Raw genomic sequence first — 72,089 nt, forward strand, 5'->3', positions numbered from 1 at the left:
CCAGATCCTTCAGGTTTCGGGGCGCTGGGCAATACGGACTTTCAGCTCCCTCCAAAGATTTTCTATTGGGTTCAGGTCTGGAGACTGCCTAGGCCACTCCAGGACCTTGAGATGCTTCTTATGGAGCCACTCCTTTGTTGCCCTGGCTGTGTGTTTCGGGTTGTTGTCATGCTGGAAGACCCAGCCACGACCCATCTTCAATGCTCTTACTGAGGGAAGGAGGTTGTTGGCCAAAATCTCGCGATACATGGCCCCATCCATCCTCCCCTGAAATACGGTGCAGTCGTCCTGTCCCCTTTGCAGAAAAGCATCCCCAAAGAATGATGTTTTGACCTCCATGCTTCACGATTGGGATGGTGTTCTTGGGGTTGTACTCATCCTTCTTCTTCCACCAAACACGGCAAGTGGAGTTTAGACCAAAAAGCTCCATTCCTTCTCTGGATCATCCAGATGGTCATTGGCAAACTTAAGACGGGCCTGGACATGCGCTGGCTTGAGCATGGGGGACCTTGTGTGCGCTGCAGGATTTTAATCCATGACAGCATAGTGTGTTACTAATATTTTTTTTTAGACTGTGGTCCCAGCTCTCTTCAGGTCATTGACCAGGTCCTGCCGTGTAGTTCTGGGCTGAACCCTCACCTTCCTCATGATCATTGATGCCCCACAAGGTGAGATCTTGCATGGAGCCCCAGACAGACAGGGAGATTGACCTTCATCTTGAACTTCTTCCATTTTCTAATAATTGCACCAACAGTTGTTGCCTTTTCACCAAGCTGCTTGCCTATTGTCCTGTAGCCCCTCCCAGTCTTGTGCACGTCTACAATTTTATCCCTGATGTCCTTACACAGCTCTCTGGTCTTGGCCATTGTGGAGAGGTTGGAGTCTTTTTGATTGAGTGTGTGGACAGGTGTCTTTTATACAGGTAACAAGTTCAAACAGGTGCAGTTAATACAGGTAATGAGTGGAGAACAGGAGGGCTTCTTAAAGAAAAACTTGTCTGTGAGAGCCGGAATTCTTACTGGTTGGTAGGTGATCAAATACTTATGTCATGCAAGAAAATGCAAATTAATTATTTAAAAATCATACATTGTGATTTTATGGATTTTTGTTTTAGATTCCGTCTCTCACAGTTGAAGTGTACCTATGATAAAAAATGACAGACTCCTACATGCTTTGTAAGTAGGAAAACCTGCAAAATCGGCAGTGTATCAAATATTTGTTCTCCCCACTGTATGTATCGTAACAAATAAACTGCTGTGTGAGCTGGAGATGTTGGAATTGGGCAATGGCAGTTATATTACGGATCAACTACATTTGATTTGAAGATCCAATGTTTTATAAAAGTTTCCACCAGATTTTAAGTCTGTATGGTTTGTTATGGCTTTATCATTAACAAAATACTAAAAATTAATTCTGTCATTATGTTATCTTCAGTTTTAAGCTAGCAAATAAATTAGCCTAGAACAATATGTGGCCAAAAGAGTTTGGTACCCTTGGACCCTTGGACTTGGAAATTAGAAATATTTAGGTATCGACATATGAATTTCATTGGTTTTGATTTGAACAAAAATAAATCTTAGCTTATTTTGAATAAATCCTAAAAGGGCAGGGACAGTATTATTGTCACTCACTAATATTAAATAATAATAATTCATCCAATTAATAATTTGATCTCAAACAGGTGATTCTCCTTTACATTAGAATTAACTTCTCATCTGTGGTGCCTGCAATTTGAAAAGAACCCATTCAACCAGCTTGAGAAAATTACTCATTCTCTTGTTTTGTGTCACTGCATGTAGAGCAATAAGAATGGGAAAAAAAAGAAAAAATTGATTAGTCTGAGAATTGTTCAAAGACTTCAAGTCCATCTCCAGAGTCATTAATGATTGCACCATACATAATCTCATCCAGAAGTTTAAGGCCTGTGCCATTTCAGCAAATTTCATGGGCGTGGTCATAAAAGAAGCTTGATGGAAGATCGCAGCAAAGCTTTTTGAATAATAGAACATTCCACAGCCCTCTTGGGACAATAGCCTGTGGAGAGATTGTAGTTTTTTGGGAGATGATTCTACTGTATGTTTACAGAAAATTAGACAAAGCCTTCAAAAAAAGAACAGCTTTCCAACAGTCAGTCATTGAGAAGGTTCAGTGATGTTTTGGGATTGCTTTGCAGTCTCTGGCATTAGATGCCTTGAACGTGTATGGAATCATGAAATCAAGATAATGTCAAGGCATTCTGGAGCGACATGTTGAATCCAGTGTCAGAAAGCTGGGTCTTCGTCAAAGGTCCTGGGTCTTCCACCAAGATAATGACCTACATGTCAAAACACACTTAAGAATGTTTTTTCATTGGCCAGCAATTAGTCTAAATCTATATCCTATTAAAACCTGTGGAGAGATCTGGCACAGTCTTGAGGTGTTGGTTTTGGGAGAATGGGCCCAGGCAGTTGTAGTATCAGCCGGCTCTCACCACTCTTCTCCTGGCTGTCTTTCTCTTTTTTCCCCAGCTTCGATGTTGTTGCAGCAGAGCCAGTGGGAGGCAGCTGTGCATCTGATGGGGCTGTGTATCTGATAACTGGCATTGGTGTGACACTTATTCAGCATGTACAAGCACATTTGTGACAGAATTCCTGAATGGGAGCTTATCGCAAAATTTTACATTTTATAAAGGTCCAGATTTGGAGCTTTGTAATGGTAAATAAAACAATACTGTTTAAGGAAGTTGTGGGAAAGATATGCTGCCCTCTTAGGCATTAACCCCACCCAGCTATTTAAGTATTCAAATGTAGACACTCTGGCCTTGCTAAATTGATCTTGTTGGTCTCTAATAAACACATACTTTATCAAACCAAATCAAATAAAAATGTTCACATGGACTTAATACATCAGGTATAAACGTTAAAGTTAAAGTAGCTTAGCAGCAGGATTCATAATAAATAGGAGCAGCAATGTAAGTGCAGATAGTTTGAGTGCAGGTGAACAGCCACTGAGCCAATTATAGGGTTACAGATTAGGCATAAACACACACACCTGGATGAATAACCAGTCAATCAGGTAGCTTATCAATCTAAGTGACATACTCAGTTTTGTGAAGACTATGCAAACATTAGCTAAGCATAATCACACACAAGCTAGAAACCAGGAAATGTGAGCTAGCTGGTAAGTTAATGTTGTTACCTAGCTAACTAACGTTTACAGTAACATCAGTAGCTATAGCTAGATGACAAGCAACACAAACGACGTGGACAACTTTTTGAAAAGGAATTATCTGTAGCTAGTTAGCAAACATTATACTTACCCGTATACATGTAGGAATGTTTTGTAGCAGACTGAAAAATGTATATATCCTCTGATTATATACAAATTCCTTTGTTGTATGGGTTTAGTCTGTTGACCTTTTTTAAAACATGACTTTTTGCTACCGTTCACACTCAAGGTGTTTATTACTCCAAGAATCTATGCATCTTTCATTGTTGCTATCATAACTGCCATGGTTGTCCTTTACTTGTAAATATAATCCGTGGACAGTTGTTTTATAGAAGAGGAGCTAGTGTTTTCTTTCTACCATTGGCGCTGCAATGGAATGCCTAAATTTTGCCAGAATGTTTTGAACAGTATCAAAGTCTGGGATTTCCTCATGTCGTCCAATGAATCTGAGTCATGGCATCATTGTACTCCAGAAAGTAGAATCTAGTAGCAACAACAGCCCAGCCACAAACTGGTAAACCTACAGAGCTTGTAAAAATGGACTATCATCGGTTGCATCACTCACCAAAGAGTTCCAAACTGCCTAGGGAAGCAACATCACCACAATACCTGTGCATTGGGAGCTTCACAAAATAGGAATAAATGCCCGAGCAGCTGTATGCAAGCCTTACATCAACATGTGCAATGCCAAACGTCAGCTGGAGTGATGTAAAGCATACCGCTTCTAGACTCTGGAGCAGTGGAAACGTTCTCTGGAGTGATTAATCATGCTTCATTATCTGGCAGACTGAATGACGTTTCTGGGTGTGGCAGAAGCCAGGAGAACGCCTACTGTAAAGTTTGGTAGAGGAGGGATAATGGTCTGGGGCTGTGTTTCAGGGTTTGTGCTAGGCCAATTTGCTCCAGTGAAGGGTCATCTTAATGTTACATGTTAATGATACAAAGACATTTTAGACGAGTGCTTCCAACTTTGTGGCAACAGTTTGGGGAAGGCCATTTCCTGTTCCAGCATGGCTGTGCCCCTGTGCAGAAATTGGGGTCCATAAAGACCTGATTCGATGAGGATGGTGTAGGGGAACTCCAGGAGCCTGCACAGAGCCCTGACCTCAACTCCGTTGAAGACCTTTGGGATGAACTGGAACAGTGATTGCGAGCCAGGCCTTTGTCCAACATCAATAACTGACCTCAAAAAAACTATTTTGGCTGAATGGGCACAAATCCAATGACGCTCCAAAATCTTGTGGAAAGCCTTCCTAGAAAACTGCCGTCTGTTACAGCTGTAAAAAGGGAGGTGGCAACTCCTTATTAATGCCCATAGTTTTAGAATGGGATGTCCAACAAGCTCATATAGTGTGATGGTGTCCACATTCTTTTGGCCCAATTGTGCATTAAATCCAGGCCAAAATTATGGGTGTAATTTTTTTGGTGTAAATTGGTTTAAGGCCATGCATATCTCTGCAAGCTTGTCTCTAAAGCTAAACAGAGTTGGTTTTGTTTGGCCCCTTGATGTTGGACCAGATGATGCATGAAGTAGTGTTGGAAGGCCTGAAGGGGACACTTGTCCCTCTGGTCTAAAGATAAAATCCCAATGCCCCAGGGCAGTGAATGAAATATTTCCTGCATAGGGTCCCATCTGTCAGATGGGACATTAAACAGATATCCTGACTCTCTGTCATCAGTTAAGATCTGTTGTAGTTATGGTAACAGTATGAGTGCCATACATACAAAGGTCCTTCAACTCAACATCAAATAGGTCCATCTAAATCCATCATGATCCACCATATGATTACTGTGAAACAATTCCATATGTTACCATGCAAATTGCTAATTAAATACGTTTTAAGGAAAGTCCATATTCTGTTACTGTATAATGGTGGGCTGATATCCTTGGGATCAGTTAACAATTATGATGATTCATATCCCCTATGTTAGACCATTTACTGTGACTTACAAAATGATGCAGGGTCAGTCTAATTTGAATCCACAGAATGTTCCACCAAACCTAGCATCACAAACTATGGGCGTTTTCATTTAGGAAGGAGTAATAGAGGGTTTTACCACAAAAAAAAGTGCACCGCTGCATTTTACACCACCCCTATGGCCATTGGCACGCTGCAGTGGAATCACTACTTCCTGTTAGCTGAAATAGGCATTAAACAGCTGCCAACTCATTTAGCTATGACATGGCAAGTTCCACTACTCCTATTCAGACTAGGTTGTGGCACTTGGATCTGAAGTAGCAGTGAACAATCCTGAAAAAAGCTTATGCTCAAAGGCTGTTTAAGTTAAATCTCTGTAACAGATACTGTGGTGAGGAGGCTTTTGGTGAACTGCATTGAGCTGAAGAGTAGTTTTGGGGGGAAACAGGCTGTGGACATTGATCTGGGCCATGCCAGAATGCTGCACTATCCCTTGACAAAGACACATGAAGGAAAAACGAGAGACAAAAACCTAATTCTAAGCTTTTATGCACATTTTGTGCTTTCATGCACAAGAAAGGTGGCAGAGAATCCTATTATGCCTCTGTCATCATAAAAAAAAATCTGGATTGAGCCTATAGCTGTTTTTCTAGATCAATCTCATATTCATGTCCTCTTACCTTTCTCAACCAATCATTAAGGAACAAATAATACAACACCTAATAGAAGACACCAAAGCAGTGAACCAGCAATTAACATCCCGGTGAGGTTTCCCTGGTAACCCTCGCGTTACTAATATTCTGCATGGGGGAATTTTCATCTTGCTCCATGCGCTGGCTTTGTGTCGGCCCATTTCACATGCAAAACTAAACATTCACTCTACTGAGTGTGATGTGGAAAGAGATATACTGGAAGTATTTTGAAAGCAACTGCTTCTTGGAATTAAAATCCCATCCTGCTTACAGGATGTAGGGTCTTGTATGAAATTACTGGGCATGCCCAGTTGTCCAATATGTTTGGTATCAAGGCTAGAAGAAGAGATCTCTGTGAGAGGGATGAATGTTGGGGATGTTTGGCAGGAGCTTCACTAACAAAGACATCTCAGTTTGCTGATGTTTCACAGTATGCCATGTCTCAGTCACCAGATCTCAGTTGAACACTTAATCAAGATTCAGAAGTGGCACCTGGAACAGTTTTTCCCACCAGTGTTGGGTCAACTGGTAATTTCCCACAGAAAGCTGAATTTGAATATAATTTGATGTGAAGGTAGTAATTTCATTCAAATCAATTCAGACTAGTTCAGACTGATTTATCTGAGACATGAAATATGAACATTTCACCAGTTTGATATGTCACCTTTTAAGACGAATAATGCAATCTCCTTCTAAAGTAATATAACATATTCTGGGGGCTGAGGTAATGCTACATGGAGAGTTAAGTTATTTGCAAATAAATGTATTTCTTCCTCAATTTGGCACCATATCTTTGCATGCACACAATGTGTATCTAATTCTACAGAGACCATTTTGAAAATGTCTCAAGAGGGAAACAGCTACAAATAGGAATCTAATGAGTGGGATGCTCTGAGTCTCCTGAAAATAATAAAACCAAATTTGATTAGTCTCTACATCTGTGGGAGCCAAGAGAGTTACAAGGCCTATTTTCAGCTTTTTAAACACAAAAATCTAAAGAACCTGAATTAGTTTATGGATTCACCTCAATGTAACAAAATCCTGTGATTAAATGTCCATCTACTTCAGAGTGGTCAAAACAGTCAACTGTTGGAGGCCTGACCTTGATCTGTCAGACAGTGATGACGGGAGTCTCTCAAGTACTTCATAAATCACCATTATTCAGCAGTCAGGGTCCTACAAATCACGTAATATCAATTGAAGGTTGATTTAGTGCTATAGTCTAAATACTAAGTTTAAACACTAAGTTCACAAAGCTGTTGTGTACTGTTGTACTGTATCTGACACTAAATCTTTGCTAAAAAAAAAAAACATTAAAGGGAGCATTATTTATATTTCTCCCCACTTTCTCGCACCACCTGCTCTGTCATTTAATGTTTCATTTATAGGTTACTAGTGTAATTACGATTTTCATTTCAAGGTAGCAGTGAAAAAAACCTATTTAGAAATGTTTGCAGGCAACACAAGCTATTTCAAAAGTGATTAAGCCAAACCAGTAATTAGACATTAGCATAAATTTCCAACAAAATAAATTCAACTGTAAGGAATAGACAGAAGATGCCGTGAGAGTCATAATCATCTGAACTGCGTGATGAGAACGATAATGAAGAAACGGCAGCCTCGCTCAAACGATTTCTCAATAACTTTTTGAAGCTGGGGTTTGCTTTATTGCCTCCAGGTACCAACTCTGTTCCCTCCCTGAAGACTGAAGGAGTCAAGTGGAAATCATGCTATCGGCACCAAACACGAGCAGCTAATTAGCATTCATCACAAAAACGGCACTCTAGTGAAGCTGAAGCTAGGGCTGCCTCTATTTCTCTCTCACTTTCTCTGTCTTTCCCACTCCCTCTCCCTCTTACACTTGAAGCATACAGATGAGGCCAGCTCAAAGAAAAAAATTACTTGGTACGTTCTCAATCTGTGAGTCTAATCTTGGTGTATGGGACAAAGATCAGTACAACATAATGAGATACAGTTATAGTAGGACAACGCCGGGAGATGACTTGGCAAAACAGAAAACCCCAACCCTTCATGATGTAAACAGATGTACAACTACAACAGTGGAACTTCAAAGCCCTTTGGTGATCTCTTAAAATATGTCATTGTCGACTGTGGTGCACGATTAGGCCTCTGCCATTGGCCCACCCAGTTTTAATTAACTTGCTGGATGATTTAGCTCATTGTGCAATTTATATATTTTGGGGTTTGAAGGTATAATCTCCTAGAGGGCAGTGTAGAAATCGGGGCAGATAAGCATGTGAAGATGGAACATCATCCTTTATTTGGTCTGTCGATCAGGACTGAGTTGGTACCATGCCAATTTCCTTTTTTGGGAAATAACATTTCACCAATACAGACTTTTCATGCAGCTTTTCACACTTTTGAAAACACTGACACAACTCTGATATGTTGGAAAACACTTTTGGCCATGATGGAACAATGCAAACAAGTGCAACTTTTTTCCTGGGACCATTGGCAAAAATAAGTCATGTCAGAACTTTTTCCACTTTTAATGTGACCTATAATGTGAACAATTCAATTGAAAAACAAACCTTAAAATAAATCTTCGAGGGGGAACATGAAAAATAAAAACCTTACAACAACCTGGTTGCATAAGTGTGCACACCCTCTTATAACTGGGGATGTGGCTGTGTTTAAAATTAACCAATCACATTCAAACTCATGTTAAATAGAAGTCATCACACACCTGCCATCATTTATAGTGACTCTGATTAATCACAAATAAAGTTCAGCTGTTCTAGTAGGATTTTCCTGACATTTTCTTAGTTGCATCTCAGAGCAAAAGCCCTGGTCCGCAGAGAGCTTCCTAAGCATCAGAGGGATCTCACTGTTGAAAGAAATCAGTCAGGAGAAGGGTACAAGAAGAAGATTAACATTTTGGAATGGCCCAGCCAGACCCCCAAACTGAATCCAATTGAACATCTGTGGGGTGATCTGAAGAGGACTGTGCACAGGAGATGTCCTCGCAATCTGACAGATTTGGAGCGCTTTTGCAAAGAAGAGTGGGCAAATATTGCCATTTCAAGATGTGCCATGCTAATAGACTCCTACCCAAAAAGACTGAGTGCTGTAATAAAACAAAAGGTGCTTGTAGACTTTTTATATCCACTGTATGTTCCTTTGTTACTAAAAGTGGACCTTTCACATAATGTACAGGAGTTTCTGTCTCACTGAGAGTACATTTTCTGTTTACATTGGAAGAACAATTTTAGGGTTTCAAAGAGGTCTCTCGATACTCAAAAGAAAATTATAAAAGTTTCAATTAAGAATTTGTCATAAGTGGTTCAGAGAAATGGCCTCTTTATTACCTGACAAGCAGATGATTAGGATGTCTTAAGCTTCTTCAGTTAGGCTTATTCTGTCGTTGTTCAAGCAGTTACGTGAAACCAAAATTCAGCTATGTCCTAATGTGAACGCCAAACAATAATTATAACTGGGGGACCAGAAAATTTGTTTTGTGTCATTGTTCAGTCAGTCACTAAAGTGTCGCCACATCTGAAACCATTTCCTTCTGGACAGTGGCAAAAGACAGCTCATTCCATTATTTGGCATTGCATGTTGCTGTGCAGTCTCGTGAAGTAAAATCAACACTAAGCAAAATAGCTTTGTGCATTCCTCAGCAGAGCAGACATTTCCATTCCGTCTGATCCCCCTCATTCAAGAACCAAATTTGCGGGTCACATTGCCGATATTAGCATTTAATGGAGGCATGAATCCATCTCCACCCAAAATAATATGCTGATTTTTGTAGCAGTAAGAGAGCTGACATTTGCAGCAGGCACAAGCTATACAAATGCAAATTCACTCTCCCTGTCCTCCTTGAGATCCTAATTGTTCACAGCTGCACGCCACTCTTTGGATAGAACAAGATATGCTTATATTAGGGCCAGCTCTGACTCAAGATCACTCACCAAGTGAAAGCATATAATTTAACTCTTTCTTGCTCAGAAAAACAGATCAATGCCCCCACAAAGATAAAATCTTCAGCTAATCTTGAGGATTAGGATGAAGGTCAGAATGCCAGTGTTTTATAAAAATAAGCAGGCCATAAAGTAAAACTCAATAAAGCTTTTGCTAAAGAGGCTATCTTCACATGGCCATTGATGTTGAGAGTAAACATGAACTATTAACACATTTTGTTCAGTAAAGATCCAAACAGTCTTTCAGAGCTGTGTGGCATCTCCACTAGCAACATGTATTTTAACAGTAAAAATTCCAAACAAATAACATTGTTTTGTTTTGTCTCTTTCCTGCTCTCTTTCTACCTCAACCTCTTTGTCCACCTTGGCTCTTTGTCTACCTCGACCTCTCTTTCCCTTTCAACTTGATCGTCCTCATCTGCTCTCTCTGTAGGTCTTTCACACTTAGATACAGAGAGGGTGCTGGATGGGTTCAGAGGTTCCCTGTGAAGGACAGAGATCAGGGCAAAGCATAAAAGAGTGCTGTACAAGGTGGAGGAACTGCTCCAGCCCAGGCCTGCTTCTAATTAACATTCCTCTACATTAAGAAAAATGGAGCGAGGAGGAAAAACACATATCATCTGACCTCATTTTATACATCCCAGCCAGCACAGCCCAGCCACAGAGAAGCAGGAAAAGGACTTTTCAGCATAATCTAAAACCACTTCCAATTTATTCTTGGAATTGATTTATTAATAAGATGTTCATGGACTTAATTAATCCTTGAGATATGTCAGGAGTGGAGATGTGTACACACAAACAAATCTCCACAAGCAAGGTTTCGGAAAAAAAACAACTGGTAATCGGATATTAGCAGCATTTCTGGAGTTTGTAATATTACAAAGTTGGCTACAAATTGCCTCTTGGTTGCTCCCAAGATGCTGATTATGGATTTTACTTAAAAAATCCATGCATGTAAGTGTGGTGTCGAGTATGTCAATGAAGAAATACATTTTCTGTGGATCCTTTTTGTTTATGAAGGATCTGCAGGAGGTGTTAAATACCCTGTCTGTGTTGTGAAATGGTCTGCAGACGCACCCCAAAACAAACGACTTGTCGCATCCGTCTCCCAGGATGTGCATCTTCATTAATGTCCAATCAAAATCCAATTAGGCCTACAGTCGCTATCGGTGCGAATTAAGGCTTTAGCATTAAAATGATACGGCGTGTGGATATATTTCCAATCACTGCAGCATTTAATTATCACCCTGTCAGGATCATTTTTCAGGAAATGATGGCATGCTTGTAGTTTCAACTCACCGTAGCGTTTTCCCAGTGGCCTATTTACATGAAACTCTGTGAAAACATGCATCCCAGTGAGCATGCTAAACATCTAAATAAATAAATAATGAGACAGCCAGCGACAGACGGGCACCCCCCAGTAAGCCGACTTCCCATGGTCAACATGATCAGGAGCCTGTGCCCAGAGCAGAGCTGTGATCCCAGGCTGTGATGCTGCTGCTGTTCCTGCAGCAATCAGTTGTGGTAGAGTTGGGTTTCCTGGTAGGGAATGAGGAAAAAGGATTAGTTAGTCAGTACGTCCCTCTTGGTTAGTGCTTTATCTTAAGTTGTCCCAATTACTTTGTAACACAGGTATAACTGTACTAAAAACATACTAGTTTACAAAACAAAAGTGGGAACAATTAATACATTATAGGGAATTTTTCCTTGTAAATTCTGCATAGATTTGAAATATAATAACTCAGCATACAGCGGCATCATAACTATTCAACCAACCTGCCAGTGAAACGTCTCAAAGCAGTGTCAAATTGCAATGCTTCTCTCTGCCATTGTTGTGCTAACTGACTTTCCCCCTTGTGCTATTCAACCATAAACTCCAACTTTTTGAGACCAGATAAATACAGTGGATAGCCACTATTATGAATCATTGATATCTACTGTATATTTGAGTGTAGTTGCTAAGGTTAGCTAATGACAACACATCCTTTTAAGTACATTTGACACATGATGATGATGAGATTCAACACAGTGATATCTGGTAATCATGCATTTTGAACTATTTTTATAATGGTAAAGAGCTTAATGGTAATGTTCTCTCCAAATATTTTCTACATTGCTATCAGAGTCTTGTAATTATTATTACTTATTTTGTACATGCTGTCTTCTTATTTATTTAGAATAATGAATGTCATGTTTTTTTTTCTGATCTATTATCTTCCATGTGTAGCAGATGGTTTGAATTGACCTACTAATAATTTTACTTATGGGCAACCATGCTTGCCCAGGTTAAACCATTGTTATATATATATATATATATATATATTATATATATATATATATTATTATTATATTATTATTTTTTTCTTTTTCTTTTAAATCAAATATAGATTAATTTGATGTTTCTCCATATGACTTGAATTATCTGACATATTTGAATATTAATGAGATTAATATTATACATGTTTTGGATATGCAAAAGCCAGATCCCTTTTCATGTTTCCTTCTTTTAACATTTAAAAAATAATTACATGGTACTATGTAGCTAGATAATTTGTAGGGATGTTTCATTAACAAAAATATGTATGTTCAAAAACATTATCATATACATTGTTGATGATGCCTGTGCCATGGATTTAGTTCACAACTACCAAACAGACACAAGAAGGGAAAATGGGGGATACTGAATAAATTGTTAGTAAACATTGTCATACATTTTCTTAACACTGCAACATTGTTTGGCAAATGTTGTTTCCCCATTAGTATTACGCAGGAATGTCTCAACCACAAGTTGTGGCTTAGGTACTGGAAGTAATGTGTGTACATGTAATATACTCTCAGTTATATTTCTATTTCTATTAAATTATATTGTGCAATGAGAAGAAATTAATTTGGTACATGCTAATAAATGCTACAAAAAAAATTATATTCTGATGATTTCCCTAATGAATACTTCGCTAGACCAATGTCCTTTACACATCAAATTTAAGCACTCCATTACCTTGTGCTGGATTTCTTTCATTTCGATGGAGGATGTAAATTGTAATGAAATACTTCGTATATGAATGAGGCATGACTTGTTGGATAGATGTCCTCTGGTTCCAGTGGGTTTAATAGGTTGCAATCAGTTAACTTTAGGAATTAAAAAGAATGTCTGTAGTATGCAGATCCATACCCATTAAGGCATCAACAGGCATTTCAGCTAGAAGCCATGGTCACATTTTTAGTGGGGCAGGCAAACCGGTAGCAGTCATCAAAGTTAAAAGTATTATCCTCAAATTCATCATTAGTCATTACCAGCTGCAAACAAAATTTGATGATTTGTACTTGCTTATTGTTGTGCATTCTGAGAGCTGAGAACTCCAGTAGTGAAATCAACAGGTATTTTATTTACAATAATAATTGGCTGTTGGGGGCAGTAAGCTAGCACCTGTCATACAGCCAGCACATGCACAGTTTGGAACCACACAACCTTCAGACGTGTGGATCTCCTACATGTGGATCCAACCTTAGAAATATTAAACGTGTATCCATTTGTCCATGCTAAAACCTACCCTGGCTGATGCGACCAACATGACTCACAGGGCAGGGAGAAGTGTCTCACTCATCTGGACAGAAGCCTATTGTAACCGCAATATTTACTCAAAAAACCTGCATGTTTTTGATTTCTCATTATTAAACCAAATATCATAATTTCTTAAATTCAAAATGGGGATGTCCAATCAGCATTGAGCATTCCCTTCATTAACAATGCTACTTTTTGACAACATCAGAACACCCTTTCCAGACTCTGAAGACAGCCGGACTTCAAATCAGGTGTTAGACAGGCAAACTTAAACCTGTTGACTACTATCCTACTTAGTGGTGGCTTCTAGTTTGGCTGCACTCTCAAAGTAGTAGCGATGAGTCGTTCGCAAACGAGTTGGCTCTTGTAGGTGAATGTTGGGAGCCAGCTCGCATATCAGAGGAGCCAAATCTATTTATAGAAATATTGTAAATAATAAATATTAAATTGATATAATTAACTAATTAGAAGAACGAAATAAATAAAATAAAATAGGCCTAAATACATGTGACAGAGCTGATGGACACCCTATGCCGCGGCTCTTCAAAGACTAACCTCAGTAGCAGGGAGGGACAGCCCCAGCAGTCAGCAGGCTCAGACAACAGGGCCACAGGAAGAGGAGGGAGTAGATGGAACAGAAGCACCAGCAGTAGTGCCACAAACGTCTGCTGTTTGGATGCTGTTTGACGAGAGATCAACTGGGGATGCAGCATGAAGGAATCCCTCAGCAGGTCCCATAATGGAGGTCTGATCCTATTTGGAGGAGACCCGCCTCCAAAGATCTGCAAATCCTTTGAGCTGGTGGAAGAACCAGGATCCGTCTAACGAGGACTTACTAAGGTCATGACAGGGAGACTATCCATAGTGGCCACATCCGTCTTCTGGAAAACAAGACATAATTACTGAAACCACATCAGCCCCTCGAAAGTGAGGCAGGTTGCATTTCTGAATGCAAATCTCTCATAAAATAGCTGTGTGCTGCTGGTTATAACATGGCAATAAAAAGAGTGAAAGGGGACCGGTTTAATGTTTTAAGTGGGATGCTGCAGTTTTGCAGCAGTTAATTAAAATTTTCTTTGATATGGTGCAATGTTCTATTAATATGTTGTTTAGATTGTAAATGCAAATGTTTAATAGCATTATTTTTCATAACAAAAGCATTTTAAAGTAGATTATTACTTCATTTAATAATTAAATTAGAATTGTTTTGACATCAATCATAGTCAAACTATCGCAAACTATTTGACTTGACACATTTGGGAGCCAAATTAGTTGTTTTTGGTGAGCTGAGGCGAATGAGCCAGCTCACTGAAAAGTGGCGGAATGCACATCACTACCAAATAATAAAATACAATTATTAACTCATTGTTTGAAAAGTTTTATGAAGATACATTTACTACTTTGAGATACGTTTACTATTTTACTTTTTGACAATGTGCCAGCGCTCAGCTAGCTAACTAGCTAGCTAAACTAGCTCCTGAAAATGGGGAAATGCTGTTTTTTTACATTACATTTTACAAATACTTATTCATTTGAGTCTGAACTTGGGGGATTATATTTTAAAGTTTATATTTATATTTATAATTAAATGTTTCTAGTCTTAATTTCTCCTACCAGTTTTCTGAAATTGCCATTGTATACTAACTACAAAGAAATTACCTTTGTATTATGTGGTTGCTCCCAAGTGCACATTATGTTAAGACTGTTACAGTTAAGTGCATAGTAAATGCAAATGTGTTTTAATCTAGTTGCATGTTTCTGGGTACATTTTAAAGATAAGAACATCCTATGTAGTAAAATTGATTAGACAGGACACATTATAATTTTATGTTGTATTAATGTATACTTTAAGGTATTGCATGCTAGTAGTGACACATGTAGTTAAATATACCAATGGTGATGTTGTGGTGACTATCATGTGTCATACTGAAATATTTGTACAAACATCTGCCGTTTCAGATGTAAAATTTAAATCAGCAAGTCAATGTACAACTATACATTACTTGTTGCAATTCTGTTCAATAATATCTCATTCTGCCACCACCACATTTCCATTTAGTTAAATAATCAATTAATACCCATCTAACTACTTTGTTGTTACTACCGTAACTGCTATTACTGTGTTATTTGCACAGTTATTAAAGATACTATCTATAAGGCTTCATGTTTTTTCACACTGCACATGGTCTGAAAAACACTAGGTTAACTGTATGATAGGGGGCAGCATTTAATATCAATAAATGCTTTGTTTCTTGGATACTAGGAGAAGTGTGTTTTGTGACAACATTCGGGCTGAGGCAGTGGCTATGTCTGTCATCACAGCTGAGCTTATGATCACAGGAGACCTCTCATCACATCACCAGCTGGCTGGATCCCAAATGATGGCCAAGGGAATGAGCCAAACAAATGAGTAATATCCCCGCCTTGCTTATTAACTGCATACACTGTATATTCCTATTTGTTTCCATATGCTAGCAGGACATTGATCTCAACATCTGCTAAAATGAAGGGTTTATTTTACTGTTATAATCCCAACATAACCATAGCAATGTAATCATTACTTCTTATTTTGTTTCCAAAACCATCCATTTCACATGACAAAATCTCCATCAAAGTGATCTAACACTCATTACTTTGAACCATCATTATTTTCCTGTTGATGCTGTAGGATCTTGATTGGCTCATGGTTGGATGGTAGGGGGGCTGTGTCCAGTATTCAGTCTTTCTTACCCACTCTGCCATTTGACAGACAATGATTGAGTGGCTTCTAACCGTTCTTTCCACACTCTCCTGAAGCACCAGAAATAGCTCACAACGGCTCCATTATTGCTATATAACTAGCCAGCCTTAATCTTAATGTGAGACAGATGTAACATGGTCCTCTAGAAGGGTAAAGCTAGCTTGGACATCAAGGTGCTGGTTAGCCGTATTTTATTTGTGATTTAATCTGGTTAGCCGTAGTTGACAACAATCATCAAAAGTCTCCTTGAAACGAAGCTTTGGGAAGGTGAACTGTCTCCCCTGGTTCTCTCACTCATTCATCAATTGACGTGTGTGTGGGAGTGGGGCTGCAACCTCTTATCTGTGTACCGCAAAAAAGTGTTTGTATAGCTTCCATCTTCATCCAATTGCATACCAATGAGGTGTAGAAGACCGTTTTCTATATCACCCCAACTACATGGCCAGTCTGAGAGGATTTTATGCTCATTTTGTTGTTTGTTTCCAGGGTATTATTATGTGCAGAGTGTCAGGAAGGGGGCAACATAAACAACATTACACCATATTCCCTTATGAGGCTGTTATGTGCTAATAGGTTGAAATTGTTTCCAGATTGACCCCAAAACATGAGGGGGGCCATGGTGACCCCCTCTTTATTTACAGATCATCACCTAGCTCTGAAATGCACACTGAACAAACACTGGCTCTTCTACTCTGATGATCCAGGGACTTACCGTAAAGTCTGACAGAGGGTGTCTGTGTTTTCTCAGCCTTAGAGAAATTAGAGCAATAAACACATTTGTAGCATTTGTTTTATGATAACACTGTTTACTGCCCATATTTGCCTCTGCAAAGCCAGTGACTGTTGATGATGAAAAAACACCTCTCAATCAAGGATTGAATCCGATCTTTGATTACAAGAATGACTTTTCTAAAGTGCATTTCTGACTGAACAGCCATATAAACATCCACATGCAGAGTTCCCCGGGAATGTTGTCTGCAAATGTGGGAAGATGGTCTAGCAAAGCTGCATTGCATTTGACCCGAAATGTGAATCCCATCCTAAACCTTTCATATCTTTACTGCGTGTTTTAACTGCAACTTTACCAATGCACCTTTTAACTAATCAAAATAGAAGTTTTCACCCCCTGCTGGACAATGAAATGCATTTAGATATCTAGGAGTACTCTAAATAAATACTATCTGCCTTGCGGTTTAAAATAAGCCTACATAAGTGTACTAAAACAGGACTTCCAGTAAGACACACTTAAAAGCTATGTAAACAGATTACTAAGACTTATGGGTACAAACCATTATGAAAAATCCACCACTCATGATTTCTTCCTAGAAATCAGGGTTTTGAATAGGTATTGAGGATCTGGCTTTATGGTTTCCATATCCTGATAATAACAATAGCAATAGAGTCAAATAACTTGGTTTATGACTTACCTGACACTAATGTAATTATATTCTCAAGTTTCAATTGGAACGCTACTAAATTGTTTGAATAACATAGTAGTTCATGTGCTTCCTCAAGTTTCACCACTATATTTACATGAGAGGCCATAGAGATGCCTGAAAAGTCAGCAGAATCTATTTACTCCATGATATTTTGTCTGAACCACGTATGTGTTAACTTGAGAATGTGGGTTGTGCCAAGTACTCAGATAAAAAGAGTGGCTTATGGATATGAGATTTTTGCTGGATACAATTATGATACGATTATTTTATGTCATTATTCATGATCGGATAATTCCGCATTCACACTCGGAATGCGGAAATCTGAGCTCTGAATTATCTGACACGGGCAACTACTGAGATGTTGAACCCGCTTCCACAACTGGATTCTAATAAGCTGCAAACACTCTCGTTCACCTAGAGAAGTTCTCCCTCAGTGACACTCACTGTAAATAATCTTCTCACTGAACATTCATGGTGGTGCCGGGATAAATCATAGACCAGGTTCTGCAAATAATGACTTCCCACTCAGACTGCTAATGATACAATGGAGGGAGTCATAGGCCGTCAATAAAAGGGGCATACATGACATGTAATCATTTTACAAAGATTAAAATAGGTTATGTGAAAAGTATGTAAATGGAATTTCACTAATTCCACATGTCGCTCTGCTCTGAGAGCTTACTGTTAATTTGTCACTCTTCGAAAAAGCATGTTGAATAGAGAAATACAGGTTAAACTTGCTAAATAGTTCTATATTTTTCTGTACATAGTATGTTTCGTATGGCATTTTTATGATCTGTCAGTCAAGAAATACAGCTCCAGAAAAAATTAAGAGACCACTAACTGCAACTTTTTCTTTCCTTTCCAAAAAAGTTGAAAAGGAAGGTTTTAAGTGAGGATCAGAGAGGTTAAAATTTTAAAGAGACCTCTGCAAGTTGAACGCTTCTGTCCCTCACGGCAAACTTTCTTTTTCAACTTTTTTGGAAAGGAAAGAAAAAGGTAAAGCGGCTACCAATTCTACACTCTTCTCAGGGTGCAACTTCTCTCCAATTGTTAACATTGGTTAGCATACATGTTTTCTTAAAAAACATATTTGATTTTAATGAAATATGTAAAAGTAAATGTTGATTGTACAAATGTTCAAGCGTAGGCTAGGTGTCAGAAGAAACATATTTGCCCCTCTCCTAAGTAAAATAACCTGCGGTGAGACGGGGAACTAGCTGGCAATTAATGCATTTCTTCTATGAAAATGTTTTTACACAAGACAAGGTTATTACAGCAGGTGATTTGCCGTTTATCCTATCTCGATCATTTAGAAGTTTTGAGCACTATCGAATGTGTATGAAGAAACATCTAAATTGCTCTAGTTAGGGCTCTGATTGGTGGTGCAATACAGCACAGTTGAGGTATAGGCTTTACCAAAAGGGTACTTCTGTTGTTTTTCAGATAACGAGCATGAACAATTCTGAGTATCACGTGTGACAAATGGATCTGATTATGGATACGACGTAAGGCGACATCGGAGCATCCCTAGTTAAAATGCCGCCCTTTGATTACAGGTCACCTTCCCTCGAAAAAAGCTCCAGACCGTGAGACTGTACACCTCGCTCTTGAACTCATCACAGGCCTTCCTGATGGGCGGCACCCCCGTGGTGGGGGTGGGAGAATCTGCTGTGCTTACTATTAACATGGGGTGCCTTATGGGTATGTGCTTAATCCTGGTCCTGTACTCGTTGTTCACCCGCATCCTGCAAGAAGGACGACTGAGCGTGAGGCAGCATAAACAGAAGCGGAGAAAAGAATTGGCAGCATGGTACCAGGACGACAATCCCTTCCTTAACATCAACAACATGAAAGAGCTGAATGAGATCTGCCAAAAAAGCAAAGGAACGAGCACGACTCCATTCACACTGACCGACAACACAAATAAACTAACACTGTCCACACACACACCACTGCAGCAGTAAAGCAAGCATGTTAGGGACCAACCCTCATACAAGCCTGATCATTTTTGTCAGGGGCCGTCAGATCTCCAACAAGGAAACAGCTGCACTGCTGAGAGGTTGCCTCACCGTTTGATATGGAACCGCCTGCGATAACGTGGAACGACACCGGGCGGTGTCACAGGAAGTAACTAAATATAGTCAATGAACCATGTCCACCCACTTAAGTCATACACTGTTCTTTCTAATGGTGGGCATGGCATGCAGTAGCAGTGCCTCAAGACTTTAACCGATAAAACCCTGCATAGCTTCTATCTCCAAGACTTAAAACTGTTGATAAAAAGATTGCCAAATGATGATCTGCATTTGTCCCCTTTGGAATTCTAGAACTAAATGTACATAAACCTAAATTAACTTATCCCATACACCAATACTGGTACTTGTACTCGCAATCGTGGCACAAACACACCCACACCCCAAAATAATCAACGTTACACCAACAGCCCCAACAGAAACAGCTGGGCCACCCGGGCCCCTACACACCTGTCTCCTAATGGGACCTCGTCTCGGGGAGGCCTTTGAGGGATCCCAGGGAGAAGCTTGGGGTTGAGGCCAGTACAAGGAGCAGAAGGAAAGAAGATGAAGCAGGCAAGGATACAAAACGGAGATGGAAGACGACCAGGAGACAGAGGGTGTAGGGGACGCCAACGTCAGCACATTAAATCATTTGATTTGCCCTGCTGCTTTAGAAAGTGAGTCCTAATCCTGCCACAAGAGTGTATTAACCCCTCGAGCTAAGATCTAGGCACGGGATGTGGGAAAAAGCATGCCTTCAGTTTTCATGCATGCTTACTTTTCATGGAAATGTTGGCCACTGAACCATGTTGTTACACTGAGATTTGCACGGCATAGTGAAGGATATGAGAGAGTGTACTTTGAAGGAATGTAATTGATTTATGATTCTTTCATATTTTTTGGAGGCAATTACTTATATGTTGAACTAATTTTACCCAGCAGTGATGTGAAAATAGTGACTCCAGTATTACTTAAAAAAAAACAAAAAAAAAACACTTCCTACAGATCATTCATTTAAGAGTGTGTAACCGTACAACTCATTAATATTAACAGGCATGTCAATGACAAAGGATCTGTGTGAAGTATAGTTCCCCTTGACAACCCTCTGAAGCGGAAGTTAGACAAATGTTTGAGTCCTAATCCACAGGTTAGACATGCCTTTAAGTCGTGCTGCCTCTGTGGGTATTCAGAAAGACAGCCAAAGACTTACATTTCCAGAAGTTCCCAAACTAATTAAAAAAAATATGGAGGCTACTGCAAAAATGCCTAGAAAATGCCTGTTTCCAGAATAAAAGCCCTGAGGGGGCATTTTAAATCAATGCACAGATCAGCTTGACCGGATGAGCACTACTAAGCTATCAAATATCCTTAGAGACTACACAGCTTACATTTCAATAAGTAGAGTATAATTCAACTATGGGCTACATTTCTGTCATATTTGTGACACTAGGAAGTGAGTATAGCCTACAACCGGCCACGTCACTGCAGTGCAGTAATTACAAAAACAAAACAAATAGCTATTCAATCAAAACAGAACATTGATTGCATAACTATTCAACCCCTTTTCAATCTGGTGTCTTTGGAAGTCATGTAATTAGTGGACCTGTGTCTACCTGTGTGCCGTCAAGGCTGTTTACATGACTTCAGGCTAAATATACCTGTGTCTGGGGGATCCCACAGTTGGTTAGTACAATTCCTAACAAAAATGACATCATGAACGCAAAAGAACATTCAAAGCAAATCCAGAATAAGACGTTCTTCACAAGAATCAACCAGGGGCAGGATATGAGAATGTTTCCAAGGCATTGAATATCCCTGGGATCACAGTAAAATCCATTATCAAGAAATGGAGATAATATGGCGAAAATGGGAATCGGTCTAGAACAGTCTGTCCTCTAAAACAGAGTATCCGGGCAAGAAGGGCATTGGTCAGGCAGGCCACCAAGAGGCCTATGGCAACTCTAATGGAGTTGCATTCTTCCATGGGTGAGCTGGGAGACATTGGGTATACTGCAACAATAGCACAATTTACAAAGTGGCCTAAATGGGAGAGTGGCAAAAAGGTAGCCATTGATGGCATGTACTGTAATGCAATCCAATGATAGCAGAGTGAAAGTTTGCCTACCTCTATAAGTGAGCTACACACAGGATATTTAGAGTTTCGGTTGAACACTACGTTGACAACACAAAATGGATATACATTTAGGCCTCCGAAAACCAGCCATACCCAACAACTGTCATTTAGCCACAAGAAAGCATGCAATGTAGCAGAAACCCCATTAAGACAGGTAGCCGGAGCTGCATTCATTAAAACAACGCATACGGCTAGTTAGCGAGGTGAAAAGATGTTTGTTACATTTAATTCAGCACGGTGGTTGGGCATAGTGTAAGCCCTGCAGCTGGGTCAGAGAGAACATACTTCCATTCCTTCCATAATACATATGAAAAGGCTCTTCCTACCTGTCAAATATCACTGTTGTAATTGCCAACATGTTTTGCTGAGGAAAACCTCAACACTCTAATGGATTGTGATGGTCTGTTAGCGTACAATTTTATGAGCGAATATCTAACATGTACATTTGGGAAACCAAATGGAACAAAGCAAATTGAATGGTCTAAAATCATGTCAATTGACAATGTATTATGTCCTTGAGGGCAAAAGCTGAATTTGTGCATATGAGCCTTTGCATTATTTTATAATGTAGAGAAAAATAAAAAAATAAATCCAGATTGACTGTTGGCACTGTGGATTATTTGACTGAGCTTGGCTTTGCTCTTTCAGTTAGTTCTACTTAGGTATTCTTCTCCATGACTCCCTAGCATGTCTCCATCTCACCCAGATCAGATGAGGTAGGGCCTATAGATGTTTGGAGTCCCTGATAGCTTTGACCTCAGCTATTAAATTATCTTTGGAGCCTGAATACTTCAGAGATAGCAATAAAGAGGGTGGAGGTTGAGAGAATCGCAGGGGACCAGGGAGTCATGCTGCCAAATACTTTGAAGATTGCTGAAAACTTCAGGGCCTTTTTCGATAAAGAGATTGTTTTCTCAGATACAAACTTCCATGAAATTTTAAGCACAAAATCAATGTTGTACTTGTACTATGGTGATTCAGTGGCAAGCATGGAATGTGAATGTAACCTGCAATCCACACACTTCTGTCTCTTACCAGGGAAACTCACACACATCTAATTGACATTACTAGAAAAAGTGCATACCCCGCCCACCTAAAGATCTCTCCTTTTCAGCAATCAATTTCCTGTGTTTGAGGGATACGAAATCCACTTGTCACCTAAATCTCTCTGGATTGATTTCTTTCATTTCACTTTGCGATTCCCGCTTGTTTGTGCCGATGTATTTTTCCTGTTAATGCTATGACCACTGAAACATTTGTATTCATCATACTACGATAAAAGCTGAAACACAAATACAAAACAACAGTTCTTGGTATGGGATTTATCTTTATTTGTATTTTTTTCCCCCCAAAGCTTTCACTGACAGTGGGAATCAGAGGAGAAACCGAGGTGAAGGGGGGAGACAGGTATTTGACCACTCGACCATGGCTTAACACAAGTTATAACATTATACAGGTGAAATGTTTGCACTAAAAGGAAAGCAAATTCTGATATAATGAACATATTATAATGAAATTAGGTCTGATCTCACAACCGCTCTAACCTACAGTGGGGAGAACAAGTATTTGAGACACTGCCGATTTTGCAGGTTTTACCACTTACAAAGCATGTAGGGGTCTGTAATCTTGTATCATAGGTCCCTTTTAACTGTGAGTGATGGAATCTGAAACAAAAATCCAGAAAATCACATTGTATGATTTTTAAGTGGTTTTCTTTGAGACTGTGGTCCAAGCTCTCTTCAGGTCATTGACCAGGTCCTGCCGTGTATTTCTGGGCTGATCCCTTACCTTCCTCATGATCATTGATGCCCCACGAGGTAAGATTTTGCATGTAGCCCCAGACCGAGGGAGATTGACCGTCATCTTGAATTTCTTCCATTTTCTAATTGGGCCAACAGTTGTTGCCTTCTCACCAAGCTGCTTGCTTATTGTCCTGTAGCCCATCCCAGCCTTGTGTAGGTCTACAATTTTATCCCTGATGTCCTAACACAGATCTCTGGTCTTGGCCAATGTGGAGAGGTTAGAGTCAGTTTGATTTAGTGTGTGGACAGGTGTCTTTAATACAGGAAACAAGTTCAAACAGGTGCAGTTAATACAGGTAATGAGTGGAGAACAAGAGGGCTTCTTAAAGAAAAACTAACTTGTCTGTGAGAGCCGCAATTCTTACTGGTTGGTAGGTGATCAAATACTTATGTCATGCAATAAAATACAAATGAATTATTTAAAAATCATACAATGTGATTTTCTGGATTTTTAGATTCCGTCTCTCACAGTTGAAGTGCACCTATGATAAAAATTACAGACCTCTACATGCTTTGTAAGTAGGAAAACCTGCAAAATCGGCAGTGTGTCAAATACTTGTTCTCCCCACTGAATGTAGATAGGTGTAATCTGTAATCTGCAAGAGTATGTGTTGCACAGTATCAGACATGTACCTGTCCTTTATGATATTGTCTTAATTAGTGTATGCATTAGCCTCAAGTTTTGCATCAGAACTGCATTTTGAGCCTTTTCAAGTTGACAATAGATACGTAAATTACAATCTAGTAGTACCGCATGGTATCTCTGTTGTGTACGCTAATCAAGGGCACTGTTAAACATAACATTTCCTGAGCTCTACGTCTGGACATCCAGTGTGGGCCCAGGGAGCATTACAGGATCACAGACGTGCCAAAACCAAATTTTACAGAGAACAACGTTGTCCACCGCCCACTGTCTGCTGCCTCTGGAATGGGCCCTGGAGAGCGGCTAAGGCTACTGCCGGAAAACCTGCCTGAGGCCTTGAGTCTGAGGAAGTCAACACAGATGTGCTTTCACTCCAATAAAATAAGTGCTTGGACTGCAAACGACTATTTCATAGAGTTCAATTTAATCTCCATTGATGTACGCCCTCTCCCACTTCCGGACTAAACAATATTTATCTGGGGGAACAAAAAGGAAGCCAGTGAGCTATGGGTTACTTCTTGCCTAGTACAAGACTGATGGAATTTAAGCACACATCAGTGTATGAGTTTACAGATAGTGGGGATTGTTTTCTTTTTCCTGAGGTTGTGCTTTATTCAGCACTCAAATTTGAATTTAGATGTACACATTTTACACTTTGAATTTAATTACAATTGAATGTACAGTGGGGAGAACAAGTATTTGATACAATGCCAATTTTGCAGGTTTTCCCACTTACAAAGCATGTAGAAGTCTGTCATTTTTATCTTAGGTACTCTTCAACTGTGAGTTACGGAATCTAAAACAAAAATCCAGAAAATCACATTTTAAAGTAATTAATTTGCATTTTATTGCATGACATAAGTATTTGATACATCAGAAAAGCAAAACTTAATATTTGGCACAGAAACCTTTGTTTGCAATTACAGATATCACATGTTTCCTGTAGTTCTTGACCAGGTTTGCACACACTGCAGCAGGGATTTTGGCCCGCTCCTCCATACAGACCTTCTCCAGATCCTTCAGGTTTCGGGGCTGTCGCTGGGCAATACTGACTTTCAGCTCCCTCCAAAGATGTTCTATTGGGTTCAGGTCTGGAGACTGGCTAGGCCACTCCAGGACCTTGAGATGCTTGTTACGGAGCCACTCCTTGGTTGCCCTGGCTGTGTGTTTCGGGTCGTTGTCATGCTGGAAGACACAGCCACGACCCATCTTCAATGCTCTTACTGAGGGAAGGAGGTTGTTGGCCAAGATCTCGCGATACATGGCCCAATCCATCCTCCCCTCAATACAGTGCAGTCGTCCTGTCCCGAAGAACGATGTTTCCATCTCCATGCTTCACGGTTGGGATGGTGTTCTTGAGGTTGTACTCATCCTTCTTCTTCCTCCAAACACGGTGAGTGGAGTTTAGATCAAAAAGCTCTATTTTTGTCTCATCAGACCACATGACCTTCTTCCATTCCTCCGCTGGATCATCCAGGTGGTCATTGGTAGGGGGACCTTGTGTGTGCTGCAGGATTCTAATCCATGAAGGCGTAGTGTGTTACTAATAGTTTTCTTTGAGACTGTGGTCCCAGCTCTCTTCAGGTCATTGACCAGGTCCTACCGTGTAGTTCTGGGCTGATCCCTCACCTTCCTCATGATCATTGATGCCACACGAGGTGTGATCTTGCATGGAGCCCCAGACAGAGGGAGATTGACCATCATCTTGAATTTCTTCCATTTTCGAATAATTGCGCCAACAGTTGCTGCCTTCTCACCAAGCTGCTTGCCTATTGTCCTGTAGCCCATCCCAGCCTTGTGCAGGTCTACAATTCTATCCCTGATGTCCTTACACAGCTCTCTGGTCTTGGCCATTGTGGAGAGGTTGGAGTCTGTTTGATTGAGTGTGTGGACCGGTGTCTTTTATACAGGTAACGAGTTCAAACAGGTGCAGTTAATACAGATAATACAGCCAGCGCATGTCCAGGCCCATCTGAAGTTTGCCAATGACCATCTGGATGATGCAGAGGAGGAATGGGAAAAGGTCATGTGGTCTGATGAGACAAAAATATAGCTTTTTGATCTAAACTCCACTCACTGTGTTTGGAGGAAGAAGAGGGATGAGCACAACCCCAAGAACACCATCCCAACCGTGAAGCATGGAGGTGGAAACATCATTCTTTGGGGATGCTTTTCTGCAAAAGGGACAGGACGACTGCACTGTATTGAGGGGAGGGGACTTCTACATGATTTGTAAGTGGAAAAACCTGCAAAATCGGCAGTGTATCAAATACTTGTTCTCCCCACTGTATACAGTAGGCGTATATAATGTTAATAGAGTATATTGTATGTTGGCAATACACAAAAAACCGAAGAGAGGTTTATACACTTTACCAGTCCACATTGTATAATGATGTTGAAGACCTCAAAACTATGAAATTACCCATATGGAATAATGTAAGAACCAGAAAGTGTTAAACAAATCAAAATACTGAAAATGTCATATTATATGTTCTTCAAAGTTCCCACCCTTTGCCTTGATGACAGCTTTGCCCACTTTTTGCATTCTGTCAGCCAGTGTCATGAGGTACTCACCTGAAATGCTTTTCATTTAAGAGGCGTGCCTTTTTAAAAGTTAATTTGTAGAATTAATATGCTGGAGCCAATCAGCTGTGTTGTGACAGAGTAGGGTTGGTATACAGAATCCCATCATTATGTTTGTACTGTGGTAGTCCATATTATGGCACAAACAGTTCAAACAAACAAAGAGAAATGACAGCTCATCATTACTTGATGACATAATGTCAGTCAATCCACAATATTTCAAGAACTTTGTTTTTCAAGTACAGTCTGAAAAACTATCAACCCCTGTGATGAAACTAGCACCTCATGAGGACAGCCACAGGAAAAGAAGACCCAAAGTTATTTGTGCTGACTAGGAAAAGTGAATTAGAGTTGCCAGCTTCAGAAATAACAGACACATTTCAACATCAACTGTTTAGAGGAGACTGCATGATTTAGACCTTAATGGTTGAATTGCTGCAAAGAAACCAAGGTCAACAATAAGAAGAGATTTAATTGGGACATGACATATGAGAGAAGGACATTAGACCAGTGGAAATCTGTCTTCGGATGTGGTCTAAATTTGAGAGTTCTAGTTTCAACCGCCATGTCATTGTGAGACAGAGTGGGTGAATGGTTGATCTCCGCTTGTGTGTTTCCTATCGTGAAGCCTGGAATAGGACGTGATGGTGTGAGGGTGTTTTCCTGGTGACACTAGGATTTATTCAGAATTCAAGGCACACTCAACTAGCATGGCTGCCATGGAATATCATTTTAGGCTACTTTGAAGAATCAAAAGTGTAAATGTATTAATGTATAAATGTTTTCAAATAGGTTATTTCATTTTTTTGCTATATTTACTATTATTCTATAATGTGGAAATAGCAACAAAAAAAAAACACTCTTAAATGAGTTGTGTCCAAACTTTTGGCTTGTACTCTATATAGACATTATAAATGGAAGTGTAGTTGTTAGATAGCTAGGCTTGCAGGCCTTGTTCTGGCCAATGTCAGTTGTCTGACTAATTTAGCTCATATTTAATCTAGATACTAGCTAAGATAATTGTGTATAGTATTAACATTCTTAAACAACAGATTTTTCTAGCAACTTGCGAGTTTTGTGCACTAACAGAGATAGAGACTGGTTTGCCTCGGAATTTCACTGATTTCCTAGCCTGTTCTGAAATGGATATTATAATGTAAGTAGCGAGCTTGCTAAAACACTGTATTTTGGACCTAACTGTAAAACCCAACTAATTATAAGCAAGGATGGAGCTGGTTTTAGAAGTTATAGGGACACAGCATGTGAGTGTCAGCATTCTGGGGTATGCTCCCTGAATGTTTTTGCTACCTAATGTTCTTTTTCTGCTTTTCTAAACAACTACATATATGATCAATTCTTCTAGACAGCAAAACAGCTAGAACTTCACATTTTGATGCAGATCTGACCAAAATATATTTAAGATATCTTTATTTTGAAGGAATTTCTTTGCAGCTACATACTTTAAAATCATGTTCGTGTTTATGTTATTAGAAATTACTGTGTTAGATTGCAAAATTCACCTCAGCTCCATGACTTATCTCCCCTAGCTGTCTGACCCTGCTGGGACTGCTGTCATCGTCTGATTTTGCTAAGATGAGCCATGACAAAGAGTAACCTTAGTTTTCTGTTTGTTTGCCAAAACAGAAAAGGCCACATCCCGCAATTTCACAATATAAAGTAAAATATATACTTCAGAGGCACAATGAGAAGTTGAAATGTCAAGCTACATTATGGGATTAGTTTTTTAGTAAATACCTTTGAGATGTAGCAGGGAGAGAAATGTAATCTCTAACTCGAAGATGCCATTTAAGTTGTATTACTGTCAATCCATTATACATGTTTTAAATGTGGTGTAAATTACAGATGTGGAGAAAAAGTTAATGGAACTCTATCCAAACAATTGAAATGTAATGAAAACACATGGGAAGTATTGTGAATCACCTGAATGACCCCTAGGAAAATGAACTTACATTTAGGCTATTATTTTCATGTGTACATGTTTGTTTAGATGTCAACCCTAATCATCACCAATCCACTGCAAAACAGCTAAAACCACCTACAACCACAAATTCTTCATGTTAGCTAAACTGTCTGCTTATGTAAGTGTAGCCTTCTCAACCTGAAAAGTAACATTGGTGAATGTTGCAAAAACAGCCAAATATGTCAACATCGGACTTGAGTAACAACGCTGTTGGCCTGTTACAAAAAGTAGAGTTTTCCACTCTGTCCAAATTAAAGCACCCCCCCCCCCCATATCGTGCATACTGTTATGGGAGCACAGCGAAGACATAGGACAGGGAGGGAGCATGTAGGCCTGAGGGCGTTTTATTGAAGGAAAACAAGTGAAATAATAAAAATCAAACAAACACAATGGAACCTCAAAAAAATGTGGTGGTGGACGTGGTGGTGAATATGGTGGTGAACTTGGTGGTGAACGTGGTGGTGAGTGGCTGCTGACGTCCGGTGGATGAGGGGTGAGGTCGGCGTTCGTGTCAGCAGTCTGTAGGAGACAAAACATAACACACACCATGTTCATTCCTTTCTTTCTCTCCCCGTCTTTATTTTGGGCTGGTTCTCCTAACTCCCTCCCGCATGTTCTGGAAGGCAGTCGCGCCTGCCTCTCCAACGCTCTCTGGGCATACACTCTCCAAGGTCCCGAACCTCCACAGTACTCGGCAGATGGTGGCGTATCGAGTTTAAGAAATAAGGCATGAGGGGGGTTGATATGTAGCTAATATACCATGGCTAAGAGTTGCTCATAGGCACAACGCATTACGGAACCCCCATAGAAATATTTTGCTTTTATAAACTGGTTAGCAACGCAAAAAGATAAGTAAAATGTTAGGTGATGTCATGCCTATGGTATATGGTTTCATCATTCAATGATTCAGCCTACCTGTTTTGATCATCGCATCAACAAGTGCTATCTTCATGAGGCACGTATACATGATATTATTCAGTAGATAAAATCAATCACCATAACACAGCTTCCAAGATCCCAAAATAAAGCGTATCTCAAGCTAACTACATAAACATTCACAACTTTAACATTAAACCTCTGTCAACTGAAAATAAAATGAAGAAAATACCCATATACTGATATGTTTATATTGCCACAGGTCCATAAGACATGTCTTCCCTGGCTGCCTAACCCAGTTGTATTGGGACCCTGATCCTGAAAAGACATGATGAGCATGGTGTTGTGTACCGACCTACCCCTCGTAGGTCAAACACTTGCCGCGGGATCTAGCCGGAATTATACAATTATTTATCATAATAATTTATGTGAAATACTCACTGAAATTAAGAAGAAAATATTCTTACAATGTATGGACTGATATAATAAACATCCTATACCATTCACATTTTCTATGTAATTGTAGTTAGTGCAGGATTGATTCTTTTAGCATTAACCCTCTGAGTACTACGCTTAAAATTTTTGGGTGTCTCTACTTTTATATTTTGGCTAATAAACAATATGTAATGTGAATCGAACATTGTGTATTTGGCATCAGATTATTCCAAATTACCTCAGCTAATATAAGCTTGCATGTTAATGTTCTTATAAGGTAGTGTTTTAGGGAAAAATGCACAATTAAGTAAATAATTTCATAAGCAAAATCAGATTTTTTATATATATCATTGAATTCTGACCATAACACACCCATATGGAGTGATACTCCCAATACAAATGTTCTGTGCAAACACAATGCACATTTGTGTAAGAAAAGGCTTCACAATGAATGTGAACAGAAAAATGAAATAATTTGCCTTTTGTCCAACAAGTTTTTGACACAATTTTTCATTGAAATCAACCACCCCGGTACCTCAACCCAAAAACATTCCAAAAACACTTTTCAAACCCTTTTTCTTACACAAATATGCATTGTATCACAATAAAAGTGAACAGAACAATTAAATAATAATTCACCTTATGTGCATACAGGACAATATGATTATGACACCCATAATTATTTTCTATATGATTGAATTCAGACCACACACAGCCATGTGGAACAGATCTCCCATTCCAAATACGCAAAGCAGACTATCTATAATGATCACATTTGTATTACATTATTTCATGATAAATAGGTTATTAGATGTTACTTACCAGACTGTACTTGCGTTAACATTAGCCTGTTGTTAGCATTCGTCCTTTGTTGTCTGGTAACTCAGCTATCCAACGTTTGATAACCATAACGGACTATGGCTACATTTAGTAAAAGTGTTTTTACGTTTTGCCATTTTATACTAATAATAATACTTATAAAACTGTTGAAAACACAAATCCTTTCTTTGTCTTTTCAACAAGTTAGCGTTAAGCAAGGACACAATGCTAAAACGTTCGCTAATGCTAAGTTAGCATGCTAGCTAAGCTGACATACTGCTACAACCTCTTCTACAGTCAGAATGAGCAAATGAAGAAAACAAAACTTACGTCCCACCCAGCAACCTTATGATTGGATCAAATACGCAACAGATACCTTCCCCAGATTGGGTAAAATAAACTATTCTGCATGGCAACAGCCTTCCATTGGATGCTGTCACTCAACAGCCCATCCATTGGTCAGGTGCACAAGGTTTTGGTTTCATTTGGACAGGATGACAACAACAAGGAAATATGCCAAGTAAACACAAAGCGCATCTGCGTTTTCATCGGACTCTCGTTGAAACAGCAAAGTAAACAGAATCTCTCTATTACAAACCGTTTTGAAAATATGTAATACTACGTAATTGTTATGCAAATACACCCCGGGCGTGGGCGCTACCGCCTAATCCGTCCTCAGAGGGTTAATCTCGCTCACGTCGAACTTTCCTTGTCTGGTTCATGCTTTACTTGTGAACTTGCAAAATTCAGGTTCAGGTAGCCTATTTCATGTTATTTTTACTGGAGCTATGCAATCAGATTCTTTTTCCTTATACAAGGCGTGGTGATTAGGTTTATATAAGACAGTTGTGAAGAAATTGGAAAGATGAATCATTTGCAATTTCAGTGAATACAGTATTAAACATGGTTGACTTTCTGCGTGAGGTGGTGAAAATGTCAGAAGCTTCAGAGCTCTTGAGGGGTGTTAGGATTATTACTAACCTGCTAACAGACATCCCAAATGTGCTTTTATGGATCTTTGTGCATCGGCCAGGTAATGTGTGTTCAAGCAATAGGCTATTTAAGAAATAAATTAAAGCACATAAATTAGTGGAGAACAGAGAACGCATTTTGGAGAGAGATGCATGAGTTTTTTTTATATAAATGTTCAATCAGGGATGGCCAAGCTAAAAACAAAAAGTATTCGGTATAGTTTTACTGACATTTATTTTGGATCAGATGTGGTCGACCTGTGATCTCAGTAATATTGGGTATTGATTTTATTCTTTTAAAATATCTGGTCTTGTGGTTGTTGGATGGGAATTGTGCAGATACAATAGGCTCGGATATGCATTTTGGAATTCAGTGGGAGACTTCTAGTGCAGTGATTCTCAAAACCCAGGTGATGATCAAACCCAGAGGAATCCCTGTCGTTTTGTGGCATATTCATGATGAAGTTCGATTAATTGCTTTACACTTCCTTCATAGGCATGCAGTTATACAAGTAATCACATTATTGGTTGGCACGTACAGGGTGCATTCTATCCCACAATTTAACTTTAGCTTTTGTACGGTTTGAGCTAATAGCTCTCATGACCACTTAAAGGACCAGGATGACTCACAGGAACACTTCTGTTGTCCTCAGGGATGCTGAAATCTATATAAGGCACAAATCATTGCTTTGTAAGACAATCATTTGTCATTATCTTATACCTACTGCAAACTAGTTTGGTGAGTAAGGTTTCCATACTTCATTATACTGCAATTATTTATTTTTACATGTCCTTGAAGTTCCCAATATCATTCTGATATTGTTTGTTGTTGTCACAACACAGTAAACTAAATATGTCAGATATCAATTTGGTTTAGTTGCTTTTACATAATTAGAAGTGTTTATAAACATGGGAGTTACCTAAAGGCCAAATGCATCTTTGTATCACATAATTGTTTCCAGTCCCAGTGTGTCCTAAAATATAGAAAAAAATGAAGACTATGTGAAAAGGTGGAATCAGGTAATACATTTAGAAGTGGCATCCAGGTGACTATTTTGAAAAGGTGGAAGCTGTCATACTGATGCCCATGCTCAAACATTTGTCTACTAAAAGAATATACAGCTCTCTATGAGCCGAAGCATGGCTATTCTAAGATTTAAAAAGTAGATGAACATTGTTTATAGAAAGTGCTTTTTTTGTTATCTGAAGTATGAACAGTGAATAAAACTCATGTTATAAGTAGAATGTATTTAAATTGCACTGAATTAAAATATATTTGCTGTCACTCTAAGTTAAATTAAAACTTTACATCATGTGGGGTTTGTCCAATTCAATTCAAATAGGCCTCACTTTACCCAAAAGTATGTGATCTGATCTTTGTTTCCTAGGACCTTAACACATGCGCACACAATTCAACACAAATTACAATTAAGTTGAGAGCAAAGGACTTCTTTGGACATACTTATCACCCTACCTCACATGGCCGTCAGTCAAACCAATTCATATAAAAATATAAAGACTGATCTAATGTTTAAAAATAAGATCTAATTGTATCACTGGAAAAATCACTTAAGGACACATTACCTTTCTATCACAAGATGGATTACTTTGAATGGTCTGGCACAAGATCCACTACAGTGGGAGAGAGGATATAAGCACATTAGGAAAGAACTCCTTTTCCTGTACACATCATCCAAGATGGATGAAATGGACTGGCCTGCCCGATACCCTTCCCCTCAAATTCGTCTTTCCCGGAATGTTGCTGTGATTGTTCCCGCTGATTGTAACACTTCTGTTCCCGCAGCTCTTTAAAAGGAAACCTGATCACTCACAGCCAAAGCTTTCTGCCCAATTCTCCACCCTTTTAACTAAGATGTCTGTGTTGATGTGCTACAGTATAACGTATTCTGCAGCAATGCACTCACATGACTGAAATGGATCACATCAACTGGCTTCTGAGCGGGGCAAGGTGAAGCCAGTCAGGAAGAGAGTGTACTTAGCAATACGTTCATAGAATAATGCCTTATGAATAATTTAGAAAGGCATAGTTTTGCTTCTCATTTTTCTGCAGTATAATTCTGCTTGGTGAATAGAATAGTACTTCACACAGCAAATCAATTAATTCTTGTTTTTATAAAAAGTTGTGCAATATAATAATTTGACGCTCACTCATGTTTTACCTCAGAGTCATTTATTGCATTACATTCCTAGCAGCGCATGATTTATTCAGTGAGAAATATTACTTAAACAAATGAACAGAATATTAACATAATGAACAATGGGAAAATATGGGCATCAGACTTTCAATAACTATTTAAGAAATGTAAGATATAATACATAGTAAAGCAGCTTTCCCAAGAGGATATTTGACTGGCTGATTTAAATATGTTTTTTGTAAACCAATAATTGTAGGAAAGTGTGCTTGAGCATAATTAAATGATAAAGCCCAAGCCTTCTAGTGCTCTATAAATGATATCATCTTATATGGGTCAAGGAGACAGAGAGTGAATGAGGGAGGGAGGGAGCAAGGCCAACAGACATGTCCAAAGGACAATCAATTCCTATAACACAGCATCTTTGATGGACACAGCTGATGTTAGCTTGGGGGCACTAGCTCTGAGGGGTCTTAATCGTCAGCTACAGACATATGGAAAATCAATAACTTGAAGAACATGGTGAGACAGCCCTGACCATATTTAGCTCGCCTTTATCTACCTTAAAGAGAACCCATCAAATGTTTCAGCTTTATGATTCTAAAGCAGTTTTATGATGGGGTTATGGTCCTTCGACTGCTTGTTTGCCGCCAATGTGACTCTTCATAGATGCTTACATACAGACAACCAGTAATAGTTACAACCAAAACCACTGTAAAGCTTAGCCATAAGATGGACCATGTCTTTTTAAGTCTTTCATACAGTCAAGTCAGACAACAAACCAAAGTGCTTCTCGCTGTGATTTCCTACAGTCCTCACATGCAGTAGCTTGAGTCCGAACATGCAGTACCTTGAGTCAGCACTTTACTGTATTTGAGTGGTTGGTAATGATGGAGGAGGTGGTAATCAGTCCTAAAGGTGTGATCACCGCATGTGAAGGTATTTGACAAATTAAATGAAAACAGTGCATTTGATGTAATTTACTTTATATATTTTTCACTGCTCTATTTCTACCAGGTGAAAAATTGAATAAAAAATAGGAAAGTCTTTTTTCTTCATTTTACATTAGCTTTTAGCATAAATAGGGATTGGGATTATTTCCTGGGCCCTCAGAGAGAGAGTTTGTGACCTACTTGAAAAATTGTGACGAGAGAGTCTCCCCCATTACACTGAATCAAAGTTGCTGCAAGCTCAGATAAGCAACACACATACTTTTCCATCAACCTAACTGCCACTAATACTGGCAGGATAGAACAGAATTAAGATATATTCAATCTCAAATGATTGGACAAATATCCTCCAAAAATCTCCATTTGACATCTACAGAATGCACTCTGACTTTAGTACACAATATAAAACATGGGTGTAAATGGAAGATTTGCATTTCAAGAGATTGAAATGTTCTCACAACATTTTGAATCATCATGGTGTGAATGGTTTCTCTCTTGGCAGAGAAAATGCTAAGTGGAGAGAGTATTTTGGGTTTACTAACCTGTTGCTAACCAGTCCTCCCATTCCATTTTGTGCCCATCACTGACTTCGAACAAGCAATGGATTGAGAATTAGATACAAGCGTGCAAGTCTTGGTATGGGTCCAACTTCCATTTCTGTCTGTACTGCATAGAAATAAAGTGACACATAAGAAAATCAACGCAACCCAACCTGGGGAAAACCACTGAACACACTGTCATCCAGTGACCCATTGTTCTGTTTTCAGTTGGTCTAGTGAACACAAGACTATAAGAAAATGAATAGTATGTTTTTATAGCTATAAGTAAACCCACTTTGGCCAGTGCTTTAGGCTTTGTTTTTGTATTTATTTTATAGTTCCATTGTCACATAAGAAATATAAGTCATGCAACGCATAGTTAGTTTGCAAAGAAAATGACGGCAAAGACAGGGAGGGCAGCATTGAAAATTATGTTTTAACGTTAATAGTACTGATCGTTTCTAGGAAATTGAGACATCAAGTAGGATAATGACTCTTTTGCTCTCCACTTATGGCCATTAAGAGGAAATACGTTTTGGGTTAAATACAACTGTAATTTAAGAGCGTTGCACAGGGACCGGGATCCAGTGAGGTGTCTTTAAAAAGTGGGATCAGAACCCCTGCTTGCAATAATAAATGTCACCTCTATATTGTCCATAGACAGTTGGGCTGTAGGAGGCTGGGATGAAACACAGCCCCCTTTTGACATTTATTGTCTGACTGCCTGTGCTGGGCTTACTAAGGATAGCTAAATAAACCCAGGCATGCAGCTTGGGATTGGGTTCCCCTCTCAAAATACCGTGTCCACATCCAGACTGAAACTTAAACCCCACCATTTAGATTTTTCTTAATGTCTGGAAATTGGCAACTCTTTAAAGATAAAGGAGGATTTACAAATAAATCCCACATTACACCTTGTCTCAACATAGATTTGCCATCTGCATGAAGTTTCTATTTCAAAGTAAGCAAGGCAACAGTCTCATATTAGGCTCGTAATGAAAGCCAATGCAACCATTGCGAAATGACCTAGAGACCCACAACTGAATACCCAGCATGCCATGCACCTAAAAAAAGGATCAGTTTCAGTGACTAAAGGATTGGATAGAGCTTACTAAACCATCACTATCAGTATGCTTTGGGATTTTCTAGTTCCAGAAGTTTCATAAAAATGTGAGTATAAACAAAATTATTGAGGACAAATACAATGCTAATTTTTCCATATGTGACAATGCTAATTTTTTAACAGAAAAGTGTCTTCTGCTCTGTTCAACCTTACACCCCCAGTCTGTACACACGCACCGGGTCAAGCTGCAGTGCAACATCTATGGATGCAGAGCGGTTATAGCGTTAAGGGCCTTGTTTAATGGCCCAAATCTATATATATTGAGGAATATATTGAGGATGTAAACCCATCAGACCTCTGTCATCAGATAAATTCTGCCCTTTCATCTAGCCCTCAACTTATGGAATGAACCAACCTCCTTTTGGCTTAAACTCCTTAGCTGTTGGGCAACCTACCACTCTGGAGGTTTCTTACATTTGTTTGAAAATGCAATATCAAACAGTTGGACAGTCTACCTTGTGTATTACAATTTGTTTACTTCAGCTCTACATGTGTTTTTTTTCTTCTTTAAGCTTTCTTGTAATGGCCAGCCATGGCCTGTGCCATGTCAGTTTAGCCTTTTTTGCCCCATCGCTATGTCCCTATTTAAGTTCCTCCTGCCCTTGTGTGTTTTGTGTGTCTTTGTCACATGTTATGGTCGCCATGTCGTGTCAAGCTTTTGGTAATAAATATCTGTTTGTTCCACCACCACTGCGGCTGTGTCCTACAGCCTCCTCAAATCCTGACATTTCCACGGTCAGCCTGGCAAATATATAGTTTGCATTTTCAAAGTAAATTATTACCAACAATTAAATTATATTATTTCAATAAAGAATACATTTTTCTCATAAAATGTGTGTTTATGATATACAAATTGTGTGTTTCACAGCTGTTTTGAATACACATTATGGATTTCTACACATGATGTACAGTGGCTGGCAGTAAGTATTACCAAAAGCAGCACAACAAATAAGAGCAAAATAAAATTTGGAATGTAGAATTTTGATCACTTCTGGAATAAACATATAACGAATCAGTTTCATAACAGATGTTAAGACATGTTATCTAGGTATCATGTCTATACCAAAGCCGAAGGGAAGTTGAAAGTGTAGTGAACTAGGTATTTCTTTATATAGTCAATTTCCTAAGCATCTGCAGAACACAGTCATATCAACATGCATTTCCTACTTTTATTTTATGGACATCAGAAATGGCCAATGGGGAAATCAGTTATTTATGAAAAGTGCTACCGTAATATCTTTGTTATTGTTTTTTTTTATCTCCTGGGACACGTTAGTGTATTCCAATTACTTGTGGATAAATAGCCAGATCGAAGGTTTATATAGTAGTAGGATATTACATCAGAAAGACTTGTGTTCATTATTAAATTCTACAAATATATCATCCTTTCCTGACAGGTGGATACATTATACTGTGGGAAAATAATAGAGCATTTGATATCTTTCTTAAAGATCAGTAAGATTTCTCATGAATCTAAACATATTTCCCTGCCTATAATTGCACAAGAATGAATACTTGAATGTTATAATTCAATAGGAAGAACTGGAGATTTATATGATCAATAAACGTTGTCTGTTACAGTACAGTTTTCCTGTTTCACATTAGTACAAATGTGTATTGTACACACGCGCAGGTTTTTTTTGCAAATCCATGCTGGTTAGCCAGAACTTGAAACAGTTGTGGTTTATTGCTTTGCTCAGTGTCACATCAGAAGATTTGTTTACCATGTCGGCTCAGAGATTCGAACAGAAGTGAGGTAAATAAAAATTTCAGACCAAGTTGATGAAGACGGGCGGGGTATAGCGGAGCTGTGGAGTAGGTGGGCATTTTTTTTTTTTTTTATTGACTACAAGACAGTGACAAAAATGTTATATTTCATTGCTTGTAGTCCAAGGGGAAGCATCATAGACAAGACCAATTGTGGGGTGTGGAAGAGCATTTGATGTAAAAATTGTTAGAATATCTCTGGGACAAAGTATGTCAAACAAGATTTAATTGATCTTCACCCTCAAGGTACAAAGCCAAAATGTACGGATAGGTTGAAGCAAGTTCTCCACACTGTATTTAATACACTGCTGATTCTGCAGGTTTTCCTACTTACAAAGCGTGTAGAACAAAAATCCAGAAAATCACATTGTATGATCTTTTTATAATTTATTTGCATTTTATTGAATGACATAAGTATTTGATCACCTACCAACCATTAAGAATTCCGGCTCTCACAGACCTGTTAGTTTTTCTTTAAGAAGCCCTCCTGTTCTCCACTCATTACCTGTATTAACCCTTTGGCGTGTACGATCACACCGGTGTGATCAATCTAGAGTAGTCCCTGAAGCGTACGATCACACTGGTCTGATTAGAACGTCATGTTTAGAACGCACCATTAGCATGCCTAGCTAGTAACGTAACAATGGCTGGTAAAACCGCGCTATTTACTCACATTTAGCTCAAACAGTGTTTATAACTTTATTTCCTGATTGTATTTGTTTCAAGACCATACTATGATATTAACCAGGTAGAAAGCATTCAAATCGGGACAGGAAGTGTTACTTACGTACCAACAGACAGCCAACAATAATACACAAAAACGAATTATATTAGCGACTACTACCGATCAAAACCAATGCAAAAACTTTCTAGAAGTTACGTTACCCGTTGTATGCATTTTATATAGTTTATTCATTTTCACTGCACTGAATTACTGGTCACGATTTGTTAGCTAGCGGGCAGCTGACGTTTGCTAGCAGTTAGCTGACGTTTTCTAGCTAGCTACAGTTATAAATCAACCAACTTTTGCAGCTGTTAAGCCTCGTTCACACCAGACACGGCATAAAATTACCGTACGGTAATTTACCGCAAACATCGCAATCAATCTACGCAAAAAACGCAATCAATCTTCCGCATCTTCATAACCAGTATCGCAAAGACGGAGGAGAACCTCATTTTGCTAGTGTCTAGCCACCCTTGTTTGTATGATACTACCTCGGACGTTTACCGAGACCTAAATGTTAAAAATGCTGCGTGGAAAAGTGTAGCCATGCAAGCATGAGCAGAAGCTTTCTCAGTTTATGTTTCATTGTAGTAGATGAAATGAAAACGTCATCCAGGCTGTATATATATATATTTTCCCTCAAATATGATTTAACCAATCAGGTCTAGGATATGTCTCGCTCAAATATTTAGCGTTTCAAACTTTGATCTGGTAGGCTATTACAAATAATGAATGAGCTGTCAAATCTATTTTTGCGGTCCAATAAACCCGTAATTGAAAGCTACATATTAGCTCTTCTTCGGTGGTACATCAACTTCCGTTTCTGATACCGTACGGAAAAGCACCGCACAAGTTGGAAAATTTCAACTCATGCGACACACCTGCCGTACCGCAACCAAATCTGGCCGAGTACGGTAGATTAGACGCAGCGGTGCGGATTGCTTTCTATTGAAATGAATGGACTTCCACCGGGACGCATAAAGATTGCCGTGTCTGGTGTGAACGAAGCTTTAGAATTCGAGTCAACGAGAGAAGCTTGCAATGCAATGCATGTAGTGTTCCTTACCTAGCAAGGTGACTGTTCAAATGCTGGAGTGAGTTCAAATGCTGTAGTGAGTACTGAAGTCACGCGCAAAAAACTCACGCTGGGGGGTCGGTAAGGAATATTTGAAACTCACGTGTGAAAAGGTTAACTGCACCTGTTTGAACTCGTTACCTGTATAAAAGACACATGTCCACACACTCAATCAAACAGACTCCAACCTCTCCACAATGGCCAAGACCAGAGAGCTGTGTAAGGACATCAGGGATAAAATTGTAGACCTGCACAAAGCTGGGATGGGCTACAGGACAATAGGCAAGCAGCTTGGTGAGAAGGCAAAAACTGTTGGCCCAATTATTAGAAACTGGAAGAAGTTCAAGATGACAGTCAATCTCCCTCGGTCTGGGGCTCCATGCAAGATCTCACCTCAGTATCAATGATCATGAGGAAGGTGAGGGATCAGCCCAGAACTACACAGCAGGACCTGGCCAATGACCTGAAGAGAGCTGGGACCACAGTCTCAAAGAAAACTATTAGTAACACACTACGCCGTCATGGATTAAAATCCTGCAGCGCACGCAAGGTCCCCCTGCTCAAGCCAGCACATGTCCAGGCCCATCTGAAATTTGCCAATGACCATCTGGATGATCCAGAGGAGGAATGGGAGAAGGTAATGTGGTCTGATGAGACAAAATAGAGCTTTTTGGTCTAAACTCCACTCGCCGTGTTTGGAGGAAGAAGAAGGATGAGTACAACCCCAAGAACACCATCCCAACCGTGAAGCATGGAGGTGGAAACATCATTCTTTGGGGATGCTTTTCTGCAAAGGGGACAGGACGACTGTACCGTATTGAGGGGAGGATGGATGGCCCAGCGACAGCCCCGAAACCTGAAGGATCTGGAGAAGGTCTGTATGGAGGGGTGGGCCAAAATCCCTGGTCAAGAACTACAGGAAACGTATGATATCTGTAATTGGAAACAAAGGTTTCTGTACCAAATATTAAGTTCTGCTTTTCTGATGTATCAAATACTTATGTCATGCAATAAAATGCAAATTAATTACTTAAAAATCATACAGTGTGATTTTCTGGATTTTGGTTTTAGATTCCGTCACTGACAGTTGAAGATTACATATGATACAAATTATAGACTTCTACATGCTTTGTAAGTGGGAAAACCTGCACTGGAATCCAGAATGAAACCCGAAGTTTGGATTCATGTTGGTATGTTTATTTATTACATTTTGAAGGATTGATGAATGCAAAGGTTTAATACATTTTCACTAACCAAAACAAAAATCTAAAAATACTAGTATTCATTTTGTTATAGAACAGGTAATCAGCACCCTTCATTTCTACGGATTGAAATGGAATACAGAGTATTTAAAAAATATTACAAAAATGATGTGTGTGGTGAATGTCAGGAAGTGTGGTGATCAAAAGGTACAGGTTACAGCCCTCAACCTCAACTCTGGACCTTGAAGTCATTTCCACTACACTTAATCATTACAACCGTCTAATTAGGGACTCATTTAGACCTGGGACACCAGGTGGGTGACATTAATGATGAGGTAGAACAGAAAACCAGCAGGCTCTGGACCTTGTAGGGTAACAGTTGACCCCTGGGTTATCTCCTAACCCTTGGGTTAGGAGATAAATAGTGTCCAATCTCTCAATCTGAGCATTCAGCTGAAGTAAAACCTCAGCTGAATTATTTTAGCACAAGCAAAGGACTACACAGCCTTGTTGTCAACTAAATTCAATTAGATGTTATTATTAGCCCATTGGAAACATTGTGTTGATATAATCACAACCTGCTTCATTATCCTCCCCCATAATCTACCTGACTGTACTGTCCTCCAGCCTGAACTCTCTGTATTCTCAGTTTATATCTCCTTAAATTGCTAAATATAATTTGATTTGATTTCAGTTATACACATATATATACTTTTGTAATGATGTGTGGTAGACAGATTAGAACACAGATGCATAACTCAAAGTTTAAGCTTCCAGCTTTCAAGAATCTTTCCAGACATGAAACATAAGAACACTAAACAATAACGCTAAACAGTGAAGAACCTGAAATTGTATAATGGTAAACTGCCAGAGTTTGATAAAAATAAAAATTACATTTCAGAGTTTCAAAAAACATATAAATCAGTTTTGGAACAGACTGTGTTATTACACCCTCTCTTTGGAAAGTATTGCAAATTTCTATCATAATGGCAAGAAAAAGGCAATTACCAAAGGAAGATAGACAGATAATTATTACCTATAAAACTTACTTGGAAACTAGAGGAAACTCTTCCAGGAAGAGGTCTGGCCAACCAAAAGACTCAACAGAATCAGAAAACACGTTTCTGAGAGTCAACTATTTGCGTGACAGGCCGTTCACAGGACAACAGCTTTATGCACAGCTTAACACTGGTTGAAGTAAGCAAGTCTCAGTTTCAAGTGTGAAGAGAATACTTCAAATTACAGGTTTGACACGTCTAGTGTTAGCAAAATAGCCATTGCTAAGATGGAAAAATAAGAAAATAATACTTCCCTGGTGCACAAAGCACTGCCAGTGGACTACTAGAGATTGGAAGAAGGTGTTATGGACAGGTTAATCAAAATTGAAATCATGCAAGGTATTTGTATGTGGTCCAGTTGGCGAAAGAATGGTTCCTTAGTGTGTGACGCCTCCTCAGTGGAGGAGGAAGTGTGATGGTCTGGGGCTCTTTTGCAGGATCCAGAGTCGGCGACATGCACGCAGTTAGTGGTGCCCTGAAACAAAATGGTTATCACAGCATGCAGGAAATTAGAAAGACAATATATGCACGACAGATACTGGATTCATGCAAAATAGTTATTGGCTCATATTAAGCATTGAAGGAATGTATCTGATCAGTTGTTTGCTGAATGGGGGAATGTCATTGATTGCCCTGTAATCGATGCATGGGCGTAGTCCGCTGTCCTTTTTCCCTATAAAGAAGAAGCTGGCCGCTGCTGGTGACGGATGGCTCCGATCTCAAGCATCTCGTCAACGTATTGGTCCAGGGCCTCAATGACAGTGGATATATCCTCCCCTTAGGTGGAGTCGTCCTCGGAAGGAGGTCTATAGTACAGACCTCACATAGAGAACGAAGTAAGGAGACTGACAAGATTTGTTTGGTAAAATAATGATTTATTCAGATTATAAATATCAGATCCAGAATATTGGAAAATCATGAGCTTTCATGATGCTGTGTTCATTAATGTTAAAATTAAACTACTTTTTTTCACTCTCAGAGAAAAGTTGCCTTTTTAGAGAAGGTTGCATCCAACAGCGATGATATCTAACTTACCTTGACTTTTAATCATGTAGCAGTAGATGAATGTATTAGTAGAAAATGTATTTCTGGCTTTTGTGTGGGGTATTTTTTCCAGGTAGCAGGAGGAAGACTGAAGGGGCACTATGATGCATCGATACTGTACATCTAAATTGACCAAATTAACAACGTTCAATTGCGGGAAGTGTTGCACAATATCTAATCACTTTGCTATTAAACTGTTGCATTAAGAAAATATTAAGGAAAAATAAAATTGAGTCTAATACCAATGTGAATAAATTGCAAAATGCAATGTAACTGTATCGCTGCATCTGCTCTCTTCCCCACAAAAAGAGGCGTGCTTAAAGTCCCCGACAAGATGAGGACATGCGAGAGAATGGGAAACTGCAGAGAAACCGACTCCCTCTCACAGGCTCACAGTCAACCCACGGATAAGGGCTTCACTACTGCCTTGAGGTCCATCTCTCCTTGTGAAGCCTATCATTTAAAAATGTTCACTTGTAGTCATTTCACTGACACAGTGATTAACTCTGCCTGATGTGTCACCTTCCACGGAACTTCCCTTGTAATGAAATCCACTGTGTTATGGGAAAATATAACACAACAGAAATGAAAAAGTGAAACTACTATGATAGAGAACTAATCAGTTACTTGATTAACTAAATTCAATGGATTTCACATCTCCATATCTGATAGTTTGAATGACTTAATGAGGCTTCAAATTACTTATTATATCATACTGAGTTGAATATAATCAGGTAATAATTGCTATTATGCATTCATAGAGATTTGTCCTATTTCTCTGGCTAATTAACTAAACTAATGCATAAGTACATTGTGAAATGTAAGAAAGTGACTCTAAAGACATAGTAACTCTGTAAACAACCACATTAAAGACATATAGTATATTTAAAATGTAAGATGGGTAGTAATATGTACAGTCCCTATTGACGAGTTGCGTTTTTTAAAGTAACTTACACCCAAAATATTTTGTTGACTTGAGTTAGCGAGTTAGTGTAGTCACATGCATACTGTATTCATTTTCATGACTGGTCCATGAAAACATGTTGGAAGGAAAATGAATAGATACAGTGGCCCTCATTCATGAAACCTCAGAAAATGTCAGATTCGAATGTGGGGAGAGACTAACGATCATGTCCAAGTGAGATTTACAGAACAGTCCCACCTCTTCGAAATAAGCATAGATCACTTGCATAAGGCAGTTACAATGCCACCCAGTGCACACTATTATGATAGGCCCTAGTGCATGGTAGTTACTAGTCATGAAGAGTGTACGCGTACACACACACACAGAGGCGTAAATATAGACAGTGCGGTCGCACTGGAGCCCGTGGGGTTGGGGGGCCTGTGGAGGGCGCGGGCCCTCTAACAGTGTGGAGGGCAGAGAATGGGCCCTTGTTTGCCACCTCAGAAATACACCAGTATTCAAAGATAACTCATGTTAAACTAAAAGCTGTGCTGTGTTTGTGTGTGTGTGCCATCATAATAGCGTACAGTGGGGCCCATCATAACTGCCTTATGCCAGTGCATGCACACATACACCACAAGGCGTACATATATTTTAACAGAAAATTGTTGGATTTTACAGTTGAATGAGTTACTTAGGCTATTGTACTGGGAAAGTAGAGAGGTCAAAGTGAAACAAGAATACATGGTGACTGAAACCATCATGGATGTACCACTATTACACAGCATGACAGAACGGTGCATCACAAATAGAAATTGCATCACCCGAATCAATGTCATTACCAAAGAGTCAAGAACATGTTCCTACAGTGCTGTAAGTGAGGTGTATTTTTCGTAGTTGCTCAATTGAAAGAGCTACACAAATCCTTTCCCTGACTGGGACAGGGCTGCTAGCTGGGGGGTTGGTCAATGCTTTCTCACAATTTAGTGTTTCCACATATTCTCTGGAAAAATTGAAAATGTAAGCCAGTAAAGGATAATGTAATCAGCTACAAAACAAACAGGTTAATTGGCACATGACTTGCATTACAGCAGAGTTAAATGTTTCATTCAAAACAAACTGAGCATGACCACAGGAAGCCAGAAGGGCTGTTATTGACGGTACCTCAAAAGAAGTAAAAAACATTTAAAACTGTCAGTTTTTTTACTGGCAGAATTAGTAACTTGTCAGTGTAACATAGCCTACCCAACACCCTATGTATAGGAATAACAGTTTAGATTAGGTCTATTGATAGCTCAACAGACTGCTGTTCGGATGGTTTGGTTGACAATGATCTCTGTGACTAAAACAAAGTCAAAGAATTCTAAAATATATTTCCTATAAGATGACATACTTCCTAATATGTATTGATCCCAAAACAATTAAATGTTTCTGCAATGCAATTACTGTCAGTTTGTTGCTGTATTCGGGCTGAAAAAAAGATATGTGTAGACATACTCTATCTATATTTACTTTCTGAGTGTTTTTAAACAACTGAATCCAAACCTGGTTGTTGGAAGTTGCATCTGCTTTCATATATCAAGAACAAATGTTTTCAGCGTGTCTCATGTTCTCTTTTGTATGTTGGTCTATATTTTACATCAAACCCATTCACTGAGGTGCGTTCTGAATTAATTAATGTCAAGTATGCAAAGTAAAGTCAATTGTACAAAAATGTCTTTCAACATATCCATGTTTTTTTTAAATGCTTCATAAAAATGTCCTGAACTAATATATATTTTTTTTAATGTAAAGTACTTTGTCTTTTTAAAGTGTAACAATATTTAGTTTAAATGGATTTTAAATTACATTTCATCACAACTGCTAACACTGCATTAAATCACAATTATAAACATACCTCTCGAAACTTACACCCTACTGACCAAACCACAAATATCTCACACAAAATTAAACATTTTACACAATTATCAGGCATATTAATTAAACTTTATTTTAAAAACTCACACAAAAGCATCAAAAACTAGTACACACCAAATGTTTTATATGTTATAAACTTTATAAAAATATATTAATGAATCAATGTTCATGTTCATGTTCCAGAAATAGAAACCCAAAATATCCTAACACCGCACATTATGCTGTGAACACTATTCCTACTGTGAAGCACGGTGTTGGCAGCAACATGCTGTGGGGATTTCTCTCAGTGGCAGGGACTGGTAGTCTGTTCAGGATTGGATTACATCTAAGGGACCCCACAGTCCTCGCTTGCCCAATATCCACTAAAACCTGTAGCATCTAAGAGAATAACACCTGTTTTGAAGCATTGCATTTTGTCTTCTGCTATTTCTGATCATCTTGTTTTGTCTGTTTTCTGTGTTTTATTTCTGTTTGTTTTTTAAACTGTATGTGTAAAAATGTATATGCAGGGCCCAGCTGTAAAAGAGACCTTGGTCTCAGTTTGTGTTGAAATAAAGGTATACTAATTATGCCACAATCAAAAGCAACCAAGTTTATTTATATAGCACAATTCATACATGGAACCAATTCAATGTTCTTTATAAAGAAAAATAAAAATAAATAACAATACAATTCCATAAAATCAAATACTCAAATAAAAGCATAAAAAAAGACCTATCCAAGGAAATCAGAATATAGATTGTTGATGCACATAAATCTGGAAGGGGTTAAGTGGCAACGCGGTCATGAATATAAATGCTTATTCTGTCTCAGCATTCTGTATCTGACCTGGGACACAGACTTTCATAGACTTCTCAGGCTGAATTTTCTGAACTTGAAAAATGCCATTGTCTTAATTTATTCTTCTTGACTAGATATCTTTAAACCTATATACAGCTCTGGAAAATAATTTAGACCACTGCAAAATTATCAGTTTCTCTGGTTTTACTATTCATAGGTATTGGTTTGAGTAAAGTTAACAGTTTTGTTTTATTCGATAAACTGACAACATTAAAATTCAAAATAAAAATACTGTCATTTAGACTATTTATTTGTAGAAAATAATATCTGGAAAAAAAAAAAACACAAAACATATGCATTGTTTTCAGACCTCAAATAATGCAAAGAAAACTAATTAATATACATTTTTCAACATTTAAATGATAATGTTTTATCTTAAGGAGAGTTCAGAAATCAATAATTGGTGGAATAACCCTGGTTTTTAATCACAGCTTTCATGTGTCTTGGCATGCTCTGCACCAGTCTGTCACAATGCTGTTGGGTGACTTCATGCCATTCCTTGCATAAAAATTTAAGTTGCTCAGCTTTGTTTGATGGCTTGTGATCATCCATCTTCCACTTGATCATATTCCAGAGGTTTTCAATGGGGTTCAGGTCTGGAGATTGGGCTGGACATGACAGGGTCTTGATCTGGTGGTCCTCCATCCACACCTTGATTGACCTGGCTGTGTGGCATTAAGCATTGTCCTGCTGGAAAAAAAACAATTCTCAGAGTTGGGGAACATTGTCAGAGCAGAAGGAAGCAGGTGTTCCTCCAGGATAACCTTGTATTTGGCTTGATTCATGCATCGTTCACAAAGACAAATCTGCCCGAAACACTGTGGCTTGTAGACCTCTCCAGGTCTCTGTCTAACCATTAGATGACCAGGTGTTGGGCAAAGCTGAAAATCTGACTCGTCAGAGAAGATGACCTTACTCCATTCCTCTATGGTCCAGTTCTTATGGTCTTTTGCAAACACCAGCCTGGCTCTTCTTTGCTTCTCATTGATGAAGGGCTTTTTTCTGGCTTTGCACGATTTCAGCCCTGCCCCTAGGAGCCTGTTTCGAACCGTCCTCGCTGTGCACTACCCCCCCCAGCTACTGTTTGCCATTCTTTTTGTAGGTCATTTGATATCATCCTACGGTTGTTGAGTGAAATTCAAATTAGTTGATGGTTGTTTTTGCCCTCTGTCAGTGTGTAGTTTTGTTGTCCCCAATGTCTGTTGCTTGACCTTGTTCTTATGAACCAGTCTTTGAAATGTTCAGGATTGAAGCAAACTGACGCTCACTGTATCCCTCTGCCAGTAAAGCCAGAATTGAACCCTTCTTTCCTCACTCAAAGCTTTTCTTTTCAACTATTTTGTCATTCTGAATAGTTATTTTTTTATTCAAATTACCTTTGAAGTAATACTTCCACTGTTTTTGCCAACCAGCTGGTTCTATTGCAAGAGGATACTGATGACCACAGCTGTGGTTTTTACACTTTTTCTTGTTAAATTAGATTTGGTTCAGGTAGTGGAATGATTTGCCAACTAAGGTTAGAAATGCAAACTCAGTGCAAACTTTCAAGTGTCTACTAAAGACTCATCTCGACAGCACGGTATATGATTAGGTGTAGCCTGACCCAAGGGCGTGAAGGTGACCAGAAGGCTTGATACTGTCCACCCTTGCTGTCTTGCCAGGTGGGCTCTCATCCACACTGGGATGCCCTCCCTCCAATGCCTTTCGGGGGCAGAGTCACTGGCTTGTTGTTGTCTCTCTGAGTCACTTGTGCAATTGGGCTATACTTTGCTGGCAATACTCTGTCCTCATACAGGGTGGTTGCGGTTGGTGGGTGTCCCTTTGGTTGATGCTTGGCAATGTGGGTGGATTGATTTCCTGCCTGTTGGGCCCTGTCCAGGACCTCCCCCAGATAGGGCCACAGTGTTGCCGGACCCCCCTGTCTCTGTCCCAAGGTCTTACGCTGCTATATTATTGTGCTAGGGGAGTAGGGTCAGTTCAGTCTCCTTCTCCACTATAAATCGTTGTTAATATTAGGAATGCATTTTCAGAATTTTCCCAGTCTCATTTTGAACTTAGGAGGACATGATGTCCTGGCCCAAACCTGCGGAGTACCTGGCTTGAAAGACCCGTTGCTGTCCCTCTCCTAAGTCCTCCTGGTTGTGTTGCATATCAAGATGATACCTGACGATTTCAGCTGCCACTGTGCTACCCCCCCCCCCCCCCTCGTGTTTTCCCTTTCCTTGTCCATCTGGTCATGCTTCCGACCTGGACTAAGTTTAAATAGACTCTAGACTCAGTCCACATGCATTTATTAATTATTAAAATTGTGCTCTTAATATGTTCACCCGGCACAGCCAGAAGAGGACTGGTCACCCCTCTGAGCCTGGGTCCTCTCTAGGTTTCTTCCTAAATTTTGGCCTTCTTAGGGAGTATTTTCCTAGCCACTGAAATTCAACACTACTGTTGTTTGCTCCTTGGGGGTTAAGGCCAGGTGTTTTGTAAAAGCCCTTTGTGACAACTGCTGATGTAAAAATGGCTTTACAAATACATTTGATTGATTTATTAATCACTTAATCACTACCTCATTATGTAAAATGAGGTGTGCCTGTGTTGAAATTTAACAGACACTGGAATGGAATGGCAGCCATACATATAGAGATGCTGATTTAAGAGGAAATAGGAGCGGTCTCTTAATTTTGTTCACAATGACTCCTTGGGCCCCAGAAATTATATATGGTCTAACAATGTTAACTGGTGTCACTCAATTCTACAGTTCTTGTAATATTCCAGTGCTATTCTATGTGGTAATGCATATAGAAAACACAGAGGTTGGCATAATAGTCAGACATCTTTACAGTTTCCTTTTAATTATAACTCTCTCTTTAATGATGTCATCCAGTGTTTAAAAACACAGTTACGCTTACCTGTGGCCCTTTTTAATCCTGCCAACCTCCTGATTTCTCGTTGGCTACGGCAATTATGCTTGTTAGTGTTTACACCTCAACAACTGTTAGTTGAGAGTGTTGGAAAAGAGTTTGGTTATTGAACTGCAGTGCTTTATATATGACAACATGGTGACAAGAGCGCTTCACAAAGACAGTTCTATAGAGTTTTGCAAAACAGTGTGAATGGATAAGAGATTTGTGTGAAAACAGGTGAATACTACTTTTTAGTTGGGGTAAATGATATTCCTTCTGGAATTTAGCCAAATGTTTTTCTTTATATTATTCACAGAACCTGTTTTAGTGTGTTAACAATTGTGAAAAACTATGAATCAATGCACTGTCTAAAAAATGTGCCCCCATGTGTGTGAAAATAATTATTGCCATCCTTGCCTTTCCCCAGTGTGTGCCCCTGGGCCTAGCAACAGCACCACACTGCAACCTCACTGTCAGGCATGTGTCTACATACCTTCAAGTGCATTACCCAAACGGCTTTCAGAGGTTTATTAGGACATAAAAAACAAGCTATCAGCATGATAATGCAAAGCTGTAATATATCATTTAGTAATGAAAGAATATAATAAATATTGTCATTTAGTGCCATGCAACAAATGTACAATTGTATTTCCATAAGGCTAGTGCCAAACTGGTGCATCAAACATGCAGCCCGCGTTGACGCTGGAAAGGCAGGAGAATCTGTCTTGTTGTAATTATAGCACCTTCCCCCAGTGCTGGCTGAAGAAATACACCCATTGTCATTGGTGGTGTAACCAGGAGAGGCACAGGGAACGAACACATTTGAGGTGTTCAAGGTGCTGGAGGTCATTTTATTAAAGGAAATAGACGTGGTAGGAGAGGAGGTGATGTTGTAAACACAAACAGAAAACAAAACACTTTGCTAGGGAGGCGCAGCCATCTCCGGGTAGGCCTCTTGGTGATGGTTTGGGAGTAATGTTCTCCGGAACTCGTAGTCTTGGTGAGCGCCACTTCATCTCTGTCCTTCCTTTGTCCCTCCTGTGCTACCACATCGCTGGAGCTGAGGAGCAGTGAGACCCCAACTTCTCTTTGGGAGCCCTTAAATTCCTTGCTTGCCAAGTCTTAATGGGAGGTGACTGTGCAGGGGCAGGACTAGCTCTGCTGGCTGCCTGTAGAAGGTTCCAGAACCTGCAAGCCTTCTTTGGCGGCATTGGTTTGACAATGATGCAACAGAAGTGGGCATGTCCACGCCACGGAGGAAACACTTTTTGTAAATTCCAATTATTAAAAAAAGCAAAGGAATCAATTAAATGGAAAGTTGTTTGATATACTTTGTTGCTGACTGTTCTGCTTCTTCTACTTCTTCATTTGATGGATTTGCTAAATCAAATGCAACTTTAGAATTCTTACATACTTCTTGTTACTCCACCAGTTTTAGTGCCCAAACAAGTACATCTGTCAACATTGTTTTGGATGAGCTCCAAGGGGCAAAACCTACACTTACAGTATGTCTTCCTTAACACTTTTTAAGCTGCAAGATCAACACCAGCTTTTTGAGGTTTAGACTACTTCAACTTAACGGTTTGCTTAAAATATGTTTTTGATATTCAAATTCACTCAATCTGATGTATTTATAAAGCCCTTTTTACATCAGCAGATGTCACAAAGTGCTTTTACAAAACACCTGGCCTTAAACCCCAAGGAGCAAACAACAGTAGTGTTGAATTTTAGTGGCTTGGAAAAACTCCCTAAGAATGCCAAAATTTAGAAAGAAACCTAGAGAGGACCCAAGCTCATATTGCACATATCTATTTGATTACAAGCAGTTGAAAGCAAATTAGTATTAATCAAAATCGGTTCACATTTTTGGATGATCTGCAGGATCTTTCCAGTTGGATACCAGATTGGATTATAAAAAAATCGATTCTGATATAGCTGTGAAGATCTCGATTATGAACCAAACCAAAACACACAGGCCATCCCAACTTTAATATTTAGATTTTTTTTACCAAATATTATTACATAGAGCGCTGCTTGAACGTATGTGTTTGAAATTGTGTAATCGTTGATATTTGTTGTCTTTATTTAATCAGAACCATTTTTATCTGACATTACAGGTTTATAGTAACCAATTCCAAATCACACCTGTTGTACAAAAACTAAAATAAAAATGTTATTAGTGAATGTGCAAAAATAAATGAACACCATGTTGGATTGGGAAAATCAAATAATTCAAGTTTAGTTCAAGTTCATTTATCAAATACACCGAATAACACAGCGTCCTCCTGCGCAATGACAATTTTGTGACAGGGCACAAGACATCTAAATAAGTATATAGAATAGGGTGGGTAAATATTTGAGTACCAAATTAACTAATTAAAGAACAGATCTTTAGGAATGTGTTTGGGGTGGCACTCTGATAAAGATAAGAAAGATGGTCAGTTTGGTGTGCAAAACCAAACGGTGAATGCAAAATACCATAAGGAGAGGAAATGTTTTCTAAGAGGAAGAGGAAGAGGGTAGTGACATCACTTCTGTCTGGGGAAAGTGTACAACTATATGAATTCATCAGTCCACTGTGAGAATCATTTACCATTGGAGAGCATTTAACATGACAGTAACTCAACTTTGAAATGGAAGACCTTCCAAAATATCCTCAGGAGCCATGACAAAATTAATAAATCAGGTAAATGCCAACCCAAGCATAACATCCGGAGTTTTGTAGAACTTTCTTGCTGTATTTTAGGATACCGTGCATGCTTCAACAATAAGAAGATGGAATTGAAATGGGATTAATATGAGGGTTGCTAGGAAGAAGCCTCTTCTGTTAAAAATATCAAACTGCCAGTTTAAACATTGCCAGAAATCACCTGGACAAAAGTTAAGGTGTCTGGAAGACCATTTTCTAGACAGAAGCATCAAAAATTGACTAAAAGAACCACACCCCACCAGAAAACCATGATGGTTGGAATGTCAAGATCTGGGTCTGCTTTCCTCCAAAAATTCTGAGATATACTGGGAAATTCTGGAGAAATATTGTCTGAGTACTCATTAGTGGCTACATGAGACGTTTACTACAAGTTATTGCTGCCAAGGGGTGCCAAAAGCTATTGAATTAAATGGTTGACATTTTTATACACACAAAGTTTTTGTGAAATTAACAATTACCATATATCATATATCTTTGTTTGTGTCCTTTATTTTGGAATGTATTTATTATGAATTGGGGTTTAATGAGTTTAATATATATATATTTTACACAAAAAGTAATACCTGTAGGGTTCATAAACTTTCAAGGAGCACATTAAATATCTACAAATTTGCTGAATTTCCATAGGTTAGCCAACTGTTTTCAAATTCCCACGTTTAGGCAATCCTAACTTCAATTTCTTTAAATATGTCAACTGTAACTAAATACACATACATAAAATATTACCAACAGTCAGTCTTGAACATTTCAAGCTAAATACACCAAACCAACTTTTACATATTCATCGTCCTATTCAATTCATCAACAAATAATTTTTACCTGCTTGTTAATGCATAATCAGTCACAGTCACAACTATTACAGTCACTATCATTACAAAGACATATTTCAATACCACAAATATCATATAACTAAAGACGTATCATAAGCTCAAAGCAAAGCGGAAGAGCTGGACATTGCTTGTAGGAGGAATTTGTTACGCAGTAATAAATCGTTTTGTTCAAGTAAATTAGTTATATTTCAGCCTTTCACCAAACAGCAGTCCATGGCAAATGCAATTCTTCATACTGATAGGTGCTTTGGGTTGGTAGTTCACAATTTCTGGGATAGATATATGATATTATAACAAAAAGAAGATGTATTACAAACACATGGTGAGCAAGTGAATGAATGAAGGGCAATGTGATATTAATTAATTTTACACAAAGGGAAAGGGATAAAAAAAATTGTAGGCATGCATTAAATGCACTTAACACTGAAAATAATTACACAAGATAATTTTATGCAATGATGCAAATGTTCTTACAGTACTTACTTATCATGCGGTTGTCAATGTATGGGAACAGAATTAATAGGGAAACTACACTGACTTCTTGGGTCCTAATAGTTTGACCTTGGTACAAACAGGAAATGATTAGCTCCACAAAGAGAAACAGTTAATCAATTATACTCTGGGGATTTTCTTCATCCCATCTGAGTTTTGGTTCATACTGTTCAAATATTCAGTATTTGCTCAAAGAACAATGTCATTTTCCAGCTATTCACAATGTGTCCAAGTCTGGACAAAGGAAGATCGGTAGTCCATTGAGATTAACGAGAGCAAGGTCGCTCTCCATTTATCTGGGTTCTCTGTTGTTAACAAAAGTAGGGACACTTTTAGTTACCCCCTCCCTTATATGGACAATGGCTGGTCGAAGAGCAATGTCTCTCTTCAGTTACAAATGTCCATGCCAGGACATAGGTGGTTGATGGGTTCCTCTTCACTTAAAATCAGAGAGCAATGTTATTCTCCAATGACTTTTGTCTGTGTAGGGACAAAAGGCAGTCAGTGGGTTGCATCAGCATGTCTTGCTTTTATAGACCAATTTAAATTAATCACTGGGCTAGTTACTGAGTTTCCTTCCTGATTGCTTGCGATGTTACATGTTCTCAACGGAGCATGTGCATGTGTGTGTCCGCCATGTCATTTTGTCATGTTAAGATAATGTTAAATTCTGTAATTTTAAATATTTCACAGAGTGACTGTACACTAGCCACAACCATAAAAATTGCAATCTGTGATTTTGCCCGGCTCAAAAAAGTATTCTTGTCTGACATTCAGATTGACAGATAAGCAGATTCATATTGTAGGTTTAAATTAACCCCTGATGTACCAAACCGTAATTGCGGCCAGGTGTCCTGATTGGGATATACTGACAGTGCCTGGGGTCCTGAAAATGTGTGGATCAAATTAGCTCAGCACTGCCTGGGGTGAAAAGATGGATGATCGACAGGGCTCCCGTTTCTTATTGTGTTTTACTGACTCCTTGAGGGAGGTCGGCTGCCTGCAAGTTCACTTGTGGTTGTTTATCTGGATGTGTTCGACTCCTGCAGATGACTCCTGTTGGATAAAAGGTTCTGAATGTGTGGTAATTAGCAGAAATACTGTCTTGACCTTGAACTTTCCCCCATTTTTGTTCTTGTGATAAGGTAAGGTGAAATTTTGGAGATGTGTATTACATTTATGAACAATGATATTGGACTATAATTTGCATATTACAAATGTAATATTACATTAAATAGTGTCTGTCAGAAATGATCTTAATCCAGTCAGTGGGTGGGATATATTAGGCAGCAAGTGAACATACTGTCCTCAAAGTTTGTGTTAGAAGCAGGAAAAATGGGCAAATCTAAGGATCTGAGCAACTTTGACAAGGATCAAATTGTGATGGCTAGACGAATGGGTCAGAGCATTTCCAAAACTACAGCCCTTGTGGGGTGTTCCTGGTCTGCAGTGGTCAGTACCTATCAAAAGTGGTCCAAGACAGGAAAAGTGGTGAACCAGAGTCAGGGTCATGGGTGGCCAAGGCTCATTGATGCATGTGGGGACCGAAGGCTGGCCTGTGTGGTCTATTCCAATGGACGAGCTACTGTAACTTGAATTGCTGAAAAAGTTAATGCTGGTACTGATAGAAAGGTGTCAGATCACACAGTGCATCACAGTTTGTTGCATATGGGGCTGCGTAGCTGCAGACACGTCAGGGTGCCCATGCTGACCCCTGTCCACTGCCGAATGCACGTACAATGGGCATGTGAGCATCAGAACTAGTGGAAGCAGGTGGCCTGGTCTGATGAATCACGTTTTCATTAACATGGAGTGTGCGTCGCTTACCTGGAGAAGACATGGCACCAGGTTGCACTATGCCTCTGCTGGCTTGCCTTCTTCCCCGTGTGATTCTTTGAGCAATGTTCTGCTGGGAAACCTTGGATCCTGCCATTTATGTGGATGTTACTTTGATACGTACCACCTACCAATTGTTGCAGACCACGTGCAAGCTTTCATGGCAACAGTATTCCCTGATGGCATTGGCCTCTTTCAGCAGGATAATGAGTCCTGCCATAAAGCAAAAAACTTTCAGGAATGGTTTGAGGAACACAACAACGAGTTCAAGGTGTTGACATGGCCTCCAAAATTCCCTAGATCTCAGTCCAATCGAGAATCTGTGGGATGTGCTGGACAAACAGGTCTGATCCATGGTGAACTTACAGGACTTAAAATTATCTTATGCTAACATCATGGTGTCAGATACCTCAGCAAACCTTCAGAGGTCTAGTGCCTTGATGGGTCAACGGTCTTTTGTCTGGAAAAGGGGGACCTACACAATATTAGTCATGTGGTCATAATGTTATGGTGGATTGGTGTATATTTGTGTGTGTACAGGTGCTGGTCATAAAATTAGAATATCATCAAAAATGTATAATATAATAAAAAATTATAATATAATGTATACATTCATTCCACACAGACTGATATATATCAAGTGTTTATTTCTTTTAATTTTGATGATTATAACTGACAACTAATGAAAACCCCAAATTCAGTATCTCAGAAAATGTGAATATTGTGAAAAGGTTCAATATTGAAGACACCTGGTGCCACACCCTAATCAGCTTATTAAACCAAAACACCTGCCAAGGCCTTTAAATGGTCTCTCTGTCTAGTTCTGTAGGCAACACAATCATGGGGAAGACTGCTGACTTTTGTTAAAAGACGACCCTTGACACCTTGCACAAGGAGGGCAAGACACAAAAGGTCATAGCTAAAGAGGCTGGCTGTTCACAGAACTCTGTGTCCAAGCGCATTAATAGGCGAAGGGAAGGAAAAGATGTGGTAGAAAAAAGCGTACAGGTAATAGGGATAACCACACCCTGGAGAGGATTGTGAAACAAAACTCATTAAAAAATGTGGGGGAGATTCACAAAGAGTGGACTGCAGCTGGACTCAGTGCTTCAAGAACCACCACAGACAGACGTATGCAAGATATGGGTTTCAGCTGTCGCATTCCTTGTGTCAAGCCACTCTTGAACAAGACACAGCATCAGAAGCGTCTCGTCTGGGCTAAAGACAAAAAGGACTGGACTGCTGCTGAGTTACGTTCTCTGATGAAAGTAAATTTAGCATTTCCTTAGGAAATCAAGGTCCCAGAGTCTGGAGGAAGAGAGGAGAGGCACAGAATCCACGTTGCTTGAAGTCCAGTTTAAAGTTTCCACAGTCAGTTATGATTTGGGGTGCCATGTCATCTGCTGATGTTGGTTCACTGTGTTTTCTGAGGTCCAAGGTCAACGCAGCCGTCTCCCAGGAAGTTTTAGAGCACTTCATGCTTCCTGCTGCTGACCAACTTTATGAAGATGCAGATTTCATTTTCCAACAGGACCTGGCACCTGCACACAGTGCCAAAGCTACTAGGACCATGGTATCCCTGTTCTTAATTGGCCAGCAAACTCGCCTGACCTTAACCCTATAGAAAATCTATGGGGGTATTGTGAAGAGGAAGATGCGATACGCCAGACCCAACAATGCAGAAGAGCTGAAGGCCACTATCAGAGCAACTTGGGCTCTCATAACACCTGAGCAGTGCCACAGACTGATTGACTCCATGCCACGCCGCATTGCTGCAGTAATTCAGGCAAAAGGAGCCCCAACTAAGTATTGAGTGTTGTACACTCCTCCATACAGACCTTCTCCAGATTCTTCAGGTTTCGCTGAGCAATATGGACTTTCAGCTCCCTCCAAAGATATTCTATTGGGTTCAGGTCTGAAGACTCGCTAAGCCACTCAAGGACCTTGAGATGCTTCTTACGGAGCCACTCCTTAGTTGCCCTGGCTGTGTGTTTCGGGTCGTTGTCATCCTGGAAGACACAGCCACGACCCATCTTCAATGCTCTTACGGAGGGAAGGAGATTGTTGGCCAAGATCTCGCGATACATAGGATACATACACAATCTCAATTTGGTGCTTTCGAGATGCAAATATTTTATACAATAGATGCCATCATGCCATCAAAACTGTCCAAAAAATAAAAGCCTTTTTAGAGTAATTCAGTGGTGAACCATCAGGGCCCTCTACACCCTCAGAGAGGGCCTAAAATTGATACAAATCTGTGTATATTTTTATCTATTATAACTTGGAATTTTGTTTTCACTGATTATTACATTTTTTGGTCTTAATTGTAATAATCTTCCTATTGTGTTTCTTCAGTTTGTGCTGGATTAAGAAGGGTTAATACGTTCATTGGCTAGGCCCTCAGGCTTCGAATAGAAGGCACCAGCCAACGTCATTGACATTGGCTTCAACTAAAGCAGCATTTTGGAATTACTTTAGAATCAACCAATTACAAATTGTCTTATAATAGGAGAGACAATTGTGTGATGCCTCAAGGCCCTCTAGATGGCCTAAGTATACATCACTTATTCAATAAAATAAAAAACTTTTATTTATAAAGCCCTTTTTACATCAATAGTTTTCACACAGTGCTTTAAGAAAACTCCCACCCTGAAACTGGGAGCAAGCGTTGAAGCACAGTGGCTAGGAAAAACTACTTAAAAGGGGCAGAAATTAAGAAACCTAGAGAGGATTAGAGGGGTGACCAGTCCTCTTCTGGCTGTGCCGGGTGAACATTTTGAACAGAAGTACAAGTAATAATAATTATTAAATACATGTGGGCTGAGTCTAGAGTCTATAAAAACTAATCCAGGTCATAAGCATGACCTGATGGACAGGGGCAACTTATGGGAGAATGGTCAGCAGAGTGGCAGCTGGAATCGTCAGATATCATCTTGATGTGCAACACAACCAGGAGGACTTAGGACAGGGACAACAATGAGTCTTTTGAGAGCCAATAGCGAGCCTTATGTTGTTTTCTCATGAATGAGCCTAGCTAGCTGGCTAGCTTTTTGCAGTGAGTGTATGTAACGATGGCGATGGCCCTACTGTCAGCCTGGCTTTGATCTCAGTCAAAAAAATAATCACATCAAAAGAGATGTTATATGAACCTGCCCATTTCATTAAGGACAAGAGAATGGACTTCGGGTTTAAATGAAAACTGTCATGGTGAGTGGACTTTATTTTTCATCTAGAGCTTGCTTTTTGTTGAATGCAATGGGTAAAATATTATATCAACTTCTGATGACTGGTTAAGTGGTAAAAACAAAGGTAATTAAGTTGCAACTAGAAGTACTGGGTACATTACATTTCATGTTATGATGCTTTTTTATTGTTACATGCTGGAGAGAGAACACTGAATACAGCACAACTTTTTTCTCTTTTACAGCATTTACTCAATCAATCAATCAAATGTATTTATAAAGCCCTTTTTACAACAGCAGTTGTCACAAAGTGCGTTTACAGAAACACCTGGCCTTAAACCCCAAGGAGCAAACAACAGTAGTGTTGAATTTCAGTGGCTAGGAAAAACTCCATAAGAAGGCTGAATTTTTGGAAGAAACCTAGAGAGGACCCAGGCTCAGAGGGGTGACCAGTCCTCTTCTGGCTGTGCCGGGTGGGATATTAACCCTTTGGCGCGTACGATCACACTGGTGTGATCAATCTAGAGTGGTCCCTGGAGCGTACGATCACACTGGTGTGATTAGAACGTCATGTTTAGAACGCACCATTAGCATACCTAGCTACAAGTAACGTAACAATGGCTGGTAAAACCGCGCTATTATTTACTCACATTTAGCTCAAACAGTGTTTATAACTTTATTTCCTGATTGTAATTGTTTCAAGACCATACTATGATATTAACCAGGTAGAAAGCATTCAAATCGGGACAAGAAGTGTTAGTTACGTACCAACAGACAGCCAACACTAATGCACAAAAACGAATTATATTAGCGACTACTACCAATCAAAACCATTGCAAAAACTTTCTAGAAGTTACGTTCCCTGTTGTATGCATTTTATATAGTTTATTCATTTTCACTGCACTGAATAACTGGTCACGATTTGTTAGCTAGCGGGCAGCTGACGTTTGCTAGCGGTTAGCTGACGTTTTCCAGCTAGCTACAGTAATAAATCAACCAACTTTTGCAGCTCTTAGAATTCGAGTCAACGAGAGAAGCTTGCAATGCAATGCATGTAGTGTTCCTTACCTAGCAAGGTGACTGTTCAAATGCTGGAGTGAGTTCAAATGCTGCAGAGTACTGAAGTCACGTGCAAAAAAACTCACGCTGGGGGGTCGGTAAGGAATATTTGAAACTCACGCGTGAAAAGGTTAAGAGTCCATTTGGAATAATTAATAAATGCATGTGGGCTAAATCCAGAGTCTATTTAAATTTAGACTAGATCAGAAGTATAACCAGATGGACAAGGAAAGGGACAGCAATGCGCACCCCAAACCAGGTACTCCACAGGTGTGGACTAGGACCTAATGTCCTCCTAGTTTAAAACACATTCCTCATATTAACAACGATTTATTGTGGAGAAGGAGAACTTACTGGGGAAGGAGAACTGACCCAATCCCCCAGCACAATAGTATAGCAGCGTAAGATCTTGGAACTTAGATGGGGGAGTTCAGCGACACTGTGGCCCTACCCGGGGGAGGCCCGGGACAGGGCCCAACAGGCAGGAAATCAATCCACCCACATTGCCAGGCATCAACCAAAGGGACACCCACCAACCGCAACCACCCTGAATGAGGGCCGAGTATTGCCAGCAGAGTACAGCCCAATTGCACAAGTGTGCAACAGAGAGACAACAACAAGCCAGTGACTCATCCCCCGAAAGGCATTGGAGGGAGGGCATCCCAGTGGCGATGAGAGCCCACCTGGCAAGACAGCAAGGGTTGACAGTATCAAGCCTTCTGGTCACCTTCACACTCCCGGGCCAGGCTACACCTAATCATAAACTATGCTGTTGAGATTAGATTTTAGTAGACCCTGAGTTTGCATTTCTAACCTTAATTGGCAGATCATTCCACAGTAGTGGAGCTCTATGAGAAAAGGCCCTGCCTCCGTCTGTTTGTTTAGAAATTCTAGGTACAATTAAAAGGCCTGCATCTTGCGATTGTATGTTACGTGTAGTTATGTATGGCTGGATCATTTCAGCAAGGTAAGTACGAGCAAGCCGTTTCAACAGTAAAACCTTAAAATCAGCTCTAACCCTAACAGGCAGCCAGTGTAAGGACGCTAGTACAGATGTAATGTGTTAAACAATTTTTTGTTCTACTTAGGATTCTAGCAGCCTTGTGCAGCACTAATTGAAGTTTATTTATTGATTTTTCAGGGTAACTGGAAAGAAGAGCATTGTAGTAATCTAGTCTAGAAGTAACAAAAGCATGGATTAGTATTTCTGCATCGGTTTTTGATAGAAAGCTTCAGATTTTTGCAATGTTTCGAATATGAAAATAAACATATTTTATATGTTCTTCAAAGGAGAGGTCAGGGTAACGCCGAGGTTTCTCACACTTTTTTGGGATACGACCATGCAGCCGTCGAGGTTCACAGTGAGACGGCTGAATGTCCGTAGTCTTGAAACAGTGTGAGTAGTATTGGCTGGTTGAACAGTTGAGTGACTGTTTTGGCAAATGTTTCTTTGAAACAATGGTAATTTCTTCTAACATGGTTCCTGCTATCGATATTTGCAAGTGTTATGTACATGTGCTGTTTTGTTAGACACAGCCGAGGCGTGTTTTAGGACTGTTTAATTCTGTCATCAAATATTCTGTCATCCAGAGTAGGCTCTCATCTCCACACCCCTTTTATGGGGGAAAACAAACCTGCATCCAGCGTAGACTACCACAGGGTAAACAAGACAAACCAGATGGCTAAAATGAATAACGCTTGTTATGCAGAACAATAAAATAAATTACAAATTAATCCGGATTACATACCTTCCATTCTCCCCCACCAAAGACTGACATTTCTGGTTTCAAGAAAAGTCGCAGTATTCCGAGCATAGTGCTACCGTATTGCTAGCTTGCATACTATTTGGTGAGCAGGAATGAAAAACTATTTCACTGGTAATTTGCTTTCCTGGAGACGCAATAAGCTACGAAAAGATGTCCGGGTAGGACACCTCTGGCCATAGAGTGGGGATATTGCACCAGTTTGATGCTGGGAGATTGAAGGGACATGATTTAAGGTGGACCAAAGTAATCTTTTCTATGTATCTTGCACGTTCTATGGCCAGAATATTTGATATATATTTACATAATGTAATTTGGGCCATTTATAAACTAATTTAATTCTGGTGGTTATCTATTAGTGTTGTTTTACACTACTATTTTACCATGTCTACGGCGAGTGTCGTTTGTTGTCCCCCAAAAAAGGGAGGGTACGTGTTGCGAGCCAAAGTTCCCAGATGTGCCGTTCTGATGTATAGGTCTGCAAAAGAAATGTGTCAAGTCATGCTGTGTATACACATGCATCCGGGTTCTCTATCTATATGTATGAGGTCAGATCTTTTCAGCAACTTAAGGCCTAGCTCCAATAGTCACGGTTTGCCACTGGATACATTTTTACTCTAATAAGAACATTTATCAGATATTAAAATGACAACAATTTTAAACTCCATGTTTATTACTTGAGAGAACAGGACATGTTTAAAAATGAAATGAGTCTCCACCTTTGAGACAGTGCAATCTACAATAGAGATCTCCTTTGGCTGTGGAATTAGGTTCCTTTTAATTTGGGGCTTTAGAATACTGTAAAGGCCCCAGAACTCCTAGAGGAATATCCTGACATGGCCATTGTCTCAGCTGCCTGCGGCACAAACCAATGGTAGACACAGAGGGTGAACACTCTACTTCTTTATCTATCAGCTGTACATGAGAGCCACGCAGTGCCTGGAACCAAAGGCTTTACTAAAGTAAAATAGATTTTTGTTTCAAAGGCCAAGAAAGTGGGAGATACAGACAATGAAAGAAAGGCTGCCATCAGTAGTAGGAAATAATCAAAGCAGGTGTCCACTATAAGGTCTCTCTTAAAATTGTTCACTTAAATTGGGATACATTATTTTATCTGCCATGTTAAATTCAGAACCTTTTTCATAGACTTCAGATATTTGCTGCTTTAACATTCCATGTTGCTGCTTCAAATTCAATTTAAAAAAGGATTACATTGGATTTTCTTCCTACCAGTGTATACCACCTACTGCACATGTTAAAACTGAAAGACCAATTATAAACATAAACAATAAGGATTATGGATTGTGTCTTTGCACTTCTAAGTGAATTCTTAGTGAAAGCACCTTTGGCAGTCATTACATCTGTACATAATTTTGAATACGATTCAACCAACCTTGTTTTTTGGGAAACATATACAGTATTGTTTGTTTTTTTACTCGTCTTTCAACAAAAATCTTTGTTAGAATAAACTGAATACCATCTTTAGAATTATAGTAATGGATTACTGTTTTGGGTTATTTTTATATTGTTAAATCACATCACAAAAATAATCTATATTGGCTGGGTCAACAATAGGGGCCAAGTCTAAGGGCTCTTGTACGTATTCCTTAAGGTCAGTTTAGTGTGAGGCTACAGACATCCTTTTGGTTTTATATTGTAATCGCTGGTATCACGGCGGCAACGCCGTGCCAGTTGTTATATTGCTCTGCTAAGTGTCTTAGGTTTTATTTATTCTATTTCTATGTTCAATGTTGTGTCGTTCCTCGAGTTCATTGATTTCACCTGTGTCTTGTTTAGTCTCCTCAATTGTGTCTCATTTTCACCTCATCACCTCCCTGTTATGTCTCCCAAATTCTGTTGGTTGGTTGTTGTTGTATTATGTTGAGCTTTCTAGTCATGTTCAGCCTTGTCATGATATAGTAATTAAAAGCCTTGGTTATCATTACTCTGAGATTGTTTCCTGACTTTTCATGAATCGTGACGTACGCAAAGATAGTACTGATGGTGGGCTCATGACAACTAGGAACTCAGGAGGAAATGGTGTGCTCCAACTGGGATAATAGTGTACTTATTCTACCACCTGAAGGTATCACTGATAACAGTATTTTTCCCAGTCTGAGGTGGTTTTGTTTCTGATTTTGCATGTCTTGATTGTACCAAGAGTAATATACACTGATCAGCCATAACATTATGACCACTGAAAGGGTGAAGTGAATAACACTGATCGTTACCATGGCACCTGTCAGAGCGTCTACAAAACTGCAGCCCTTGTGGGGTGTTCCTGGTCTGCAGTGGTCAGTACCTATCAAAAGTGGTTCATTGATGCACTTGGGGAGTGAAGGCTGGCCCGTGTGGTCCGATCCAACAGACGAGCTAGTGCAGCTCAACTTGCTGAAAAAGTTAATGCTGGTACTGATAGAAAGGTGTCAGAACACACAGTGCATCACAGTTTGTTGCGTATGGGGCTGCATAGCCACAGACCAGTCAGGGTGCCCATGCTGACCCCTGTCCACTGCCGAAAGCGCCTACAATGGGCACGTGAGCATCAGGATTAGACCACGGAGCAATGGAAGAAGGTGGCCTGGTCTGATGAATCACGTCTTCTTTCTTTACAAGTTTTCATTACATTGGTAGAAGGCCCTTTGGCTCAATACATAGTTGAAGTATCGGTTTACATTCTGCTGTTAAATTTATGAAGAATAGATTTTCATCAATACAATATTGTTTTATGTTGTCTTATATTAGAAATACTTTATGTAACCATGTACAGTATGTTTAGGAGCCGACACATAAGCATTTAGCTACATCCAGATCTGCTAAAATGAGCACGCCATCAAAACTGTAACAAAAAGTTGAATTTTTAACTGCTTAAAGTTTTCTTTTATCTTTCTCTTTTCAATCTTGTTAAAATCTTTCACCTTCTTACCATTGGGCCTTCAACAAGGTTCATGATAACATTACTGAGATTTCAGACGGAGAGAGGCAATTACTCTTAAACTGGTAAAGAGCATGGAGCACATGCTGTTCATGCAATTTGTATGTTAAACACGTTATCAAATTAAATATAAAAAATAATCAAATTAAATGGTACCAAAAAATGTATTTAGTGAACCATGGTTGGATTGTTGAGCTCAACCACCTCAGTCAAAGACAATTTTGAATATAACCCATAAAAACATTAAGCCTTCCTTCATTTTCCATCATGCTATTCATTATTGTAAAGATGTTCATTGTTTGTACAACAGAGTTAACCCATGACGGCCAGACAAAAACGCATCACTGATGACTTGATGATACTAATTGACACAACAAAAAGTGTCTTATTTACAGACTCATTCAAATATCAAAGGTACACAGAAGGAACCCATTTTGTGGAACATCCTATCTATGTACAGAGGTAAAAAGAGTGGTGCGATTATTTTTTTTCTTGTAACCTATACAAACATCTACACACATTTTCACTGACATTGTTATTACTGTATCTTCAGATAAATTGTGCAATATCTTCTATAATCTCAAGGGTGAGTCAGAATGCTGTGATATAACCTTTTCATAGACCACGCCTCAGCACTTTAATTGTCTTTTCCCTTAAAACCCCTTGACCTTCATTTCTTTGTGTCATAATGATTTGCTGCTGCCAGTGTGCTGCTCATTTTTTTCCCATCAGAATCGAGACAGGGGCCCGAGAGTCTAATTGCAGTCAAAACAACAAACAGCGCCATGTTGACAATCAGGCTTTATTAGATTCCTGAGAGTCGTCAGTGGAATGAAGCCACGGTGGAAAGAAGATAGGCAATGGTGGAATCAAGCCCATTAATATGCGTAGCATCCCTGCACATTATTGAGGGTGTAAATGAATAGGAAGATTGCTGTGTCCGCTGTGACTTCATGGTGCTAAATAAACAAACACAAATATATTTATAAATATGTTTAAAAGAAAGAAAGTTGTTCATTCGTTCAGTGATATGATTGTCATTGTTTGTGCGTCTTGCAAACAGATTGTTTCAGATACAGTCATAGGTTGAATGGGTTCAGTGACAGATGTAACAGTTCTGGTAAAAAATTAAGGAATGGCAGGTCGCACATTTCCAAAATAGATGAAACATGTAATATGATTAACCAGCCGTAACCCACAAGTCTTTGGCCAATGAGAGTTAAACCAACTCCACTTGCAGATGGGCTGTTAATTAGTTAGATTAGACCACATCTGCTAATGTGAGGAGTCTCAGGTCTCCTGTTATGAGGTAATGCAGTTATAGATACCTGGATTTCTATGAAGTTAACATTATAAAAAATCTAAATAGAGGCAGTGAAGTAAAATACACTCTGTCCCACATACATCCGGCGCTCTTACAGCTTCTGCACACTGCTACAAATGGATAAAAACAAAGGATATTTAAAATAACTTAATAATTATTATTATTTATGGGCTATTCATCAAACATGCATTATAATCAAACCTTTCACCTTGCCATGTCTTGCCCGTGGTGGTGTTATAGCTTTATAAATGCATCTTTTTTTCTTTGTCTGATGCCAGTAAAGAACAATGTCCAGAGATATTGACACAATGTGGAGCTGACTTGGTAATCAATACCAGAAAGAAGAGAAATTGACACAAACGGAATGAGTTTGCCTAGGCAACAGTCAGCTTTCCCCTGCAGGGATCTCAAAATGGTTAAGAATTTTTCATTCTACTCTACTGTTAATATTTGGTAGGTTTGTACTGTAGCAGGGGTTGGAACCAGTTCAGTGAAAGAAAACCCATAACCAACAAGAGAAAGCAAAAATAACCAGGTATTAAGTTATTTTATGATAATGTTTTTTCCAAAACATTTGCCAACCACACAGATTTTTTTCTAGCTACAGCATGCTTCCCAGCTACCGCAGCTTTCTATACTAACATTGCCTATTAACTATATAGTTATCACATTGGACTACAAACAGGTACAACATTTTGAATTCTGGTGTCGATGCTTATTGGCTAAGGAATGTTGAACTTGCCTCTGTTCTCCATCCAATAACATCTCCTCTGCATTTTCCAGCGAGTATACAGTACCAGAATTGTGTAATTTGGTGAGTTAATAAGCCTAAAAAAATTATTATAATGCACTTTAAGCCAATTTTCCTTCAATTTACTTTTTAAGGGATGGTGTGTGTGCCTGCAAGCATGCAGGGTGGAGTGGTGGCAATGGTGTATCCGACAATGGTGGTAGTATATTCGCAGGCCAATTGTGGGTCAAAGCTTTGAGCTGATTTTCAGTTACACACGATTGGCAAGCATGTAATAAACTATAATAGCTTAGCCCTTATATAGCATTCTCAAACCACATTATAAAGTGGAGTTCATCAGTGAGCTGTGGATTTCACAGGTTAAAGAATAAAAAGTAAACATCCAAAATCAATACTTTTTTGGGGAACCGTTTTAAGACATTACACTGTTTGGAATAGTAAAATGAAATGTTTCTATTAATTGTTTTAAGTCACTGGTTTGTATAAACAAAGCAGTCTGCTTTTTCAAAATGTACCTTATGCTTAACTTAGATTCAGTATGTTCCCAAGATATAGGAATACTATGACGGAATATAAAGCCAACTGATATTCCTAAGAATACTGTAACTAAGTGAAGAAGGACCCCCTTAGGCCACAATTTTCTTTTCAAGACCTATACAACCTGTTTTTATCCACTTTGTTTCATTGGGCAGCTGTATTACATCACTGGAGGTATACCTATAGCTTATGCGGGCCATTGTTCCACCCCATATATTTTCAGTAAGATAGCAGCCCACACAATAAATAACTTGAACGCCTAATATTGAAGCTACAATGGGGAGAACAAGTATTTGATACACTGCCGATTTTGCAAGTTTTCCTACATTCAAAGTGTGTAGAGGTCTGGAATTTTTAGCATAGGTACACTTCAACTGTGAGAGACGGAATCTAAAACAAAAATCCAGAAAATAACAATGTATGACTTTTTAATAATTAATTTGCATTTTATTGCATGACATAAGTATTTGATCACCTACAAGCCAGTAAGAATTCCGACTCTCACAGACCTGTTAATTTTTTTTTAAGAATCCCTCCTGTTCTCCACTCATTACCTGTATTAACTGCACCTGTTTGAACTCATTACCTGTATAAAAGACACCTGTCCACACACTCAATCAAACAGACTCCAACCTCTCCACAATGGTCAAGACCAGAGAGCTGTGTAAGGACATCAGGGATAAAATTGTAAACCTGCACAAGGCTGGGATGGGCTACAGGACAATGGGCAAGCAGCTTGGTGAGAAGGCAAAAACTGTTGGCCCAATTATTAGAAAATGGAAGAAGTTCAAGATGACGGTCAATCTCCCTCAGTCTGGGGTTCCATGCAAGATCTCACCTCAGCATCAATGATCATGAGGAAGGTGAGGGATCAGCCCAGAACTACATGGCAGGACCTGGTCAATGACCTGAATCGAGCTGGGACCACAGTTTACAGGAAATGTATGATCTCTGTAATTGCAAACGAAGGTTTCTGTACCAAATATGAAGTTCTGCTTTTCTGATGTATCAAATACTTATGTCATGCAATAAAATGCAAATTAATTACTTAAAAATCATACAATACAATGTGATATTCTGGATTTTTGTTTTAGATTCCATCTCTCACAGTTGAAGAGTACCTATGATAAAAATTACAGACTTCTACATGCTTTGTAAGTGGGAAAACGTGCAAAATCGGCAGTGTATCAAATACTTGTTCTCCCCACTCTAAGTATTATAATCTGGTAGTAACCATCTGAATCTCATTGCGAACTCCATTGGGTCCCCCTCAGTAGCGTCATAAAAAACAGCTAGGATAGAAAGTAACTACAGTTGTAGCCAAAATCAGGCCAGGGACTCAGCTAAATCATGCTTATTTTAAATATGTCTGTTTTAATATTTAATGTCTACATTTGTGAATTAACATACAAATACAGAACAATTACAAAGATAACATTTGATTCATTTTCCACAGTTTCTCTTCCTTGTTCAAACTTCGGCAGACAAGTTTCAAATTCTCCATGAAATATTTTAGCCACAAGCATAAAGTAGCTAGTTAGGGAATACTGGTCTCAATGGCTGAGCGGGCTCATTACATGATTATGAAAACTGACTGAACCAAATCCATTCGTCTCCATTAAGTCTCAGCTGTGCAACATACGCCATCAATTTAGGCACCAGACGTGTCCGCAAAGGGATTACAGAAGGAAGAGTACACACAAGTGTGACGCAACAAGACAGAAGGTAGCTCTTTCTACTGATTCATTCAGTAGTTCTACTTGAAAGTATTCCTTATCTGACTAAACTGATTCAGACAGCTCTTATATTACAGTAGTCAGCTATACCTACTAGCTACCCATGCAGTACCCGCTAGCTAACCACAGAGTACTGCTAGCCTAGCTAAACAGATGACAGGTTTTTAGAGATTTCATTACATTGTACTTTGGTGAGCTATATGAGCAGAGATTAAATGTTGACTTACTTTAATTAAATAATAATGTTATCAAATAAGAACAAAGTTTGTAAGATTGTATTAACGTAATGTGACTAAATGAGGGTTTAAATATAAGCACTGCAGTAATGTCACTACCATTACAGGGCTCTTATTCATAGTTTTATTGTGTGTTGTTACAGCATTCAACCTAACGTCAGTGTCAGGAAAAATGCAGGTGTTGGCTGAGGGTGGAGAGACAGGTGGTCAAGGAAGAGAATTGAAGAGAGTTAGAAGAAAGGACCCTGTCAGCATCATATGGGATTTATTTTTGAAGACTGAGGGGGAAACTGGATTCTGCAGTGTGTGCCAAACGGAAATCAAGAGGTTGGCTGGGAACACAGCCAACGCCACTCGTAATTTTTTTCGTAAAGCATTTATTTTACCAAGTACCCCAGTAATAATCGAAAATCTCTAATTTTGTAATAATCTAACTGAAAACGCAAATTCATCACAAAGCACTAATTATTTAACACTAGAAAATGACATGGATTTTCTCAATGTTATTTCCTAACTTACTGTGTCCTGTTTCCTAAGTGCTCTCAAGCCTCCTTTTCAAAATGTTTAAAGGTAAACAGGGAGAGGTAACACATTCAGAAATGCACTTGTTTGACTGGTCTTTCCCACTCACTCTTTTACAGGGGTAGATCCCAAAATAAAAGTTGAGTGATCAAACATAACATACAGGGAGACACTGCAACTTAAAAACACCCCTAGAATAAAGCAGAACGGATAAGTAGCAAAAACCGCTGGCTGGATTTAAGTCAAGGGACTACACTGGCTCTTGAAAAGTTGGACATTAATGAATCAACTAATTACAGTATTTATAGAACTGAATTATAATAATAATAATAATACCTTTTTAAAGAATCAATGTGCTGGAGAAAATTATCTTAAAAACAACGATCTTTGGTAAATCATAGTTGTTTTAGCAACAGATGAAAAATATAAAAATGTGTTGTATCCTTAAACAACATTTATCATGCATTTTTATTGATTACGAGAGGGCAAAAAACTAAAATTTTAAATGCTGCTTATTCAATTTAAAGGAAGATTTAAAATTAATCTTACCGGTTAAAACAGATTAAAGAGGAATACTCACGTGTAAGGACTCAAATAAAGACAAGACATTGTTATGTTTTAGAATATTAAAAATATTGGACGAGTAGTGTTTAAATGGAACAGTTTCAGTGAAGAAAATGTATACATGCAAATACTCCCAATAAAAGGCCTAGACATATACACTCGCCTAAAGGATTATTAGGAACACCTGTTCAATTTCTCATGAATGCAATTATGTAATCAACCAATCACATGGCAGTTGCTTCAATGCATTTAGGGGTGTGGTCCTGGTCAAGACAATCTCCTGAACTCCAAACTGAATGTCAGAATGGGAAAGAAAGGTGATTTAAGCAATTTTGAGCGTGGCATGGTTGTTGGTGCCAGACGGGCCGGTCTGCGGATTTCACAATCTGCTCAGTTATTTGGATTTTCACGCACAACCATTTCTAGGGTTTACAAAGAATCGTGTGAAAAGGGAAAAACATCCAGTATGCGGCAGTCCTGTGGGTGAAAATGCCTTGTTGATGCTAGAGGTCAGAGGAGAATGGGCCGACTGATTCAAGCTGATAGAAGAGCAGCTTTGACTGAAATAACCACTTGTTACAACCGAGGTATGCAGCAAAGCATTTGTGAAGCCACAACACGCACAACCTTGAGGCGGATGGGCTACAACAGCAGAAGACCCCACCGGGTACCACTCATCTCCACTACAAATAGGAAAAAAGAGGCTCCAATTTGCACAAGCTCACCAAAATTGGACAGTTGAAGACTGGAAGAATGTTGCCTGGTCTGATGAGTCTCGATTTCTGTTGAGACATTCAGATGGTCTGAATTTGGCGTAAACAGAATGAGAACATGAATCCATCATGCCTTGTTACCACTGTGCAGGCTGGTGGTGGTAGTGTAATGGTGTGGGGGATGTTTTCTTGGCACACTTTAGGCCCCTTTGTGCCGATTGGGCATCGTTTAAATGCCACGGCCTACCTGAGCATTATTTCTGACCATGTCCATCCCTTTATGACCACCATGTACCCATCCTCTGATGGCTACTTCCAGCAGGATAATGCACCATGTCACAAAGCTCGAATCATTTCAAATTGGTTTCTGTACTGAAATGGCCCCCACAGTCACCAGATCTCAACCCAATAGAGCATCTTTGGGATGTGGTAGAACAGGAGCTTCGTGCCCTGGATGTGCATCCCACAAATCTCCATCAACTGCAAGATGCTATCCTATCAATATGGGCCAACATTTCTAAAGAATGCTTTCAGCACCTTGTTGAATCAATGCCACGTAGAATTAAGGCAGTTCTGAAGGCGAAAGGGGGTCAAACACAGTATTAGTTTGGTGTTCCTAATAATCCTTTAGGTGAGTGTACATTTGATAACTATCCCATTCTCACAATACTCAACCTTAGGATTCCTCAGAAGTTGAGGATTAGGGGTTAAAGTATGTTATAATTGTCAGGCTGGCATCATTTTACAGTTACAATTAACTATGTTTGCAAATGCTAAACCAGAATTGGTGTTGTGTAATCTACATCTTGCACATCTGCCCTGGTCGCCCATTGCCTACAGCTTGGCCTTTGGCTGCAGTTACTTTGATTGTGCCTGAGGCATGGATGTTGTTGTGAACATAGGCACTGGCACTTACTCTAGTATAGCAGCACTTACGG

This window comes from Esox lucius, chromosome 2, assembly GCF_011004845.1.
Source record: "Esox lucius isolate fEsoLuc1 chromosome 2, fEsoLuc1.pri, whole genome shotgun sequence".
NCBI classification, from domain to species: domain Eukaryota; kingdom Metazoa; phylum Chordata; class Actinopteri; order Esociformes; family Esocidae; genus Esox; species Esox lucius.